Source organism: Lagenorhynchus albirostris, chromosome 1 (genome assembly GCF_949774975.1).
Source record: "Lagenorhynchus albirostris chromosome 1, mLagAlb1.1, whole genome shotgun sequence".
Lineage (NCBI taxonomy): Eukaryota > Metazoa > Chordata > Mammalia > Artiodactyla > Delphinidae > Lagenorhynchus > Lagenorhynchus albirostris.
The window spans coordinates 103,766,631-103,838,719 of record NC_083095.1 but is presented as its reverse complement, the minus strand read 5'-3'; positions in this window follow the sequence as shown (position 1 = coordinate 103,838,719).

Below are 72,089 nucleotides of genomic sequence, written 5' to 3'. Positions count from 1 at the left end.
AATATATTGAAGTAAGGCTGCCAAGAGCACTTGAAAGCGGGGCAGAATTGCAGGAAACCGATTTCAGGAGGTAGACTGGAATTGCATGAAAAGCATAGGAAAAGAGGCAGAACGTCCACAATGATGCACTTGGCCAAAAAGGGCGTATGTGTTTTTTCCTGAATATATTCAGGAAAAAACGCATACGCCCTTTTTGGCCAACCAAGCAAGATTGCAAAGGAAATCTGCACTACAATGAAGTCTCACTGCCCCCCGGGCAAAAGGGCCATCTGAAAAAAGTGTAAAATCCAGAAAGGCAGGACAGGCCATGGAGAACTGGGAGCCTTGTTATGCTGATGGGCGGGATGTAAATTGCCAACAGCCACTCTGGAGAAGTGTATGGTGTTTCCTGAAACATCTAAAAAACAAAGCAACAGAGCCTAGGGCACTTCCACTTATGCTCCTATAGCTTAGGGAAATTAAAATCAAAAAGACACAGCCACCCCAAAGTTTGGGACGGCTCTGTTTACAAGAACCTCGTTTATGGTACAAGTTCAATATCACAGAAAGCGAAAAATGAATAAAGAATTTGTGGTACTTACGTACAAGGCAATATCACTCAGCAATGAAATCTATGTCATCAGGCCCATAGCAGCATAATGAGTGGACTCAGGTACGATGATTCTAAGAGAAATAAGTCACACAGAAAAAGAAATATCATAAGGTATCACTAATACACGGAATGAAAACTTGGCTACCCAGGAACTGAATTACAAATCAGAACAGGGTCTCAAATGTAGAAAACCAACTTATGCTTGCTTAAGGGGAAAGGTGAGTTGGGGTGCTGCATAAAACAAGAGATTGAAATTAGCACAGATACCGTTCCATAAGCCAAATATGTAATAGACAAGAGCTACTCCTTCCTCAACGAAGTGGACTCAACACCCCATATTAAACGCCTAAGAATATACCTGACTAGTAAGAATCTTAAAACCTATGGATTTACATGTCTCCGAAAGAGAATCAAGCGTGTGTACAGCAGCATAAACGCAGCAGTGATAGGATTGTTGAGGTTCGGTGAGCAAATGCAGACCCTTTGAAGTCATATTGCATGGTACCCATTCCATGGGTCACAACTCTCCAGGTTTAAGGGATTCTTCCTTCAGCTAAAACATGCATGTGGAACCCAGAGTATGATCCACCGTGTGATCGGGAAACGTGTTCAAATGTGTCTCAGTTTTCGTCCCCTGGTACTCGGGTGCAACATTCCAGACGCTTTACTAACACTCTCCCCACTTGGAGAGTCAGTGCCTTTAACCTCCTGTTTGGCCCAGTTTGCAATTTCTGCGGGAAATGAACAGGAATAGGGAGAACCAATGAGAGACTAGCTGGAGGTGTCTGGACGGGCAAATTTAACTCTCATTTCCCACCAGGAAGAGGAATTAACCAAAGGCTCAGCTTGCCGTGCCGGAACCACACTAGGGCCTGAAGCAATCCTGCGGTGTTGCGGCCAGCTCACAAGAAAGAGAGTTGAAGAAAGGAGCTCAGGGGCACTGTCATTCACAAACCAGCAGAGTTATAAATGACAGCTATCGTCCAAAAATATATTGAAGTAAGGCTGCCAAGAGCACTTGAAAGCGGGGCAGAATTGCAGGAAACCGATTTCAGGAGGTAGACTGGAATTGCATGAAAAGCATAGGAAAAGAGGCAGAACGTCCACAATGATGCACTTGGCCAAAAAGGGCGTATGCGTTTTTTCCTGAATATATTCAGGAAAAAACGCATACGCCCTTTTTGGCCAACCAAGCAAGCTTGCAAAGGAAATCTGCACTACAATGAAGTCTCACTGCCCCCCGGGCAAAAGGGCCATCTGAAAAAAGTGTAAAATCCAGAAAGGCAGGACAGGCCATGGAGAACTGGGAGCCTTGTTATGCTGATGGGCGGGATGTAAATTGCCAACAGCCACTCTGGAGAAGTGTATGGTGTTTCCTGAAACATCTAAAAAACAAAGCAACAGAGCCTAGGGCACTTCCACTTATGCTCCTATAGCTTAGGGAAATTCAAATCAAAAAGACACAGCCACCCCAAAGTTTGGGACGGCTCTGTTTACAAGAACCTCGTTTATGGTACAAGTTCAATATCACAGAAAGCGAAAAATGAATAAAGAATTTGTGGTACTTACGTACAATGCAATATCACTCAGCAATGAAATCTATGTCATCAGGCCTGTAGCAGCATAATGAGTGGACTCAGGTACGATGATTCTAAGAGAAATAAGTCACACAGAAAAAGAAATATCATAAGGTATCACTAATACACGGAATGTAAACTTGGCTACACAGGAACTGAATTACAAAACAGAACAGGGTCTCAAATGTAGAAAACCAACTTATGCTTGCTTAAGGGAAAGGTGAGTTGGGGTGCTGCATGAAACCAGAGATTGAAATTAGAACAGATACCGTTCCATAAGCCAAATATGTAATAGACAAGAGCTACTCCTTCCTCAACGAAGTGGACACAACACCCCATATTAAACGCCTAAGAATATACCTGACTAGTAAGAATCTTAAAACCTATGGATTTACATGTCTCTGAAAGAGAATCAAGCATGTGTACAGCAGCATAAATGCAGCAGTGATAGGATTGGTGAGGTTCACTGAGCAATTGCAGACCCTTTGAAGTCATATAGCATGGTACCCATTCCATGGGTCTCAACTCTCCAGGTTTAAGGGATTCTTCCTTCAGCTAAAACATGCATGTGGAACCCAGAGTATGATCCACCGTGTGATCGGGAAACGTGTTCAAATGAGTCTCAGTTTTCGTCCCCTGGTACTCGGGTGCAACATTCCAGACGCTTTACTAACACTCTCCCCACTTGGAGAGTCAGTGCCTTTAACCTCCTGTTTGGCCCAGTTTGCAATTTCTGCGGGAAATGAACAGGAATAGGGAGAACCAATGAGAGACTAGCTGGAGGTGTCTGGACGGGCAAATTTAACTCTCATTTCCCACCAGGAAGAGGAATTAACCAAAGGCTCAGGTTGCCGTGCCGGAACCACACTAGGGCCTGAAGCAATCCTGCGGTGTTGCGGCCAGCTCACAATAAAGAGAGTTGAAGAAAGGAGCTCAGGGGCACTGTCATTCACAAACCAGCAGAGTTATAAATGACAGCTATCGTCCAAAAATATATTGAAGTAAGGCTGCCAAGAGCACTTGAAAGCGGGGCAGAATTGCAGGAAACCGATTTCAGGAGGTAGACTGGAATTGCATGAAAAGCATAGGAAAAGAGGCAGAACGTCCACAATGATGCACTTGGCCAAAAAGGGCGTATGCGTTTTTTCCTGAATATATTCAGGAAAAAACGCATATGCCCTTTTTGGCCAACCAAGCAAGCTTGCAAAGGAAAACTGCACTACAATGAAGTCTCACTGCCCCACGGGCAAAAGGGCCATCTGAAAAAAGTGTAAAATCCAGAAAGGCAGGACAGGCCATGGAGAACTGGGAGCCTTGTTATGCTGATGGGCGGGATGTAAATTGCCAACAGCCACTCTGGAGAAGTGTATGGTGTTTCCTGAAACATCTAAAAAACAAAGCAACAGAGCCTAGGGCACTTCCACTTATGCTCCTATAGCTTAGGGAAATTCAAATCAAAAAGACACAGCCACCCCAAAGTTTGGGACGGCTCTGTTTACAAGATCCTCGTTTATGGTACAAGTTCAATATCACAGAAAGCGAAAAATGAATAAAGAATTTGTGGTATTTATGTACAATGCAATATCACTCAGCAATGAAATCTATGTCATCAGGCCCGTAGCACCATAATGAGTGGATTCAGATACGATGATTCTAAGAGAAATAAGTCACACAGGAAAAGAAACATCATAAGATATCACTAATACACGGAATGTAAACTTGGCTACCCAGGAACTGAATTACAAAACAGAACAGGGTCTCAAATGTAGAAAACCAACTTATGCTTCCTTAAGGGGAAAGGTGAGTTGGGGTGCTGCATAAAACAAGAGATTGAAATTAGCACAGATACCGTTCCATAAGCCAAATATGTAATAGACAAGAGCTACTCCTTGCTCAACGAAGTGGACTCAACACCCCATATTAAATGCCTAAAAATATACCTGAATAGTAAGGAACTTAAAACCTATGGATTTATATATCTCCGAAAAGGAATCAAGCATGTGTACAGCAGCATAAACGCAGCAGTGATAGGATTGGTGAGTTTCGGTGAGCAAATGCAGACCCTTTGAAGTCATATTGCATGGTACACATTCCAGGGTTCACAACTCTCCAGGTGTAAGGGATTCCTCCTTCAGCTAAAACATGCATGTGGATCCCAGAGTATGATCCACCGTGTGATTGGGAAACGTGTCCAAATGTGTCTCAGTTTTCGTCCCCTGTTACTCGGGTGCAACATTCCAGATGCTTTACTAACACTCTCCCCACTTGGAGAGTCAGTGCCTTTAACCTCCTGTTTGGCCCAGTTTGCAACTTCTGCCGGAAATGAACAGGAATAGGGAGAACCAATGAGAGACTAGCTGGAGGTGTCTGGACGGGCAAATTTAAGTCTCATTTCCCACCAGGAAGAGGAATTAACCAAAGGCTCAGCTTGCCGTGCCGGAAACACCCTAGGGCATGAAACAATCATGCGGTGTTGCGGCCTGATCACAAGAAAACGAGTTGAACAAAGGAGCTCAGGGGCACTGTAATTCACAAACCTGCAGAGTTATAAATGACAGCTATCGTCCAAAAATATATGGAAGGAAGGCTGCCAAGAGGACTTGAAAGCGGGGCAGAATTGCAGGACACCGATTTCAGGAGGTAGACTGGAATTGCATGAAAAGCATAGGAAAAGAGGCAGAACGTCCACAATGATGCACTTGGCCAAAAAGGGCGTATGCGTTTTATCCTGAATATATTCAGGAAAAAACGCATACGCCCTTTTTGGCCAACCAAGCAAGCTTGCAAAGGAAATCTGCACTACAATGAAGTCTCACTGCGCCCCGGGCAAAAGGGCCATCTGAAAAAAGTGTAAAATCCAGAAAGGCAGGACAGGCCATGGAGAACTGGGAGCCTTGTTATGCTGATGGGTGGGATGTAAATTGCCAACAGCCACTCTGGAGAAGTGTATGGTGTTCCTGAAACATCTAAAAAACAAAGCAACAGAGCCTAGGGCACTTCCACTTATGCTCCTATAGCTTAGGGAAATTCAAATCAAAAAGACACAGCCACCCCAAAGTTTGGGACGGCTCTGTTTACAAGAACCTCGTTTATGGTACAAGTTCAATATCACAGAAAGCGAAAAATGAATAAAGAATTTGTGGTACTTACGTACAATGCAATATCACTCAGCAATGAAATCTATGTCATCAGGCCTGTAGCAGCATAATGAGAGGACTCAGGTACGATGATTCTAAGAGAAATAAGTCACACAGAAAAAGAAATATCATAAGGTATCACTAATACACGGAATGTAAACTTGGCTACACAGGAACTGAATTACAAAACAGAACAGGGTCTCAAATGTAGAAAACCAACTTATGCTTGCTTAAGGGAAAGGTGAGTTGGGGTGCTGCATGAAACCAGAGATTGAAATTAGAACAGATACCGTTCCATAAGCCAAATATGTAATAGACAAGAGCTACTCCTTCCTCAACGAAGTGGACACAACACCCCATATTAAACGCCTAAGAATATACCTGACTAGTAAGAATCTTAAAACCTATGGATTTACATGACTCTGAAAGAGAATCAAGCATGTGTACAGCAGCATAAATGCAGCAGTGATAGGATTGTTGAGGTTCACTGAGCAATTGCAGACCCTTTGAAGTCATATAGCATGGTACCCATTCCATGGGTCTCAACTCTCCAGGTTTAAGGGATTCTTCCTTCAGCTAAAACATGCATGTGGAACCCAGAGTATGATCCACCGTGTGATCGGGAAACGTGTTCAAATGAGTCTCAGTTTTCGTCCCCTGGTACTCGGGTGCAACATTCCAGACGCTTTACTAACACTCTCCCCACTTGGAGAGTCAGTGCCTTTAACCTCCTGTTTGGCCCAGTTTGCAATTTCTGCGGGAAATGAACAGGAATAGGGAGAACCAATGAGAGACTAGCTGGAGGTGTCTGGACGGGCAAATTTAACTCTCATTTCCCACCAGGAAGAGGAATTAACCAAAGGCTCAGGTTGCCGTGCCGGAACCACACTAGGGCCTGAAGCAATCCTGCGGTGTTGCGGCCAGCTCACAAGAAAGAGAGTTGAAGAAAGGAGCTCAGGGGCACTGTCATTCACAAACCAGCAGAGTTATAAATGACAGCTATCGTCCAAAAATATATTGAAGTAAGGCTGCCAAGAGCACTTGAAAGCGGGGCAGAATTGCAGGAAACCGATTTCAGGAGGTAGACTGGAATTGCATGAAAAGCATAGGAAAAGAGGCAGAACGTCCACAATGATGCACTTGGCCAAAAAGGGCGTATGCGTTTTTTCCTGAATATATTCAGGAAAAAACGCATACGCCCTTTTTGGCCAACCAAGCAAGCTTGCAAAGGAAAACTGCACTACAATGAAGTCTCACTGCCCCACGGGCAAAAGGGCCATCTGAAAAAAGTGTAAAATCCAGAAAGGCAGGACAGGCCATGGAGAACTGGGAGCCTTGTTATGCTGATGGGCGGGATGTAAATTGCCAACAGCCACTCTGGAGAAGTGTATGGTGTTTCCTGAAACATCTAAAAAACAAAGCAACAGAGCCTAGGGCACTTCCACTTATGCTCCTATAGCTTAGGGAAATTCAAATCAAAAAGACACAGCCACCCCAAAGTTTGGGACGGCTCTGTTTACAAGATCCTCGTTTATGGTACAAGTTCAATATCACAGAAAGCGAAAAATGAATAAAGAATTTGTGGTATTTATGTACAATGCAATATCACTCAGCAATGAAATCTATGTCATCAGGCCCGTAGCACCATAATGAGTGGATTCAGATACGATGATTCTAAGAGAAATAAGTCACACAGGAAAAGAAACATCATAAGATATCACTAATACACGGAATGTAAACTTGGCTACCCAGGAACTGAATTACAAAACAGAACAGGGTCTCAAATGTAGAAAACCAACTTATGCTTCCTTAAGGGGAAAGGTGAGTTGGGGTGCTGCATAAAACAAGAGATTGAAATTAGCACAGATACCGTTCCATAAGCCAAATATGTAATAGACAAGAGCTACTCCTTGCTCAACGAAGTGGACTCAACACCCCATATTAAATGCCTAAAAATATACCTGAATAGTAAGGAACTTAAAACCTATGGATTTATATATCTCCGAAAAGGAATCAAGCATGTGTACAGCAGCATAAACGCAGCAGTGATAGGATTGGTGAGTTTCGGTGAGCAAATGCAGACCCTTTGAAGTCATATTGCATGGTACACATTCCAGGGTTCACAACTCTCCAGGTGTAAGGGATTCCTCCTTCAGCTAAAACATGCATGTGGATCCCAGAGTATGATCCACCGTGTGATTGGGAAACGTGTCCAAATGTGTCTCAGTTTTCGTCCCCTGTTACTCGGGTGCAACATTCCAGATGCTTTACTAACACTCTCCCCACTTGGAGAGTCAGTGCCTTTAACCTCCTGTTTGGCCCAGTTTGCAACTTCTGCCGGAAATGAACAGGAATAGGGAGAACCAATGAGAGACTAGCTGGAGGTGTCTGGACGGGCAAATTTAAGTCTCATTTCCCACCAGGAAGAGGAATTAACCAAAGGCTCAGCTTGCCGTGCCGGAAACACCCTAGGGCATGAAACAATCTTGCGGTGTTGCGGCCTGATCACAAGAAAACGAGTTGAACAAAGGAGCTCAGGGGCACTGTAATTCACAAACCTGCAGAGTTATAAATGACAGCTATCGTCCAAAAATATATGGAAGGAAGGCTGCCAAGAGGACTTGAAAGCGGGGCAGAATTGCAGGACACCGATTTCAGGAGGTAGACTGGAATTGCATGAAAAGCATAGGAAAAGAGGCAGAACGTCCACAATGATGCACTTGGCCAAAAAGGGCGTATGCGTTTTATCCTGAATATATTCAGGAAAAAACGCATACGCCCTTTTTGGCCAACCAAGCAAGCTTGCAAAGGAAATCTGCACTACAATGAAGTCTCACTGCGCCCCGGGCAAAAGGGCCATCTGAAAAAAGTGTAAAATCCAGAAAGGCAGGACAGGCCATGGAGAACTGGGAGCCTTGTTATGCTGATGGGTGGGATGTAAATTGCCAACAGCCACTCTGAAGAAGTGTATGGTGTTCCTGAAACATCTAAAAAACAAAGCAACAGAGCCTAGGGCACTTCCACTTATGCTCCTATAGCTTAGGGAAATTCAAATCAAAAAGACACAGCCACCCCAAAGTTTGGGACGGCTCTGTTTACAAGAACCTCGTTTATGGTACAAGTTCAATATCACAGAAAGCGAAAAATGAATAAAGAATTTGTGGTACTTACGTACAATGCAATATCACTCAGCAATGAAATCTATGTCATCAGGCCTGTAGCAGCATAATGAGAGGACTCAGGTACGATGATTCTAAGAGAAATAAGTCACACAGAAAAAGAAATATCATAAGGTATCACTAATACACGGAATGTAAACTTGGCTACCCAGGAACTGAATTACAAAACAGAACAGGGTCTCAAATGTAGAAAACCAACTTATGCTTGCTTAAGGGAAAGGTGAGTTGGGGTGCTGCATGAAACCAGAGATTGAAATTAGAACAGATACCGTTCCATAAGCCAAATATGTAATAGACAAGAGCTACTCCTTCCTCAACGAAGTGGACACAACACCCCATATTAAACGCCTAAGAATATACCTGACTAGTAAGAATCTTAAAACCTATGGATTTACATGACTCTGAAAGAGAATCAAGCATGTGTACAGCAGCATAAATGCAGCAGTGATAGGATTGTTGAGGTTCACTGAGCAATTGCAGACCCTTTGAAGTCATATAGCATGGTACCCATTCCATGGGTCTCAACTCTCCAGGTTTAAGGGATTCTTCCTTCAGCTAAAACATGCATGTGGAACCCAGAGTATGATCCACCGTGTGATCGGGAAACGTGTTCAAATGAGTCTCAGTTTTCGTCCCCTGGTACTCGGGTGCAACATTCCAGACGCTTTACTAACACTCTCCCCACTTGGAGAGTCAGTGCCTTTAACCTCCTGTTTGGCCCAGTTTGCAATTTCTGCGGGAAATGAACAGGAATAGGGAGAACCAATGAGAGACTAGCTGGAGGTGTCTGGACGGGCAAATTTAACTCTCATTTCCCACCAGGAAGAGGAATTAACCAAAGGCTCAGCTTGCCGTGCCGGAACCACACTAGGGCCTGAAGCAATCCTGCGGTGTTGCGGCCAGCTCACAAGAAAGAGAGTTGAAGAAAGGAGCTCAGGGGCACTGTCATTCACAAACCAGCAGAGTTATAAATGACAGCTATCGTCCAAAAATATATTGAAGTAAGGCTGCCAAGAGCACTTGAAAGCGGGGCAGAATTGCAGGAAACCGATTTCAGGAGGTAGACTGGAATTGCATGAAAAGCATAGGAAAAGAGGCAGAACGTCCATAATGATGCACTTGGCCAAAAAGGGCGTATGCGTTTTTTCCTGAATATATTCAGGAAAAAACACATATGCCCTTTTTGGCCAACCAAGCAAGCTTGCAAAGGAAATCTGCACTACAATGAAGTCTCACTGCCCCCCGGGCAAAAGGGCCATCTGAAAAAAGTGTAAAATCCAGAAAGGCAGGACAGGCCATGGAGAACTGGGAGCCTTGTTATGCTGATGGGCGGGATGTAAATTGCCAACAGCCACTCTGGAGAAGTGTATGGTGTTTCCTGAAACATCTAAAAAACAAAGCAACAGAGCCTAGGGCACTTCCACTTATGCTCCTATAGCTTAGGGAAATTAAAATCAAAAAGACACAGCCACCCCAAAGTTTGGGACGGCTCTGTTTACAAGATCCTCGTTTATGGTACAAGTTCAATATCACAGAGAGCGAAAAATGAATAAAGAATTTGTGGTACTTACGTACAATGCAATATCACTCAGCAATGAAATCTATGTCATCAGGCCCGTAGCACCATAATGAGTGGATTCAGATACGATGATTCTAAGTGAAATAAGTCACACAGAAAAAGAAATATCATAAGTTATCACTAATACACGGAATGTAAACTTGGCTACCCAGGAACTGAATTACAAAACAGAACAGGGTCTCAAATGTAGAAAACCAACTTATGCTTGCTTAAGGGGAAAGGTGAGTTGGGGTGCTGCATAAAACCAGAGATTGAAATTAGCACAGATACCGTTCCATAAGCCAAATATGTAATAGACAAGAGCTACTCCTTGCTCAACGAAGTGGACTCAACACCCCATATTAAACGCCTAAGAATATACCTGACTAGTAAGAATCTTAAAACCTATGGATTTACATGTCTCTGAAAGAGAATCAAGCATCTGTACAGCAGCATAAATGCAGCAGTGATAGGATTGGTGAGGTTCGGTGAGCAAATGCAGACCCTTTGAAATCATATAGCATGGTACCCATTCCATGGTTCTCAACTCTCCAGGTTTAAGGGATTCTTCCTTCAGCTAAAACATGCATGTGGAACCCAGAGTATGATCCACCGTGTGATCGGGAAACGTGTTCAAATGCGTCTCAGTTTTCGTCCCCTGGTACTCGGGTGCAACATTCCAGACGCTTTACTAACACTCTCCCCACTTGGAGAGTCAGTGCCTTTAACGTCGTGTTTGGCGCAGTTTGCAATTTCTGCGGGAAATGAACAGGAATACGGAGAACCAATGAGAGACTAGCTGGAGGTGTCTGGACGGGCAAATTTAACTCTCATTTCCCACCAGGAAGAGGAATTAACCAAAGGCTCAGGTTGCCGTGCCGGAACCACACTAGGGCCTGAAGCAATCCTGCGGTGTTTCGGCCAGCTCACAATAAAGAGAGTTGAAGAAAGGAGCTCAGGGGCACTGTCATTCACAAACCTGAAGAGTTATAAATGACAGCTATCGTCCAAAAATATATTGAAGTAAGGCTGCCAAGAGCACTTGAAAGCGGGGCAGAATTGCAGGAAACCGATTTCAGGAGGTAGACTGGAATTGCATGAAAAGCATAGGAAAAGAGGCAGAACGTCCACAATGATGCACTTGGCCAAAAAGGGCGTATGCGTTTTTTCCTGAATATATTCAGGAAAAAACGTATACGCACTTTTTGGCAAACCAAGCAAGCTTGCAAAGGAAATCTGCACTACAATGAAGTCTCACTGCCCCCCAGTCAAAAGGGCCATCTGAAAAAAGTGTAAAATCCAGAAAGGCAGGACAGGCCATGGAGAACTGGGAGCCTTGTTATGCTGATTGGCGGGATGTAAATTGCCAACAGCCACTCTGGAGAAGTGTATGGTGTTTCCTGAAACATCTAAAAAACAAAGCAACAGAGCCTAGGGCACTTCCATGTATGGTCCTATAGCTTAGGGATATTCAAATCAAAAACACACAGCCACCCCAATGTTTGGGACAGCTCTGTTTACAAGACCCTCGTTTATGGTACAAGTTCAATATCACAGAAAGCGAAAAATGGATAAAGATTTTGTGGTACTTACGTACAATGCAATATCACTCAGCAATGAAATCTATGTCATCAGGCCCATAGCAGCATAATGAGTGGATTCAGGTACGATGATTCTAAGTGAAATAATTCACACAGAAAAAGAAACATCATAAGATAACACTAATACACGGAATGTAAACTTGGCTACACTGGAACTGAATTACAAAACAGAACAGGGTCTCAAATGTAGAAAACCAACTTATGCTTGCTTAAGGGGAAAGGTGAGTAGGGGTGCTGCATAAAACAAGAGATTGAAATTAGCACAGATACCGTTCCATAAGCCAAATATATAATAGACAAGAGCTACTCCTTGCTCAACGAAGTGGACTCAACACCCCATATTAAACGCCTAAGAATATTCCTGACTAGTAAGAATCTTAAAACCTATAGATTTACATGTCTCCGAAAGAGAATCAAGCGTGTGTACAGTGGCATAAACGCAGCAGTGATACGATTGGTGAGTTTCGGTGAGCAAATGCAGACCCTTTGAAGTCATATTGCATGGTACCCATTCCATGGGTCTCAACTCTCCAGGTTTAAGGGATTCTTCCTTCAGCTAAAACATGCATGTGGAACCCAGAGTATGATCCACCGTGTGATCGGGAAACGTGTTCAAATATGTCTCAGTTTAACTTCCCTGGTACTCGGGTGCAACATTCCAGACGCTTTACTAACACTCTCCCCACTTGGAGAGTCAGTGCCTTTAACGTTGTGTTTTGCCGAGTTTGCAATTTCTGCGGGAAATGAACAGGAATAGGGAGAACCAATGAGAGACTAGCTGGAGGTGTCTGGACGGGCAAATTTAACTCTCATTTCCCACCAGGAAGAGGAATTAACCAAAGGCTCAGCTTGCCGTGCCGGAACCACACTAGGGCCTGAAGCAATCTTGGGGTGTTGCGGCCAGCTCACAAGAAAGCGAGTTGAAGAAAGGAGCTCAGGGGCACTGTAATTCACAAACCTGCAGAGTTATAAATGACAGCTATCGTCCAAAAATATATTGAAGTAAGGCTGCCAAGAGCACTTGAAAGCGGGGCAGAATTGCAGGAAACCGATTTCAGGAGGTAGACTGGAATTGCATGAAAAGCATAGGAAAAGAGGCAGAACGTCCACAATGATGCACTTGGCCAAAAAGGGCGTATGCGTTTTTTCCTGAATATATTCAGGAAAAAACGCATACGCCCTTTTTGGCCAACCAAGCAAGCTTGCAAAGGAAATCTGCACTACAATGAAGTCTCACTGCCCCACGGGCAAAAGGGCCATCTGAAAAAAGTGTAAAATCCAGAAAGACAGGAGAGGCCATGGAGAACTGGGAGCCTTGTTATGCTGATGGGCGGGATGTAAATTGCCAACAGCCACTCTGAAGAAGTGTATGGTGTTTCCTGAAACATCTAAAAAACAAAGCAACAGAGCCTAGGGCACTTCCACTTATGCTCCTATAGCTTAGGGAAATTCAAATCAAAAAGACACAGCCACCCCAAAGTTTGGGACGGCTCTGTTTACAAGAACCTCGTTTATGGTACAAGTTCAATATCACAGAAAGCGAAAAATGAATAAAGAATTTGTGGTACTTACGTACAATGCAATACCACTCAGCAATGAAATCTATGTCATCAGGCCCATAGCAGCATAATGAGTGGATTCAGATACGATGATTCTAAGTGAAATATGTCACACAGAAAAAGAAATATCATAAGGTATCACTAATACACGGAATGTAAACTTGGCTACCCAGGAACTGAATTACAAAACAGAACAGGGTCTCAGATGTAGAAAACCAACTTATGCTTGCTTAAGGGGAAAGGTGAGTTGGGGTGCTGCATAAAACAAGAGATTGAAATTAGCACAGATACCGTTCCATAAGCCAAATATGTAATAGACAAGAGCTACTCCTTGCTCAACGAAGTGGACTCAACACCCCATATTAAACGCCTAAAAATATACCTGAATAGTAAGAATCTTAAAACCTATGGATTTATATGTCTCCGAAAAGGAATCAAGCGTGTGTACAGCAGCATAAACGCAGCAGTGATAGGATTGGTGAGTTTCGGTGAGCAAATGCAGACCCTTTGAAGTCATATTGCATGGTACCCATTCCATGGGTCACAACTCTCCAGGTTTAAGGGATTCTTCCTTCAGCTAAAACATGCATGTGGAACCCAGAGTATGATCCACCGTGTGATTGGAAACGTGTTCAAATGTGTCTCAGTTTTCGTCCCGTGCTACTCGGATACAACATTCCAGATGCTTTACTAACACTCTCCCCACTTGGAGAGTCAGTGCCTTTAACGTCCTGTTTGGCCCAGTTTGCAATTTCTGCGGGAAATGAACAGGAATAGGGAAAACCAATGAGAGACTAGCTGGAGGTGTCTGGACGGGCAAATTTAACTCTCATTTCCCACCAGGAAGAGGAATTAACCAAAGGCTCAGCTTGCCGTGCCGGAACCACACTAGGGCCTGAAGCAATCTTGCGGTGTTGCGGCCAGCTCACAAGAAAGCGAGTTGAACGAAGGAGCTCAGGGGCACTGTCATTCACAAACCTGCAGAGTTATAAATGACAGCTATCGTCCAAAAATATATTGAAGTAAGGCTGCCAAGAGCACTTGAAAGCGGGGCAGAATTGCAGGAAACCGATTTCAGGAGGTAGACTGGAATTGCATGAAAAGCATAGGAAAAGAGGCAGAACGTCCACAATGATGCACTTGGCCAAAAAGGGCGTATGCGTTTTTTCCTGAATATATTCAGGAAAAAACGCATACGCCCTTTTTGGCCAACCAAGCAAGCTTGCAAAGGAAATCTGCACTACAATGAAGTCTCACTGCCCCCCGGGCAAAAGGGCCATCTGAAAAAAGTGTAAAATCCAGAAAGGCAGGACAGGCCATGGAGAACTGGGAGCCTTGTTATGCTGATGGGCGGGATGTAAATTGCCAACAGCCACTCTGGAGAAGTGTATGGTGTTTCCTGAAACATCTAAAAAACAAAGCAACAGAGCCTAGGGCACTTCCACTTATGCTCCTATAGCTTAGGGAAATTCAAATCAAAAAGACACAGCCACCCCAAAGTTTGGGACGGCTCTGTTTACAAGAACCTCGTTTATGGTACAAGTTCAATATCACAGAAAGCGAAAAATGAATAAAGAATTTGTGGTACTTACGTACAATGCAATATCACTCAGCAATGAAATCTATGTCATCAGGCCCATAGCAGCATAATGAGTGGACTCAGGTACGATGATTCTAAGAGAAATAAGTCACACAGAAAAAGAAATATCATAAGGTATCACTAATACACGGAATGTAAACTTGGCTACCCAGGAACTGAATTACAAAACAGAACAGGGTCTCAAATGTAGAAAACCAACTTATGCTTGCTTAAGGGGAAAGGTGAGTTGGGGTGCTGCATAAAACCAGAGATTGAAATTAGCACAGATACCGTTCCATAAGCCAAATATGTAATAGACAAGAGCTACTCCTTCCTCAACGAAGTGGACTCAACACCCCATATTAAACGCCTAAGAATATACCTGACTAGTAAGAATCTTAAAACCTATGGATTTACATGTCTCTGAAAGAGAATCAAGCGTGTGTACAGCAGCATAAATGCAGCAGTGATAGGATTGGTGAGGTTCGGTGAGCAAATGCAGACCCTTTGAAGTCATATTGCATGGTACCCATTCCATGGGTCTCAACTCTCCAGGTTTAAGGGATTCTTCCTTCAGCTAAAACATGCATGTGGAACCCAGAGTATGATCCACCGTGTGATCGGGAAACGTGTTCAAATATGTCTCAGTTTAAGTCCCCTGGTACTCGGGTGCAACATTCCAGATGCTTTACTAACACTCTCCCCACTTGGAGAGTCAGTGCCTTTAACCTCCTGTTTGGCCCAGTTTGCAATTTCTGCGGGAAATGAACAGGAATAGGGAGAACCAATGAGAGAGTAGCTGGAGGTGTCTGGACGGGCAAATTTAACTCTCATTTCCCACCAGGAAGAGGAATTAACCAAAGGCTCAGCTTGCCGTGCCAGAACCACACTAGGGCCTGAAGCAGTCTTGCGGTGTTGGGGCCAGCCTACAAGAAAGCGAGTTGAACAAAGGAGCTCAGGGGAACTGTCATTCACAAACCTGCAGAGTTATAAATGACAGCTATCGTCCAAAAATATATTGAAGTAAGGCTGCCAAGAGCACTTGAAAGCGGGGCAGAATTGCAGGAAACCGATTTCAGGAGGTAGACTGGAATTGCATGAAAAGCATAGGAAAAGAGGCAGAACGTCCACAATGATGCACTTGGCCAAAAAGGGCGTATGCGTTTTTTCCTGAATATATTCAGGAAAAAACGCATACGCCCTTTTTGGCCAACCAAGCAAGCTTGCAAAGGAAATCTGCACTACAATGAAGTCTCACTGCCCCCCGGGCAAAAGGGCCATCTGAAAAAAGTGTAAAATCCAGAAAGACAGGACAGGCCATGGAGAACTGGGAGCCTTGTTATGCTGATGGGCGGGATGTAAATTGCCAACAGCCACTCTGAAGAAGTGTATGGTGTTTCCTGAAACATCTAAAAAACAAAGCAACAGAGCCTAGGGCACTTCCACTTATGCTCCTATAGCTTAGCGAAATTAAAATCAAAAAGACACAGCCACCCCAAAGTTTGGGACGGCTCTGTTTACAAGAACCTCGTTTATGGTACAAGTTCAATATCACAGAAAGCGAAAAATGAATAAAGAATTTGTGGTACTTACGTACAATGCAATATCACTCAGCAATGAAATCTATGTCATCAGGCCCGTAGCAGCATAATGAGTGGATTCAGGTACGATGATTCTAAGTGAAATATGTCACACAGAAAAAGAAATATCATAAGGTATCACTAATACACGGAATGTAAACTTGGCTACCCAGGAACTGAATTACAAAACAGAACAGGGTCTCAAATGTAGAAAACCAACTTATGCTTGCTTAAGGGGAAAGGTGAGTTGGGGTGCTGCATAAAACCAGAGATTGAAATTAGCACAGATACCGTTCCATAAGCCAAATATGTAATAGACAAGAGCTACTCCTTGCTCAACGAAGTGGACTCAACACCCCATATTAAATGCCTAAAAATATACCTGAATAGTAAGGAACTTAAAACCTATGGATTTATATATCTCCGAAAAGGAATCAAGCATGTGTACAGCAGCATAAACGCAGCAGTGATAGGATTGGTGAGTTTCGGTGAGCAAATGCAGACCCTTTGAAGTCATATTGCATGGTACACATTCCAGGGTTCACAACTCTCCAGGTGTAAGGGATTCCTCCTTCAGCTAAAACATGCATGTGGATCCCAGAGTATGATCCACCGTGTGATTGGGAAATGTGTCCAAATGTGTCTCAGTTTTCGTCCCCTTTTACTCGGGTGCAACATTCCAGATGCTTTACTAACACTCTCCCCACTTGGAGAGTCAGTGCCTTTAACCTCCTGTTTGGCCCAGTTTGCAACTTCTGCCGGAAATGAACAGGAATAGGGAGAACCAATGAGAGACTAGCTGGAGGTGTCTGGACGGGCAAATTTAAGTCTCATTTCCCACCAGGAAGAGGAATTAACCAAAGGCTCAGCTTGCCGTGCCGGAAACACCCTAGGGCATGAAACAATCTTGCGGTGTTGCGGCCTGATCACAAGAAAACGAGTTGAACAAAGGAGCTCAGGGGCACTGTAATTCACAAACCTGCAGAGTTATAAATGACAGCTATCGTCCAAAAATATATGGAAGGAAGGCTGCCAAGAGGACTTGAAAGCGGGGCAGAATTGCAGGACACCGATTTCAGGAGGTAGACTGGAATTGCATGAAAAGCATAGGAAAAGAGGCAGAACGTCCACAATGATGCACTTGGCCAAAAAGGGCGTATGCGTTTTATCCTGAATATATTCAGGAAAAAACGCATACGCCCTTTTTGGCCAACCAAGCAAGCTTGCAAAGGAAATCTGCACTACAATGAAGTCTCACTGCGCCCCGGGCAAAAGGGCCATCTGAAAAAAGTGTAAAATCCAGAAAGGCAGGACAGGCCATGGAGAACTGGGAGCCTTGTTATGCTGATGGGTGGGATGTAAATTGCCAACAGCCACTCTGGAGAAGTGTATGGTGTTCCTGAAACATCTAAAAAACAAAGCAACAGAGCCTAGGGCACTTCCACTTATGCTCCTATAGCTTAGGGAAATTCAAATCAAAAAGACACAGCCACCCCAAAGTTTGGGACGGCTCTGTTTACAAGAACCTCGTTTATGGTACAAGTTCAATATCACAGAAAGCGAAAAATGAATAAAGAATTTGTGGTACTTACGTACAATGCAATATCACTCAGCAATGAAATCTATGTCATCAGGCCTGTAGCAGCATAATGAGAGGACTCAGGTACGATGATTCTAAGAGAAATAAGTCACACAGAAAAAGAAATATCATAAGGTATCACTAATACACGGAATGTAAACTTGGCTACACAGGAACTGAATTACAAAACAGAACAGGGTCTCAAATGTAGAAAACCAACTTATGCTTGCTTAAGGGAAAGGTGAGTTGGGGTGCTGCATGAAACCAGAGATTGAAATTAGAACAGATACCGTTCCATAAGCCAAATATGTAATAGACAAGAGCTACTCCTTCCTCAACGAAGTGGACACAACACCCCATATTAAACGCCTAAGAATATACCTGACTAGTAAGAATCTTAAAACCTATGGATTTACATGACTCTGAAAGAGAATCAAGCATGTGTACAGCAGCATAAATGCAGCAGTGATAGGATTGTTGAGGTTCACTGAGCAATTGCAGACCCTTTGAAGTCATATAGCATGGTACCCATTCCATGGGTCTCAACTCTCCAGGTTTAAGGGATTCTTCCTTCAGCTAAAACATGCATGTGGAACCCAGAGTATGATCCACCGTGTGATCGGGAAACGTGTTCAAATGAGTCTCAGTTTTCGTCCCCTGGTACTCGGGTGCAACATTCCAGACGCTTTACTAACACTCTCCCCACTTGGAGAGTCAGTGCCTTTAACCTCCTGTTTGGCCCAGTTTGCAATTTCTGCGGGAAATGAACAGGAATAGGGAGAACCAATGAGAGACTAGCTGGAGGTGTCTGGACGGGCAAATTTAACTCTCATTTCCCACCAGGAAGAGGAATTAACCAAAGGCTCAGCTTGCCGTGCCGGAACCACACTAGGGCCTGAAGCAATCCTGCGGTGTTGCGGCCAGCTCACAAGAAAGAGAGTTGAAGAAAGGAGCTCAGGGGCACTGTCATTCACAAACCAGCAGAGTTATAAATGACAGCTATCGTCCAAAAATATATTGAAGTAAGGCTGCCAAGAGCACTTGAAAGCGGGGCAGAATTGCAGGAAACCGATTTCAGGAGGTAGACTGGAATTGCATGAAAAGCATAGGAAAAGAGGCAGAACGTCCATAATGATGCACTTGGCCAAAAAGGGCGTATGCGTTTTTTCCTGAATATATTCAGGAAAAAACACATATGCCCTTTTTGGCCAACCAAGCAAGCTTGCAAAGGAAATCTGCACTACAATGAAGTCTCACTGCCCCCCGGGCAAAAGGGCCATCTGAAAAAAGTGTAAAATCCAGAAAGGCAGGACAGGCCATGGAGAACTGGGAGCCTTGTTATGCTGATGGGCGGGATGTAAATTGCCAACAGCCACTCTGGAGAAGTGTATGGTGTTTCCTGAAACATCTAAAAAACAAAGCAACAGAGCCTAGGGCACTTCCACTTATGCTCCTATAGCTTAGGGAAATTAAAATCAAAAAGACACAGCCACCCCAAAGTTTGGGACGGCTCTGTTTACAAGATCCTCGTTTATGGTACAAGTTCAATATCACAGAGAGCGAAAAATGAATAAAGAATTTGTGGTACTTACGTACAATGCAATATCACTCAGCAATGAAATCTATGTCATCAGGCCCGTAGCACCATAATGAGTGGATTCAGATACGATGATTCTAAGTGAAATAAGTCACACAGAAAAAGAAATATCATAAGTTATCACTAATACACGGAATGTAAACTTGGCTACCCAGGAACTGAATTACAAAACAGAACAGGGTCTCAAATGTAGAAAACCAACTTATGCTTGCTTAAGGGGAAAGGTGAGTTGGGGTGCTGCATAAAACCAGAGATTGAAATTAGCACAGATACCGTTCCATAAGCCAAATATGTAATAGACAAGAGCTACTCCTTGCTCAACGAAGTGGACTCAACACCCCATATTAAACGCCTAAGAATATACCTGACTAGTAAGAATCTTAAAACCTATGGATTTACATGTCTCTGAAAGAGAATCAAGCATCTGTACAGCAGCATAAATGCAGCAGTGATAGGATTGGTGAGGTTCGGTGAGCAAATGCAGACCCTTTGAAATCATATAGCATGGTACCCATTCCATGGTTCTCAACTCTCCAGGTTTAAGGGATTCTTCCTTCAGCTAAAACATGCATGTGGAACCCAGAGTATGATCCACCGTGTGATCGGGAAACGTGTTCAAATGCGTCTCAGTTTTCGTCCCCTGGTACTCGGGTGCAACATTCCAGACGCTTTACTAACACTCTCCCCACTTGGAGAGTCAGTGCCTTTAACGTCGTGTTTGGCGCAGTTTGCAATTTCTGCGGGAAATGAACAGGAATACGGAGAACCAATGAGAGACTAGCTGGAGGTGTCTGGACGGGCAAATTTAACTCTCATTTCCCACCAGGAAGAGGAATTAACCAAAGGCTCAGGTTGCCGTGCCGGAACCACACTAGGGCCTGAAGCAATCCTGCGGTGTTTCGGCCAGCTCACAATAAAGAGAGTTGAAGAAAGGAGCTCAGGGGCACTGTCATTCACAAACCTGAAGAGTTATAAATGACAGCTATCGTCCAAAAATATATTGAAGTAAGGCTGCCAAGAGCACTTGAAAGCGGGGCAGAATTGCAGGAAACCGATTTCAGGAGGTAGACTGGAATTGCATGAAAAGCATAGGAAAAGAGGCAGAACGTCCACAATGATGCACTTGGCCAAAAAGGGCGTATGCGTTTTTTCCTGAATATATTCAGGAAAAAACGTATACGCACTTTTTGGCAAACCAAGCAAGCTTGCAAAGGAAATCTGCACTACAATGAAGTCTCACTGCCCCCCAGTCAAAAGGGCCATCTGAAAAAAGTGTAAAATCCAGAAAGGCAGGACAGGCCATGGAGAACTGGGAGCCTTGTTATGCTGATTGGCGGGATGTAAATTGCCAACAGCCACTCTGGAGAAGTGTATGGTGTTTCCTGAAACATCTAAAAAACAAAGCAACAGAGCCTAGGGCACTTCCATGTATGGTCCTATAGCTTAGGGATATTCAAATCAAAAACACACAGCCACCCCAATGTTTGGGACGGCTCTGTTTACAAGATCCTCGTTTATGGTACAAGTTCAATATCACAGAAAGCGAAAAATGGATAAAGATTTTGTGGTACTTACGTACAATGCAATATCACTCAGCAATGAAATCTATGTCATCAGGCCCATAGCAGCATAATGAGTGGATTCAGGTACGATGATTCTAAGTGAAATAAGTCACACAGAAAAAGAAACATCATAAGATAACACTAATACACGGAATGTAAACTTGGCTACACTGGAACTGAATTACAAAACAGAACAGGGTCTCAAATGTAGAAAACCAACTTATGCTTGCTTAAGGGGAAAGGTGAGTAGGGGTGCTGCATAAAACAAGAGATTGAAATTAGCACAGATACCGTTCCATAAGCCAAATATATAATAGACAAGAGCTACTCCTTGCTCAACGAAGTGGACTCAACACCCCATATTAAACGCCTAAGAATATTCCTGACTAGTAAGAATCTTAAAACCTATAGATTTACATGTCTCCGAAAGAGAATCAAGCGTGTGTACAGTGGCATAAACGCAGCAGTGATAGGATTGGTGAGTTTCGGTGAGCAAATGCAGACCCTTTGAAGTCATATTGCATGGTACCCATTCCATGGGTCTCAACTCTCCAGGTTTAAGGGATTCTTCCTTCAGCTAAAACATGCATGTGGAACCCAGAATATGATCCACCGTGTGATCGGGAAACGTGTTCAAATATGTCTCAGTTTAACTTCCCTGGTACTCGGGTGCAACATTCCAGACGCTTTACTAACACTCTCCCCACTTGGAGAGTCAGTGCCTTTAACGTTGTGTTTTGCCGAGTTTGCAATTTCTGCGGGAAATGAACAGGAATAGGGAGAACCAATGAGAGACTAGCTGGAGGTGTCTGGACGGGCAAATTTAACTCTCATTTCCCACCAGGAAGAGGAATTAACCAAAGGCTCAGCTTGCCGTGCCGGAACCACACTAGGGCCTGAAGCAATCTTGGGGTGTTGCGGCCAGCTCACAAGAAAGCGAGTTGAAGAAAGGAGCTCAGGGGCACTGTAATTCACAAACCTGCAGAGTTATAAATGACAGCTATCGTCCAAAAATATATTGAAGTAAGGCTGCCAAGAGCACTTGAAAGCGGGGCAGAATTGCAGGAAACCGATTTCAGGAGGTAGACTGGAATTGCATGAAAAGCATAGGAAAAGAGGCAGAACGTCCACAATGATGCACTTGGCCAAAAAGGGCGTATGCGTTTTTTCCTGAATATATTCAGGAAAAAACGCATACGCCCTTTTTGGCCAACCAAGCAAGCTTGCAAAGGAAATCTGCACTACAATGAAGTCTCACTGCCCCACGGGCAAAAGGGCCATCTGAAAAAAGTGTAAAATCCAGAAAGACAGGAGAGGCCATGGAGAACTGGGAGCCTTGTTATGCTGATGGGCGGGATGTAAATTGCCAACAGCCACTCTGAAGAAGTGTATGGTGTTTCCTGAAACATCTAAAAAACAAAGCAACAGAGCCTAGGGCACTTCCACTTATGCTCCTATAGCTTAGGGAAATTCAAATCAAAAAGACACAGCCACCCCAAAGTTTGGGACGGCTCTGTTTACAAGAACCTCGTTTATGGTACAAGTTCAATATCACAGAAAGCGAAAAATGAATAAAGAATTTGTGGTACTTACGTACAATGCAATACCACTCAGCAATGAAATCTATGTCATCAGGCCCATAGCAGCATAATGAGTGGATTCAGATACGATGATTCTAAGTGAAATATGTCACACAGAAAAAGAAATATCATAAGGTATCACTAATACACGGAATGTAAACTTGGCTACCCAGGAACTGAATTACAAAACAGAACAGGGTCTCAGATGTAGAAAACCAACTTATGCTTGCTTAAGGGGAAAGGTGAGTTGGGGTGCTGCATAAAACAAGAGATTGAAATTAGCACAGATACCGTTCCATAAGCCAAATATGTAATAGACAAGAGCTACTCCTTGCTCAACGAAGTGGACTCAACACCCCATATTAAACGCCTAAAAATATACCTGAATAGTAAGAATCTTAAAACCTATGGATTTATATGTCTCCGAAAAGGAATCAAGCGTGTGTACAGCAGCATAAACGCAGCAGTGATAGGATTGGTGAGTTTCGGTGAGCAAATGCAGACCCTTTGAAGTCATATTGCATGGTACCCATTCCATGGGTCACAACTCTCCAGGTTTAAGGGATTCTTCCTTCAGCTAAAACATGCATGTGGAACCCAGAGTATGATCCACCGTGTGATTGGAAACGTGTTCAAATGTGTCTCAGTTTTCGTCCCGTGCTACTCGGATACAACATTCCAGATGCTTTACTAACACTCTCCCCACTTGGAGAGTCAGTGCCTTTAACGTCCTGTTTGGCCCAGTTTGCAATTTCTGCGGGAAATGAACAGGAATAGGGAAAACCAATGAGAGACTAGCTGGAGGTGTCTGGACGGGCAAATTTAACTCTCATTTCCCACCAGGAAGAGGAATTAACCAAAGGCTCAGCTTGCCGTGCCGGAACCACACTAGGGCCTGAAGCAATCTTGCGGTGTTGCGGCCAGCTCACAAGAAAGCGAGTTGAACGAAGGAGCTCAGGGGCACTGTCATTCACAAACCTGCAGAGTTATAAATGACAGCTATCGTCCAAAAATATATTGAAGTAAGGCTGCCAAGAGCACTTGAAAGCGGGGCAGAATTGCAGGAAACCGATTTCAGGAGGTAGACTGGAATTGCATGAAAAGCATAGGAAAAGAGGCAGAACGTCCACAATGATGCACTTGGCCAAAAAGGGCGTATGCGTTTTTTCCTGAATATATTCAGGAAAAAACGCATACGCCCTTTTTGGCCAACCAAGCAAGCTTGCAAAGGAAATCTGCACTACAATGAAGTCTCACTGCCCCCCGGGCAAAAGGGCCATCTGAAAAAAGTGTAAAATCCAGAAAGGCAGGACAGGCCATGGAGAACTGTGAGCCTTGTTATGCTGATGGGCGGGATGTAAATTGCCAACAGCCACTCTGGAGAAGTGTATGGTGTTTCCTGAAACATCTAAAAAACAAAGCAACAGAGCCTAGGGCACTTCCACTTATGCTCCTATAGCTTAGGGAAATTCAAATCAAAAAGACACAGCCACCCCAAAGTTTGGGACGGCTCTGTTTACAAGAACCTCGTTTATGGTACAAGTTCAATATCACAGAAAGCGAAAAATGAATAAAGAATTTGTGGTACTTACGTACAATGCAATATCACTCAGCAATGAAATCTATGTCATCAGGCCCATAGCAGCATAATGAGTGGACTCAGGTACGATGATTCTAAGAGAAATAAGTCACACAGAAAAAGAAATATCATAAGGTATCACTAATACACGGAATGTAAACTTGGCTACCCAGGAACTGAATTACAAAACAGAACAGGGTCTCAAATGTAGAAAACCAACTTATGCTTGCTTAAGGGGAAAGGTGAGTTGGGGTGCTGCATAAAACCAGAGATTGAAATTAGCACAGATACCGTTCCATAAGCCAAATATGTAATAGACAAGAGCTACTCCTTCCTCAACGAAGTGGACTCAACACCCCATATTAAACGCCTAAGAATATACCTGACTAGTAAGAATCTTAAAACCTATGGATTTACATGTCTCTGAAAGAGAATCAAGCGTGTGTACAGCAGCATAAATGCAGCAGTGATAGGATTGGTGAGGTTCGGTGAGCAAATGCAGACCCTTTGAAGTCATATTGCATGGTACCCATTCCATGGGTCTCAACTCTCCAGGTTTAAGGGATTCTTCCTTCAGCTAAAACATGCATGTGGAACCCAGAGTATGATCCACCGTGTGATCGGGAAACGTGTTCAAATATGTCTCAGTTTAAGTCCCCTGGTACTCGGGTGCAACATTCCAGATGCTTTACTAACACTCTCCCCACTTGGAGAGTCAGTGCCTTTAACCTCCTGTTTGGCCCAGTTTGCAATTTCTGCGGGAAATGAACAGGAATAGGGAGAACCAATGAGAGAGTAGCTGGAGGTGTCTGGACGGGCAAATTTAACTCTCATTTCCCACCAGGAAGAGGAATTAACCAAAGGCTCAGCTTGCCGTGCCAGAACCACACTAGGGCCTGAAGCAGTCTTGCGGTGTTGGGGCCAGCCTACAAGAAAGCGAGTTGAACAAAGGAGCTCAGGGGAACTGTCATTCACAAACCTGCAGAGTTATAAATGACAGCTATCGTCCAAAAATATATTGAAGTAAGGCTGCCAAGAGCACTTGAAAGCGGGGCAGAATTGCAGGAAACCGATTTCAGGAGGTAGACTGGAATTGCATGAAAAGCATAGGAAAAGAGGCAGAACGTCCACAATGATGCACTTGGCCAAAAAGGGCGTATGCGTTTTTTCCTGAATATATTCAGGAAAAAACGCATACGCCCTTTTTGGCCAACCAAGCAAGCTTGCAAAGGAAATCTGCACTACAATGAAGTCTCACTGCCCCCCGGGCAAAAGGGCCATCTGAAAAAAGTGTAAAATCCAGAAAGACAGGACAGGCCATGGAGAACTGGGAGCCTTGTTATGCTGATGGGCGGGATGTAAATTGCCAACAGCCACTCTGAAGAAGTGTATGGTGTTTCCTGAAACATCTAAAAAACAAAGCAACAGAGCCTAGGGCACTTCCACTTATGCTCCTATAGCTTAGCAAAATTAAAATCAAAAAGACACAGCCACCCCAAAGTTTGGGACGGCTCTGTTTACAAGAACCTCGTTTATGGTACAAGTTCAATATCACAGAAAGCGAAAAATGAATAAAGAATTTGTGGTACTTACGTACAATGCAATATCACTCAGCAATGAAATCTATGTCATCAGGCCCGTAGCAGCATAATGAGTGGATTCAGGTACGATGATTCTAAGTGAAATATGTCACACAGAAAAAGAAATATCATAAGGTATCACTAATACACGGAATGTAAACTTGGCTACCCAGGAACTGAATTACAAAACAGAACAGGGTCTCAAATGTAGAAAACCAACTTATGCTTGCTTAAGGGGAAAGGTGAGTTGGGGTGCTGCATAAAACCAGAGATTGAAATTAGCACAGATACCGTTCCATAAGCCAAATATGTAATAGACAAGAGCTACTCCTTCCTCAACGAAGTGGACTCAACACCCCATATTAAACGCCTAAGAATATACCTGACTAGTAAGAATCTTAAAACCTATGGATTTATATGTTTCTGAAAGAGAATCAAGCGTGTGTACAGCAGCATAAACGCAGCAGTGATAGGATTGGTGAGGTTCGGTGAGCAAATGCAGGCCCTTTGAAATCATATTGCATGGTACCCATTCCATGGGTCTCAACTCTCCAGGTTTAAGGGATTCTTCCTTCAGCTAAAACATGCATGTGGAACCCAGAGTATGATCCACCGTGTGATCGGGAAACGTGTTCAAATATGTCTCAGTTTAAGTCCCCTGGTACTCGGGTGCAACATTCCAGACGCTTTACTAACACTCTCCCCACTTGGAGAGTCAGTGCCTTTAACGTCGTGTTTTGCCGAGTTTGCAATTTCTGCGGGAAATGAACAGGAATAGGGAGAACCAATGAGAGACTAGCTGGAGGTGTCTGGACGGGCAAATTTAACTCTCATTTCCCACCAGGAAGAGGAATTAACCAAAGGCTCAGCTTGCCGTGCCGGAACCACACTAGGGCCTGAAGCAATCTTGGGGTGTTGCGGCCAGCTCACAAGAAAGCGAGTTGAAGAAAGGAGCTCAGGGGCACTGTGATTCACAAACCTGCAGAGTTATAAATGACAGCTATCGTCCAAAAATATATTGAAGTAAGGCTGCCAAGAGCACTTGAAAGCGGGGCAGAATTGCAGGAAACCGATTTCAGGAGGTAGACTGGAATTGCATGAAAAGCATAGGAAAAGAGGCAGAACGTCCACAATGATGCACTTGGCCAAAAAGGGCGTATGCGTTTTTCCCTGAATATATTCAGGAAAAAACGCATACGCCCTTTTTGGCCAACCAAGCAAGCTTGCAAAGGAAATCTGCACTACAATGAAGTCTCACTGCCCCACGGGCAAAAGGGCCATCTGAAAAAAGTGTAAAATCCAGAAAGGCAGGACAGGCCATGGAGAACTGGGAGCCTTGTTATGCTGATGGGCGGGATGTAAATTGCCAACAGCCACTCTGGAGAAGTGTATGGTGTTTCCTGAAACATCTAAAAAACAAAGCAACAGAGCCTAGGGCACTTCCACTTATGCTCCTATAGCTTAGGGAAATTAAAATCAAAAAGACACAGCCACCCCAAAGTTTGGGACGGCTCTGTTTACAAGAACCTCGTTTATGGTACAAGTTCAATATCACAGAAAGCGAAAAATGAATAAAGAATTTGTGGTACTTACGTACAATGCAATATCACTCAGCAATGAAATCTGTGTCATCAGGCCCATAGCAGCATAATGAGTGGACTCAGGTACAATGATTCTAAGAGAAATAAGTCACACAGAAAAAGAAATATCATAAGGTATCACTAATACACGGAATGTAAACTTGGCTACCCAGGAACTGAATTACAAAACAGAACAGGGTCTCAAATGTAGAAAACCAACTTATGCTTCCTTAAGGGGAAAGGTGAGTTGGGGTGCTGCATAAAACAAGAGATTGAAATTAGCACAGATACCGTTCCATAAGCCAAATATGTAATAGACAAGAGCTACTCCTTGCTCAACGAAGTGGACTCAACACCCCATATTAAACGCCTAAGAATATACCTGACTAGTAAGAATCTTAAAACCTATGGATTTACATGTCTCCGAAAGGGAATCAAGCATGTGTACAGCAGCATAAACGCAGCAGTGATAGGATTAGTGAGGTTCGGTGAGCAAATGCAGACCCTTTGAAGTCATATTGCATGGTACCCATTCCATGGGTCACAACTCTGCAGGTTTAAGGGATTCCTCCTTCAGCTAAAACATGCATGTGGAACCCAGAGTATGATCCACCGTGTGATCGGGAAACGTGTTCAAATGTGTCTCAGTTTTCGTCCCCTGGTACTCGGGTGCAACATTCCAGACGCTTTACTAACACTCTCCCCACTTGGAGAGTCAGTGCCTTTAACCTCCTGTTTGGCCCAGTTTGCAATTTCTGCGGGAAATGAACAGGAATAGGGAGAACCAATGAGAGACTAGCTGGAGGTGTCTGGACGGGCAAATTTAACTCTCATTTCCCACCAGGAAGAGGAATTAACCAAAGGCTCAGCTTGCCATGCCAGAACCACACTAGGGCCTGAAGCAATCTTGCGGTGTTGCGGCCAGCTCACAAGAAAGCGAGTTGAAGAAAGGAGCTCAGGGGCACTTTAATTCACAAACCTGCAGAGTTATAAATGACAGCTATCGTCCAAAAATATATTGAAGTAAGGCTGCCAAGAGCACTTGAAAGCGGGGCAGAATTGCAGGAAACCGATTTCAGGAGGTAGACTGGAATTGCATGAAAAGCATAGGAAAAGAGGCAGAACGTCCACAATGATGCACTTGGCCAAAAAGGGCGTATGCGTTTTTTCCTGAATATATTCAGGAAAAAACGCATACGCCCTTTTTGGCCAACCAAGCAAGCTTGCAAAGGAAATCTGCACTACAATGAAGTCTCACTGCCCCACGGGCAAAAGGGCCATCTGAAAAAAGTGTAAAATCCAGAAAGGCAGGACAGGCCATGGAGAACTGGGAGCCTTGTTATGCTGATGGGCGGTATGTAAATTGCCAACAGCCACTCTGAAGAAGTGTATGGTGTTTCCTGAAACATCTAAAAAACAAAGCAACAGAGCCTAGGGCACTTCCACTTATGCTCCTATAGCTTAGCGAAATTAAAATCAAAAAGACACAGCCACCCCAAAGTTTGGGACGGCTCTGTTTACAAGAACCTCGTTTATGGTACAAGTTCATTATCACAGAAATCGAAAAATGAATAAAGAATTTGTGGTACTTACGTACAATGCAATATCACTCAGCAATGAAATCTATGTCATCAGGCCCGTAGCAGCATAATGAGTGGATTCAGGTACGATGATTCTAAGTGAAATATGTCACACAGAAAAAGAAATATCATAAGGTATCACTAATACACGGAATGTAAACTTGGCTACCCAGGAACTGAATTACAAAACAGAACAGGGTCTCAAATGTAGAAAACCAACTTATGCTTGCTTAAGGGGAAAGGTGAGTTGGGGTGCTGCATAAAACCAGAGATTGAAATTAGCACAGATACCGTTCCATAAGCCAAATATGTAATAGACAAGAGCTACTCCTTCCTCAACGAAGTGGACTCAACACCCCATATTAAACGCCTAAGAATATACCTGACTAGTAAGAATCTTAAAACCTATGGATTTACATGTCTCCGAAAGGGAATCAAGCATGTGTACAGCAGCACAAACGCAGCAGTGATAGTATTGGTGAGGTTCGGTGAGCAAATGCAGACCCTTTGAAGTCATATTGCATGGTACCCATTCCATGGGTCACAACTCTGCAGGTTTAAGGGATTCCTCCTTCAGCTAAAACATGCATGTGGAACCCAGAGTATGATCCACCGTGTGATCGGGAAACGTGTTCAAATGTGTCTCAGTTTTCGTCCCCTGGTACTCGGGTGCAACATTCCAGACGCTTTACTAACACTCTCCCCACTTGGAGAGTCAGTGCCTTTAACCTCCTGTTTGGCCCAGTTTGCAATTTCTGCGGAAAATGAACAGGAATAGGGAGAACCAATGAGAGACTAGCTGGAGGTGTCTGGACGGGCAAATTTAACTCTCATTTCCCACCAGGAAGAGGAATTAACCAAAGGCTCAGCTTGCCGTGCCAGAACCACACTAGGGCCTGAAGCAATCTTGCGGTGTTGCGGCCAGCTCACAAGAAAGCGAGTTGAAGAAAGGAGCTCAGGGGCACTTTAATTCACAAACCTGCAGAGTTATAAATGACAGCTATCGTCCAAAAATATATTGAAGTAAGGGTGCCAAGAGCACTTGAAAGCGGGGCAGAATTGCAGGAAACCGATTTCAGGAGGTAGACTGGAATTGCATGAAAAGCATAGGAAAAGAGGCAGAACGTCCACAATGATGCACTTGGCCAAAAAGGGCGTATGCGTTTTTTCCTGAATATATTCAGGAAAAAACGCATACGCCCTTTTTGGCCAACCAAGCAAGCTTGCAAAGGAAATCTGCACTACAATGAAGTCTCACTGCCCCCCGGGCAAAAGGGCCATCTGAAAAAAGTGTAAAATCCAGAAAGGCAGGACAGGCCATGGAGAACTGGGAGCCTTGTTATGCTGATGGGCGGGATGTAAATTGCCAACAGCCACTCTGGAGAAGTGTATGGTGTTTCCTGAAACATCTAAAAAACAAAGCAACAGAGCCTAGGGCACTTCCACTTATGCTCCTATAGCTTAGGGAAATTCAAATCAAAAAGACACAGCCACCCCAAAGTTTGGGACGGCTCTGTTTACAAGAACCTCGTTTATGGTACAAGTTCAATATCACAGAAAGCGAAAAATGAATAAAGAATTTGTGGTACTTACGTACAATGCAATATCACTCAGCAATGAAATCTATGTCATCAGGCCCATAGCAGCATAATGAGTGGACTCAGGTACGATGATTCTAAGAGAAATAAGTCACACAGAAAAAGAAATATCATAAGGTATCACTAATACATGGAATGTAAACTTGGCTACCCAGGAACAGAATTACAAAACAGAACAGGGTCTCAAATGTAGAAAACCAACTTATGCTTGCTAAAGGGGAAAGGTGAGTTGGGGTGCTGCATAAAACCAGAGATTGAAATTAGCACAGATACCATTCCATAAGCCAAATATATAATAGACAAGAGCTACTCCTTCCTCAACGAAGTGGACTCAACAACCCATATTAAACGCCTAAGAATATACCTGACTAGTAAGAATCTAAAAATCTATGGATTTTCATGTCTCCAAAAGAGAATCAAGCGTGTGTACAGCAGCATAAACGCAGCAGTGATAGGATTGGTGAGGTTCGGTGAGCAAATGCAGACACTTTGAAGTCATATTGCATGGTACCCATTCCATGGGTCTCATCTCTCCAGGTTTAAGGGATTCTTCCTTCAGCTAAAACATGCATGTGGAACCCAGAGTATGATCCACCGTGTGATCGGGAAACGTGTTCAAATATGTCTCAGTTTAAGTCCCCTGGTACTCGGGTGCAACATTCCAGACGCTTTACTAACACTCTCCCCACTTGGAGAGTCAGTGCCTTTAACCTCCTGTTTGGCCCAGTTTGCAATTTCTGCGGGAAATGAACAGGAATAGGGAGAACCAATGAGAGACTAGCTGGAGGTGTCTGGACGGGCAAATTTAACTCTCATTTCCCACCAGGAAGAGGAATTAACCAAAGGCTCAGCTTGCCGTGCCGGAACCACACTAGGGCCTGAAGCAATCCTGCGGTGTTGCGGCCAGCTCACAAGAAAGAGAGCTGAAGAAAGGAGCTCAGGCGCACTGTCATTCACAAACCTGCAGAGTTATAAATGACAGCTATCGTCCAAAAATATATTGAAGTAAGGCTGCCAAGAGCACTTGAAAGCGGGGCAGAATTGCAGGACACCGATTTCAGGAGGTAGACTGGAATTGCATGAAAAGCATAGGAAAAGAGGCAGAACGTCCACAATGATGCACTTGGCCAAAAAGGGGGTATGCGTTTTTTCCTGAATATATTCAGGAAAAAACGCATACGCCCTTTTTGGCCAACCAAGCAAGCTTGCAAAGGAAATCTGCACTACAATGAAGTCTCACTGCCCCCCGGGCAAAAGGGCCATCTGAAAAAAGTGTAAAATCCAGAAAGGCAGGACAGGCCATGGAGAACTGGGAGCCTTGTTATGCTGATGGGCGGGATGTAAATTGCCAACAGCCACTCTGGAGAAGTGTATGGTGTTTCCTGAAACATCTAAAAAACAAAGCAACAGAGCCTAGGGCACTTCCACTTATGCTCCTATAGCTTAGGGAAATTCAAATCAAAAAGACACAGCCACCCCAAAGTTTGGGACGGCTCTGTTTACAAGAACCTCGTTTATGGTACAAGTTCAATATCACAGAAAGCGAAAAATGAATAAAGAATTTGTGGTACTTACGTACAATGCAATATCACTCAGCTATGAAATCTATGTCATCAGGCCCATAGCAGCATAATGAGTGGACTCAGGTACGATGATTCTAAGAGAAATAAGTCACACAGAAAAAGAAATATCATAAGGTATCACTAATACACGGAATGTAAACTTGGCTACCCAGGAACTGAATTACAAAACAGAACAGGGTCTCAAATGTAGAAAACCAACTTATGCTTGCTTAAGGGGAAAGGTGAGTTGGGGTGCTGCATAAAACCAGAGATTGAAATTAGCACAGATACCGTTCCATAAGCCAAATATGTAATAGACAAGAGCTACTCCTTCCTCAACGAAGTGGACTCAACACCCCATATTAAACGCCTAAGAATATACCTGACTAGTAAGAATCTTAAAACCTATGGATTTACATGTCTCCGAAAGGGAATCAAGCATGTGTACAGCAGCATAAACGCAGCAGTGATAGGATTGGTGAGGTTCGGTGAGCAAATGCAGACCCTTTGAAGTCATATTGCATGGTACCCATTCCATGGGTCACAACTCTGCAGGTTTAAGGGATTCCTCCTTCAGCTAAAACATGCATGTGGAACCCAGAGTATGATCCACCGTGTGATCGGGAAACGTGTTCAAATGTGTCTCAGTTTTCGTCCCCTGGTACTCGGGTGCAACATTCCAGACGCTTTACTAACACTCTCCCCACTTGGAGAGTCAGTGCCTTTAACCTCCTGTTTGGCCCAGTTTGCAATTTCTGCGGGAAATGAACAGGAATAGGGAGAACCAATGAGAGACTAGCTGGAGGTGTCTGGACGGGCAAATTTAACTCTCATTTCCCACCAGGAAGAGGAATTAACCAAAGGCTCAGCTTGCCGTGCCAGAACCACACTAGGGCCTGAAGCAATCCTGCAGTGTTGCGGCCAGCTCACAATAAAGAGAGCTGAAGAAAGGAGCTCAGGGGCACTGTCATTCACAAACCTGCAGAGTTATAAATGACAGCTATCGTCGAAAAATATATTGAAGTAAGGCTGCCAAGAGCACTTGAAAGCGGGGCAGAATTGCAGGACACCGATTTCAGGAGGTAGACTGGAATTGCATGAAAAGCATAGGAAAAGAGGCAGAACATCCACAATGATGCACTTGGCCAAAAAGGGCGTATGCGTTTTTTCCTGAATATATTCAGGAAAAAACGCATACGCCCTTTTTGGCCAACCAAGCAAGCTTGCAAAGGAAATCTGCACTACAATGAAGTCTCACTGCCCCCCGGGCAAAAGGGCCATCTGAAAAAAGTGTAAAATCCAGAAAGGCAGGACAGGCCATGGAGAACTGGGAGCCTTGTTATGCTGATGGGCGGGATGTAAATTGCCAACAGCCACTCTGGAGAAGTGTATGGTGTTTCCTGAAACATCTAAAAAACAAAGCAACAGAGCCTAGGGCACTTCCACTTATGCTCCTATAGCTTAGGGAAATTAAAATCAAAAAGACACAGCCACCCCAAAATTTGGGACGGCTCTGTTTACAAGAACCTCGTTTATGGTACAAGTTCAATATCACAGAAAGCGAAAAATGAATAAAGAATTTGTGGTACTTACGTACAATGCAATATCACTCAGCAATGAAATCTATGTCATCAGGCCCGTAGCAGCATAATGAGTGGACTCAGGTACGATGATTCTAAGAGAAATAAGTAACACAGAAAAAGAAATATCATAAGGTATCACTAATACACGGAATGTAAACTTGGCTACCCAGGAACTGAATTACAAAACAGAACAGGGTCTCAAATGTAGAAAACCAACTTATGCTTGCTTAAGGGGAAAGGTGAGTTGGGGTGCTGCATAAAACCAGAGATTGAAATTAGCACAGATACCGTTCCATAAGCCAAATATGTAATAGACAAGAGCTACTCCTTCCTCAACGAAGTGGACTCAACACCCCATATTAAACGCCTAAGAATATACCTGACTAGTAAGAATCTTAAAACCTATGGATTTACATGTCTCTGAAAGAGAATCAAGCATGTGTACAGCAGCATAAATGCAGCAGTGATAGGATTGTTGAGGTTCGGTGAGCAAATGCAGACCCTTTGAAGTCATATTGCATGGTACCCATTCCATGGGTCTCAACTCTCCAGGTTTAAGGGATTCTTCCTTCAGCTAAAACATGCATGTGGAACCCAGAGTATGATCCACCGTGTGATTGGGAAACGTGTTCAAATATGTCTCAGTTTAAGTCCCCTGGTACTCGGGTGCAACATTCCAGACGCTTTACTAACACTCTCCCCACTTGGAGAGTCAGTGCCTTTAACGTCGTGTTTTGCCGAGTTTGCAATTTCTGCGGGAAATGAACAGGAATAGGGAGAACCAATGAGAGACTAGCTGGAGGTGTCTGGACGGGCAAATTTAACTCTCATTTCCCACCAGGAAGAGGAATTAACCAAAGGCTCATCTTGCCGTGCCGGAACCACACTAGGGCCTGAAGCAATCTTCGGGTGTTGCGGCCAGCTCACAAGAAAGCGAGTTGAAGAAAGGAGCTCAGGGGCACTGTCATTCACAAACCTGCAGAGTTATAAAGGACAGCTATCGTCCAAAAATATATTGAAGTAAGGCTGCCAAGAGCACTTGAAAGCGGGGCAGAATTGCAGGAAACCGATTTCAGGAGGTAGACTGGAATTGCATGAAAAGCATAGGAAAAGAGGCAGAACGTCCACAATGATGCACTTGGCCAAAAAGGGCGTATGCGTTTTTTCCTGAATATATTCAGGAAAAAACGCATACGCCCTTTTTGGCCAACCAAGCAAGCTTGCAAAGGAAATCTGCACTACAATGAAGTCTCACTGCCCCACGGGCAAAAGGGCCATCTGAAAAAGTTGTAAAATCCAGAAAGGCAGGACAGGCCATGGAGAACTGGGAGCCTTGTTATGCTGATGGGCGGGATGTAAATTGCCTACAGCCACTCTGGAGAAGTGTATGGTGTTTCCTGAAACATCTAAAAAACAAAGCAACAGAGCCTAGGGCACTTCCACTTATGCTCCTATAGCTTAGGGAAATTAAAATCAAAAAGACACAGCCACCCCAAAGTTTGGGACGGCTCTGTTTACAAGAACCTCGTTTATGGTACAAGTTCATTATCACAGAAAGCGAAAAATGAATAAAGAATTTGTGGTACTTACGTACAATGCAATATCACTCAGCAATGAAATCTATGTCATCAGGCCCGTAGCAGCATAATGAGTGGATTCAGGTACGATGATTCTAAGTGAAATATGTCACACAGAAAAAGAAATATCATAAGGTATCACTAATACATGGAATGTAAACTTGGCTACACAGGAACTGAATTACAAAACAGAACAGGGTCTCAAATGTAGAAAACCAACTTATGCTTGCTTAAGGGAAAGGTGAGTTGGGGTGCTGCATAAAACCAGAGATTGAAATTAGCACAGATACCGTTCCATAAGCCAAATATGTAATAGACAAGAGCTACTCCTTGCTCAACGAAGTGGACTCAACACCCCATATTAAACGCCTAAGAATATACCTGACTAGTAAGAATCTTAAAACCTATGGATTTACATGTCTCTGAAAGAGAGTCAAGCGTATGTACAGCAGCATAAATGCAGCAGTGATAGAATTGGTGAGTTTCGGTGAGCAAATGCAGACCCTTTGAAGTCATATTGCATGGTACCCATTCCATGGGTCACAACTCTCCAGGTTGAAGGGATTCTTCCTTCAGCTAAAACATGCATGTGGAACCCAGAGTATGATCCACCGTGTGATTGGGAAAAGTATTCAAATGTGTCTCAGTTTTCGTCCCCTGCTACTCGGGTACAACACTCCAGACGCTTTACTAACACTCTCCCCACTTGGAGAGTCAGTGCCTTTAACGTCCTGTTTGGCCCAGTTTGCAATTTCTGCGGGAAATGAACATGAATAGGGAAAACCAATGAGAGACTAGCTGGAGGTGTCTGGACCGGCAAATTTAACTCTCATTTCCCACCAGGAAGAGGAATTAACCAAAGGCTCAGCTTGCCGTGCCGGAACCACACTAGGGCCTGAAGCAATCTTGCGGTGTTGCGGCCAGCTCACAAGAAAGCGAGTTGAACAAAGGAGCTCAGGGGCACTGTCATTCACAAACCTGCAGAGTTATAAATGACAGCTATCGTCCAAAAATATATTGAAGTAAGGCTGCCAAGAGCACTTGAAAGCGGGGCAGAATTGCAGGAAACCGATTTCAGGAGGTAGACTGGAATTGCATGAAAAGCATAGGAAAAGAGGCAGAACGTCCACAATGATGCACTTGGCCAAAAAGGGCGTATGCGTTTTTTCCTGAATATATTCAGGAAAAAACGCATACGCCCTTTTTGGCCAACCAAGCAAGCTTGCAAAGGAAATCTGCACTACAATGAAGTCTCACTGCCCCCCGGGCAAAAGGGCCATCTGAAAAAAGTGTAAAATCCAGAAAGGCAGGACAGGCCATGGAGAACTGGGAGCCTTGTTATGCTGATGGGCGGGATGTAAATTGCCAACAGCCACTCTGGAGAAGTGTATGGTGTTTCCTGAAACATCTAAAAAACAAAGCAACAGAGCCTAGGGCACTTCCACTTATGCTCCTATAGCTTAGGGAAATTCAAATCAAAAAGACACAGCCACCCCAAAGTTTGGGACGGCTCTGTTTACAAGAACCTCGTTTATGGTACAAGTTCAATATCACAGAAAGCGAAAAATGAATAAAGAATTTGTGGTACTTACGTACAATGCAATATCACTCAGCAATGAAATCTATGTCATCAGGCCCATAGCAGCATAATGAGTGGACTCAGGTACGATGATTCTAAGAGAAATAAGTCACACAGAAAAAGAAATATCATAAGGTATCACTAATACACGGAATGTAAACTTGGCTACCCAGGAACTGAATTACAAAACAGAACAGGGTCTCAAATGTAGAAAACCAACTTATGCTTGCTTAAGGGGAAAGGTGAGTTGGGGTGCTGCATAAAACCAGAGATTGAAATTAGCACAGATACCGTTCCATAAGCCAAATATGTAATAGACAAGAGCTACTCCTTCCTCAACGAAGTGGACTCAACACCCCATATTAAACGCCTAAGAATATACCTGACTAGTAAGAATCTTAAAACCTATGGATTTACATGTCTCTGAAAGAGAATCAAGCGTGTGTACAGCAGCATAAATGCAGCAGTGATAGGATTGGTGAGGTTCGGTGGGCAAATGCAGACCCTTTGAAGTCATATTGCATGGTACCCATTCCATGGGTCTCAACTCTCCAGGTTTAAGGGATTCTTCCTTCAGCTAAAACATGCATGTGGAACCCAGAGTATGATCCACCGTGTGATCGGGAAACGTGTTCAAATATGTCTCAGTTTAAGTCCCCTGGTACTCGGGTGCAACATTCCAGATGCTTTACTAACACTCTCCCCACTTGGAGAGTCAGTGCCTTTAACCTCCTGTTTGGCCCAGTTTGCAATTTCTGCGGGAAATGAACAGGAATAGGGAGAACCAATGAGAGACTAGCTGGAGGTGTCTGGACGGGCAAATTTAACTCTCATTTCCCACCAGGAAGAGGAATTAACCAAAGGCTCAGCTTGCCGTGCCAGTACCACACTAGGGCCTGAAGCAATCTTGCGGTGTTGCGGCCAGCTCACAAGAAAGCGAGTTGAAGAAAGGAGCTCAGGGGCACTGTCATTCACAAACCTGCAGAGTTATAAATGACAGCTATCGTCCAAAAATATATTGAAGTAAGGCTGCCAAGAGCACTTGAAAGCGGGGCAGAATTGCAGGAAACCGATTTCAGGAGGTAGACTGGAATTGCATGAAAAGCATAGGAAAAGAGGCAGAACGTCCACAATGATGCACTTGGCCAAAAAGGGCGTATGCGTTTTTTCCTGAATATATTCAGGAAAAAACGCATACGCCCTTTTTGGCCAACCAAGCAAGCTTGCAAAGGAAATCTGCACTACAATGAAGTCTCACTGCCCCACGGGCAAAAGGGCCATCTGAAAAAAGTGTAAAATCCAGAAAGACAGGACAGGCCATGGAGAACTGTGAGCCTTGTTATGCTGATGGGCGGGATGTAAATTGCCAACAGCCACTCTGAAGAAGTGTATGGTGTTTCCTGAAACATCTAAAAAACAAAGCAACAGAGCCTAGGGCACTTCCACTTATGCTCCTATAGCTTAGCGAAATTAAAATCAAAAAGACACAGCCACCCCAAAGTTTGGGACGGCTCTGTTTACAAGAACCTCGTTTATGGTACAAGTTCATTATCACAGAAAGCGAAAAATGAATAAAGAATTTGTGGTACTTACGTACAATGCAATATCACTCAGCAATGAAATCTATGTCATCAGGCCCGTAGCAGCATAATGAGTGGATTCAGGTACGATGATTCTAAGTGAAATATGTCACACAGAAAAAGAAATATCATAAGGTATCACTAATACACGGAATGTAAACTTGGCTACCCAGGAACTGAATTACAAAACAGAACAGGGTCTCAAATGTAGAAAACCAACTTATGCTTGCTTAAGGGGAAAGGTGAGTTGGGGTGCTGCATAAAACCAGAGATTGAAATTAGCACAGATACCGTTCCATAAGCCAAATATGTAATAGACAAGAGCTACTCCTTCCTCAACGAAGTGGACTCAACACCCCATATTAAACGCCTAAGAATATACCTGACTAGTAAGAATCTTAAAACCTATGGATTTATATGTTTCTGAAAGAGAATCAAGCGTGTGTACAGCAGCATAAACGCAGCAGTGATAGGATTGGTGAGGTTCGGTGAGCAAATGCAGGCCCTTTGAAATCATATTGCATGGTACCCATTCCATGGGTCTCAACTCTCCAGGTTTAAGGGATTCTTCCTTCAGCTAAAACATGCATGTGGAACCCAGAGTATGATCCACCGTGTGATCGGGAAACGTGTTCAAATATGTCTCAGTTTTCGTCCCCTGGTACTCGGGTGCAACATTCCAGACGCTTTACTAACACTCTCCCCACTTGGAGAGTCAGTGCCTTTAACGTCGTGTTTTGCCGAGTTTGCAATTTCTGCGGGAAATGAACAGGAATAGGGAGAACCAATGAGAGACTAGCTGGAGGTGTCTGGACGGGCAAATTTAACTCTCATTTCCCACCAGGAAGAGGAATTAACCAAAGGCTCAGCTTGCCGTGCCGGAACCACACTAGGGCCTGAAGCAATCTTGGGGTGTTGCGGCCAGCTCACAAGAAAGCGAGTTGAAGAAAGGAGCTCAGGGGCACTGTGATTCACAAACCTGCAGAGTTATAAATGACAGCTATCGTCCAAAAATATATTGAAGTAAGGCTGCCAAGAGCACTTGAAAGCGGGGCAGAATTGCAGGAAACCGATTTCAGGAGGTAGACTGGAATTGCATGAAAAGCATAGGAAAAGAGGCAGAACGTCCACAATGATGCACTTGGCCAAAAAGGGCGTATGCGTTTTTCCCTGAATATATTCAGGAAAAAACGCATACGCCCTTTTTGGCCAACCAAGCAAGCTTGCAAAGGAAATCTGCACTACAATGAAGTCTCACTGCCCCCGGGCAAAAGGGCCATCTGAAAAAAGTGTAAAATCCAGAAAGGCAGGACAGGCCATGGAGAACTGGGAGCCTTGTTATGCTGATGGGCAGGATGTAAATTGCCAACAGCCACTCTGGAGAAGTGTATGGTGTTTCCTGAAACATCTAAAAAACAAAGCAACAGAGCCTAGGGCACTTCCACTTATGCTCCTATAGCTTAGGGAAATTAAAATCAAAAAGACACAGCCACCCCAAAGTTTGGGACGGCTCTGTTTACAAGAACCTCGTTTATGGTACAAGTTCAATATCACAGAAAGCGAAAAATGAATAAAGAATTTGTGGTACTTACGTACAATGCAATATCACTCAGCAATGAAATCTGTGTCATCAGGCCCATAGCAGCATAATGAGTGGTCTCAGGTACGATGATTCTAAGAGAAATAAGTCACACAGAAAAAGAAATATCATAAGGTATCACTAATACACGGAATGTAAACTTGGCTACCCAGGAACAGAATTACAAAACAGAACAGGGTCTCAAATGTAGAAAACCAACTTATGCTTGCTTAAGGGGAAAGGTGAGTTGGGGTGCTGCATAAAACCAGAGATTGAAATTAGCACAGATACCGTTCCATAAGCCAAATATGTAATAGACAAGAGCTACTCCTTGCTCAACGAAGTGGACTCAACACCCCATATTAAACGCCTAAGAATATACGTGACTAGTAAGAATCTTAAAACCTATGGATTTACATGTCTCCGAAAGGGAATCAAGCATGTGTACAGCAGCATAAACGCAGCAGTGATAGTATTGGTGAGGTTCGGTGAGCAAATGCAGACCCTTTGAAGTCATATTGCATGGTACCCATTCCATGGGTCACAACTCTGCAGGTTTAAGGGATTCCTCCTTCAGCTAAAACATGCATGTGGAACCCAGAGTATGATCCACCGTGTGATCGGGAAACGTGTTCAAATGTGTCTCAGTTTTCGTCCCCTGGTACTCGGGTGCAACATTCCAGACGCTTTACTAACACTCTCCCCACTTGGAGAGTCAGTGCCTTTAACCTCCTGTTTGGCCCAGTTTGCAATTTCTGCGGGAAATGAACAGGAATAGGGAGAACCAATGAGAGACTAGCTGGAGGTGTCTGGACGGGCAAATTTAACTCTCATTTCCCACCAGGAAGAGGAATTAACCAAAGGCTCAGCTTGCCGTGCCGGAACCACACTAGGGCCTGAAGCAATCTTGCGGTGTTGCGGCCAGCTCACAAGAAAGCGAGTTGAACAAAGGAGCTCAGGGGCACTTTAATTCACAAACCTGCAGAGTTATAAATGACAGCTATCGTCCAAAAATATATTGAAGTAAGGCTGCCAAGAGCACTTGAAAGCGGGGCAGAATTGCAGGAAACCGATTTCAGGAGGTAGACTGGAATTGCATGAAAAGCATAGGAAAAGAGGCAGAACGTCCACAATGATGCACTTGGCCAAAAAGGGCGTATGCGTTTTTTCCTGAATATATTCAGGAAAAACCGCATACGCCCTTTTTGGCCAACCAAGCAAGCTTGCAAAGGAAATCTGCACTACAATGAAGTCTCACTGCCCCACGGGCAAAAGGGCCATCTGAAAAAAGTGTAAAATCCAGAAAGGCAGGACAGGCCATGGAGAACTGGGAGCCTTGTTATGCTGATGGGCGGGATGTAAATTGCCAACAGCCACTCTGAAGAAGTGTATGGTGTTTCCTGAAACATCTAAAAAACAAAGCAACAGAGCCTAGGGCACTTCCACTTATGCTCCTATAGCTTAGCGAAATTAAAATCAAAAAGACACAGCCACCCCAAAGTTTGGGACGGCTCTGTTTACAAGAACCTCGTTTATGGTACAAGTTCATTATCACAGAAATCGAAAAATGAATAAAGAATTTGTGGTACTTACGTACAATGCAATATCACTCAGCAATGAAATCTATGTCATCAGGCCCGTAGCAGCATAATGAGTGGATTCAGGTACGATGATTCTAAGTGAAATATGTCACACAGAAAAAGAAATATCATAAGGTATCACTAATACACGGAATGTAAACTTGGCTACCCAGGAACTGAATTACAAAACAGAACAGGGTCTCAAATGTAGAAAACCAACTTATGCTTGCTTAAGGGGAAAGGTGAGTTGGGGTGCTGCATAAAACCAGAGATTGAAATTAGCACAGATACCGTTCCATAAGCCAAATATGTAATAGACAAGAGCTACTCCTTGCTCAACGAAGTGGACTCAACACCCCATATTAAACGCCTAAGAATATACCTGACTAGTAAGAATCTTAAAACCTATGGATTTACATGTCTCCGAAAGGGAATCAAGCATGTGTACAGCAGCATAAACGCAGCAGTGATAGTATTGGTGAGGTTCGGTGAGCAAATGCAGACCCTTTGAAGTCATATTGCATGGTACCCATTCCATGGGTCACAACTCTGCAGGTTTAAGGGATTCCTCCTTCAGCTAAAACATGCATGTGGAACCCAGAGTATGATCCACCGTGTGATCGGGAAACGTGTTCAAATGTGTCTCAGTTTTCGTCCCCTGGTACTCGGGTGCAACATTCCAGACGCTTTACTAACACTCTCCCCACTTGGAGAGTCAGTGCCTTTAACCTCCTGTTTGGCCCAGTTTGCAATTTCTGCGGGAAATGAACAGGAATAGGGAGAACCAATGAGAGACTAGCTGGAGGTGTCTGGACGGGCAAATTTAACTCTCATTTCCCACCAGGAAGAGGAATTAACCAAAGGCTCAGCTTGCCGTGCCAGAACCACACTAGGGCCTGAAGCAATCTTGCGGTGTTGCGGCCAGCTCACAAGAAAGCGAGTTGAAGAAAGGAGCTCAGGGGCACTTTAATTCACAAACCTGCAGAGTTATAAATGACAGCTATCGTCCAAAAATATATTGAAGTAAGGCTGCCAAGAGCACTTGAAAGCGGGGCAGAATTGCAGGAAACCGATTTCAGGAGGTAGACTGGAATTGCATGAAAAGCATAGGAAAAGAGGCAGAACGTCCACAATGATGCACTTGGCCAAAAAGGGCGTATGCGTTTTTTCCTGAATATATTCAGGAAAAAACGCATACGCCCTTTTTGGCCAACCAAGCAAGCTTGCAAAGGAAATCTGCACTACAATGAAGTCTCACTGCCCCACGGGCAAAAGGGCCATCTGAAAAAAGTGTAAAATCCAGAAAGGCAGGACAGGCCATGGAGAACTGGGAGCCTTGTTATGCTGATGGGCGGGATGTAAATTGCCAACAGCCACTCTGGAGAAGTGTATGGTGTTTCCTGAAACATCTAAAAAACAAAGCAACAGAGCCTAGGGCACTTCCACTTATGCTCCTATAGCTTAGGGAAATTAAAATCAAAAAGACACAGCCACCCCAAAGTTTGGGACGGCTCTGTTTACAAGAACCTCGTTTATGGTACAAGTTCAATATCACAGAAAGCGAAAAATGAATAAAGAATTTGTGGTACTTACGTACAATGCAATATCACTCAGCAATGAAATCTATGTCATCAGGCCCATAGCAGCATAATGAGTGGACTCAGGTACGATGATTCTAAGAGAAATAAGTCACACAGAAAAAGAAATATCATAAGGTATCACTAATACATGGAATGTAAACTTGGCTACCCAGGAACAGAATTACAAAACAGAACAGGGTCTCAAATGTAGAAAACCAACTTATGCTTGCTAAAGGGGAAAGGTGAGTTGGGGTGCTGCATAAAACCAGAGATTGAAATTAGCACAGATACCATTCCATAAGCCAAATATATAATAGACAAGAGCTACTCCTTCCTCAACGAAGTGGACTCAACAACCCATATTAAACGCCTAAGAATATACCTGACTAGTAAGAATCTAAAAATCTATGGATTTTCATGTCTCCAAAAGAGAATCAAGCGTGTGTACAGCAGCATAAACGCAGCAGTGATAGGATTGGTGAGGTTCGGTGAGCAAATGCAGACACTTTGAAGTCATATTGCATGGTACCCATTCCATGGGTCTCATCTCTCCAGGTTTAAGGGATTCTTCCTTCAGCTAAAACATGCATGTGGAACCCAGAGTATGATCCACCGTGTGATCGGGAAACGTGTTCAAATATGTCTCAGTTTAAGTCCCCTGGTACTCGGGTGCAACATTCCAGACGCTTTACTAACACTCTCCCCACTTGGAGAGTCAGTGCCTTTAACCTCCTGTTTGGCCCAGTTTGCAATTTCTGCGGGAAATGAACAGGAATAGGGAGAACCAATGAGAGACTAGCTGGAGGTGTCTGGACGGGCAAATTTAACTCTCATTTCCCACCAGGAAGAGGAATTAACCAAAGGCTCAGCTTGCCGTGCCGGAACCACACTAGGGCCTGAAGCAATCCTGCGGTGTTGCGGCCAGCTCACAAGAAAGAGAGCTGAAGAAAGGAGCTCAGGCGCACTGTCATTCACAAACCTGCAGAGTTATAAATGACAGCTATCGTCCAAAAATATATTGAAGTAAGGCTGCCAAGAGCACTTGAAAGCGGGGCAGAATTGCAGGACACCGATTTCAGGAGGTAGACTGGAATTGCATGAAAAGCATAGGAAAAGAGGCAGAACATCCACAATGATGCACTTGGCCAAAAAGGGCGTATGCGTTTTTTCCTGAATATATTCAGGAAAAAACGCATACGCCCTTTTTGGCCAACCAAGCAAGCTTGCAAAGGAAATCTGCACTACAATGAAGTCTCACTGCCCCCCGGGCAAAAGGGCCATCTGAAAAAAGTGTAAAATCCAGAAAGGCAGGACAGGCCATGGAGAACTGGGAGCCTTGTTATGCTGATGGGCGGGATGTAAATTGCCAACAGCCACTCTGGAGAAGTGTATGGTGTTTCCTGAAACATCTAAAAAACAAAGCAACAGAGCCTAGGGCACTTCCACTTATGCTCCTATAGCTTAGGGAAATTCAAATCAAAAAGACACAGCCACCCCAAAGTTTGGGACGGCTCTGTTTACAAGAACCTCGTTTATGGTACAAGTTCAATATCACAGAAAGCGAAAAATGAATAAAGAATTTGTGGTACTTACGTACAATGCAATATCACTCAGCAATGAAATCTATGTCATCAGGCCCATAGCAGCATAATGAGTGGACTCAGGTACGATGATTCTAAGAGAAATAAGTCACACAGAAAAAGAAATATCATAAGGTATCACTAATACATGGAATGTAAACTTGGCTACCCAGGAACAGAATTACAAAACAGAACAGGGTCTCAAATGTAGAAAACCAACTTATGCTTGCTTAAGGGGAAAGGTGAGTTGGGGTGCTGCATAAAACCAGAGATTGAAATTAGCACAGATACCATTCCATAAGCCAAATATATAATAGACAAGAGCTACTCCTTCCTCAACGAAGTGGACTCAACACCCCATATTAAACGCCTAAGAATATACCTGACTAGTAAGAATCTAAAAACCTATGGATTTTCATGTCTCCAAAAGAGAATCAAGCGTGTGTACAGCAGCATAAACGCAGCAGTGATAGGATTGGTGAGGTTCGGTGAGCAAATGCAGACACTTTGAAGTCATATTGCATGGTACCCATTCCATGGGTCTCATCTCTCCAGGTTTAAGGGATTCTTCCTTCAGCTAAAACATGCATGTGGAACCCAGAGTATGATCCACCGTGTGATCGGGAAACGTGTTCAAATATGTCTCAGTTTAAGTCCCCTGGTACTCGGGTGCAACATTCCAGACGCTTTACTAACACTCTCCCCACTTGGAGAGTCAGTGACTTTAAACTCCTGTTAGGCCCAGTTTGCAATTTCTGCGGGAAATGAACAGGAATAGGGAGAACCAATGAGAGACTAGCTGGAGGTGTCTGGACGGGCAAATTTAACTCTCATTTCCCACCAGGAAGAGGAATTAACCAAAGGCTCAGCTTGCCGTGCCGGAACCACACTAGGGCCTGAAGCAATCTTGCGGTGTTGCGGCCAGCTCACAAGAAAGCGAGTTGAACAAAGGAGCTCAGGGGAACTGTCATTCACAAACCTGCAGAGTTATAAATGACAGCTATCGTCCAAAAATATATTGAAGTAAGGCTGCCAAGAGCACTTGAAAGCGGGGCAGAATTGCAGGACACCGATTTCAGGAGGTAGACTGGAATTGCATGAAAAGCATAGGAAAAGAGGCAGAACGTCCACAATGATGCACTTGGCCAAAAAGGGCGTATGCGTTTTTTCCTGAATATATTCAGGAAAAAACGCATACGCCCTTTTTGGCCAACCAAGCAAGCTTGCAAAGGAAATCTGCACTACAATGAAGTCTCACTGCCCCCCGGGCAAAAGGGCCATCTGAAAAAAGTGTAAAATCCAGAAAGGCAGGACAGGCCATGGAGAACTGTGAGCCTTGTTATGCTGATGGGCGGGATGTAAATTGCCAACAGCCACTCTGGAGAAGTGTATGGTGTTTCCTGAAACATCTAAAAAACAAAGCAACAGAGCCTAGGGCACTTCCACTTATGCTCCTATAGCTTAGGGAAATTCAAATCAAAAAGACACAGCCACCCCAAAGTTTGGGACGGCTCTGTTTACAAGAACCTCGTTTATGGTACAAGTTCAATATCACAGAAAGCGAAAAATGAATAAAGAATTTGTGGTACTTACGTACAATGCAATATCACTCAGCAATGAAATCTATGTCATCAGGCCCATAGCAGCATAATGAGTGGACTCAGGTACGATGATTCTAAGAGAAATAAGTCACACAGAAAAAGAAATATCATAAGGTATCACTAATACACGGAATGTAAACTTGGCTACCCAGGAACTGAATTACAAAACAGAACAGGGTCTCAAATGTAGAAAACCAACTTATGCTTGCTTAAGGGGAAAGGTGAGTTGGGGTGCTGCATAAAACCAGAGTTTGAAATTAGCACAGATACCGTTCCATAAGCCAAATATGTAATAGACAAGAGCTACTCCTTCCTCAACGAAGTGGACTCAACACCCCATATTAAACGCCTAAGAATATACCTGACTAGTAAGAATCTTAAAACCTATGGATTTACATGTCTCCGAAAGGGAATCAAGCATGTGTACAGCAGCATAAACGCAGCAGTGATAGGATTGGTGAGGTTCGGTGAGCAAATGCAGACCCTTTGAAGTCATATTGCATGGTACCCATTCCATGGGTCACAACTCTGCAGGTTTAAGGGATTCCTCCTTCAGCTAAAACATGCATGTGGAACCCAGAGTATGATCCACCGTGTGATCGGGAAACGTGTTCAAATGTGTCTCAGTTTTCGTCCCCTGGTACTCGGGTGCAACATTCCAGACGCTTTACTAACACTCTCCCCACTTGGAGAGTCAGTGCCTTTAACCTCCTGTTTGGCCCAGTTTGCAATTTCTGCGGGAAATGAACAGGAATAGGGAGAACCAATGAGAGACTAGCTGGAGGTGTCTGGACGGGCAAATTTAACTCTCATTTCCCACCAGGAAGAGGAATTAACCAAAGGCTCAGCTTGCCGTGCCGGAACCACACTAGGGCCTGAAGCAATCCTGCAGTGTTGCGGCCAGCTCACAATAAAGAGAGCTGAAGAAAGGAGCTCAGGGGCACTGTCATTCACAAACCTGCAGAGTTATAAATGACAGCTATCGTCCAAAAATATATTGAAGTAAGGCTGCCAAGAGCACTTGAAAGCGGGGCAGAATTGCAGGACACCGATTTCAGGAGGTAGACTGGAATTGCATGAAAAGCATAGGAAAAGAGGCAGAACGTCCACAATGATGCACTTGGCCAAAAAGGGCGTATGCGTTTTTTCCTGAATATATTCAGGAAAAAACGCATACGCCCTTTTTGGCCAACCAAGCAAGCTTGCAAAGGAAATCTGCACTACAATGAAGTCTCACTGCCCCACGGGCAAAAGGGCCATCTGAAAAAAGTGTAAAATCCAGAAAGGCAGGACAGGCCATGGAGAACTGGGAGCCTTGTTATGCTGATGGGCGGGATGTAAATTGCCAACAGCCACTCTGGAGAAGTGTATGGTGTTTCCTGAAACATCTAAAAAACAAAGCAACAGAGCCTAGGGCACTTCCACTTATGCTCCTATAGCTTAGGGAAATTCAAATCAAAAAGACACAGCCACCCCAAAGTTTGGGACGGCTCTGTTTACAAGAACCTCGTTTATGGTACAAGTTCAATATCACAGAAAGCGAAAAATGAATAAAGAATTTGTGGTACTTACGTACAATGCAATATCACTCAGCAATGAAATCTATGTCATCAGGCCCATAGCAGCATAATGAGTGGACTCAAGTACGATGATTCTAAGAGAAATAAGTCACACAGAAAAAGAAATATCATAAGGTATCACTAATACATGGAATGTAAACTTGGCTACCCAGGAACAGAATTACAAAACAGAACAGGGTCTCAAATGTAGAAAACCAACTTATGCTTGCTTAAGGGGAAAGGTGAGTTGGGGTGCTGCATAAAACCAGAGATTGAAATTAGCACAGATACCATTCCATAAGCCAAATATATAATAGACAAGAGCTACTCCTTCCTCAACGAAGTGGACTCAACACCCCATATTAAACGCCTAAGAATATACCTGACTAGTAAGAATCTAAAAACCTATGGATTTTCATGTCTCCAAAAGAGAATCAAGCGTGTGTACAGCAGCATAAACGCAGCAGTGATAGGATTGGTGAGGTTCGGTGAGCAAATGCAGACACTTTGAAGTCATATTGCATGGTACCCATTCCATGGGTCTCATCTCTCCAGGTTTAAGGGATTCTTCCTTCAGCTAAAACATGCATGTGGAACCCAGAGTATGATCCACCGTGTGATCGGGAAACGTGTTCAAATATGTCTCAGTTTAAGTCCCCTGGTACTCGGGTGCAACATTCCAGACGCTTTACTAACACTCTCCCCACTTGGAGAGTCAGTGCCTTTAACCTCCTGTTTGGCCCAGTTTGCAATTTCTGCGGGAAATGAACAGGAATAGGGAGAACCAATGAGAGACTAGCTGGAGGTGTCTGGACGGGCAAATTTAACTCTCATTTCCCACCAGGAAGAGGAATTAACCAAAGGCTCAGCTTGCCGTGCCGGAACCACACTAGGGCCTGAAGCAATCTTGCGGTGTTGCGGCCAGCTCACAAGAAAGCGAGTTGAAGAAAGGAGCTCAGGGGCACTTTAATTCACAAACCTGCAGAGTTATAAATGACAGCTATCGTCCAAAAATATATTGAAGTAAGGCTGCCAAGAGCACTTGAAAGCGGGGCAGAATTGCAGGACACCGATTTCAGGAGGTAGACTGGAATTGCATGAAAAGCATAGGAAAAGAGGCAGAACGTCCACAATGATGCACTTGGCCAAAAAGGGCGTATGCGTTTTTTCCTGAATATATTCAGGAAAAAACGCATACGCCCTTTTTGGCCAACCAAGCAAGCTTGCAAAGGAAATCTGCACTACAATGAAGTCTCACTGCCCCCCGGGCAAAAGGGCCATCTGAAAAAAGTGTAAAATCCAGAAAGGCAGGACAGGCCATGGAGAACTGGGAGCCTTGTTATGCTGATGGGCGGGATGTAAATTGCCAACAGCCACTCTGGAGAAGTGTATGGTGTTTCCTGAAACATCTAAAAAACAAAGCAACAGAGCCTAGGGCACTTCCACTTATGCTCCTATAGCTTAGGGAAATTCAAATCAAAAAGACACAGCCACCCCAAAGTTTGGGACGGCTCTGTTTACAAGAACCTCGTTTATGGTACAAGTTCAATATCACAGAAAGCGAAAAATGAATAAAGAATTTGTGGTACTTACGTACAATGCAATATCACTCAGCAATGAAATCTATGTCATCAGGCCCATAGCAGCATAATGAGTGGACTCAGGTACGATGATTCTAAGAGAAATAAGTCACACAGAAAAAGAAATATCATAAGGTATCACTAATACACGGAATGTAAACTTGGCTACCCAGGAACTGAATTACAAAACAGAACAGGGTCTCAAATGTAGAAAACCAACTTATGCTTGCTTAAGGGGAAAGGTGAGTTGGGGTGCTGCATAAAACCAGAGTTTGAAATTAGCACAGATACCGTTCCATAAGCCAAATATGTAATAGACAAGAGCTACTCCTTCCTCAACGAAGTGGACTCAACACCCCATATTAAACGCCTAAGAATATACCTGACTAGTAAGAATCTTAAAACCTATGGATTTACATGTCTCCGAAAGGGAATCAAGCATGTGTACAGCAGCATAAACGCAGCAGTGATAGTATTGGTGAGGTTCGGTGAGCAAATGCAGACCCTTTGAAGTCATATTGCATGGTACCCATTCCATGGGTCACAACTCTGCAGGTTTAAGGGATTCCTCCTTCAGCTAAAACATGCATGTGGAACCCAGAGTATGATCCACCGTGTGATCGGGAAACGTGTTCAAATGTGTCTCAGTTTTCGTCCCCTGGTACTCGGGTGCAACATTCCAGACGCTTTACTAACACTCTCCCCACTTGGAGAGTCAGTGCCTTTAACCTCCTGTTTGGCCCAGTTTGCAATTTCTGCGGGAAATGAACAGGAATAGGGAGAACCAATGAGAGACTAGCTGGAGGTGTCTGGACGGGCAAATTTAACTCTCATTTCCCACCAGGAAGAGGAATTAACCAAAGGCTCAGCTTGCCGTGCCGGAACCACACTAGGGCCTGAAGCAATCCTGCAGTGTTGCGGCCAGCTCACAATAAAGAGAGCTGAAGAAAGGAGCTCAGGGGCACTGTCATTCACAAACCTGCAGAGTTATAAATGACAGCTATCGTCCAAAAATATATTGAAGTAAGGCTGCCAAGAGCACTTGAAAGCGGGGCAGAATTGCAGGACACCGATTTCAGGAGGTAGACTGGAATTGCATGAAAAGCATAGGAAAAGAGGCAGAACGTCCACAATGATGCACTTGGCCAAAAAGGGCGTATGCGTTTTTTCCTGAATATATTCAGGAAAAAACGCATACGCCCTTTTTGGCCAACCAAGCAAGCTTGCAAAGGAAATCTGCACTACAATGAAGTCTCACTGCCCCCCGGGCAAAAGGGCCATCTGAAAAAAGTGTAAAATCCAGAAAGGCAGGACAGGCCATGGAGAACTGGGAGCCTTGTTATGCTGATGGGCGGGATGTAAATTGCCAACAGCCACTCTGGAGAAGTGTATGGTGTTTCCTGAAACATCTAAAAAACAAAGCAACAGAGCCTAGGGCACTTCCACTTATGCTCCTATAGCTTAGGGAAATTCAAATCAAAAAGACACAGCCACCCCAAAGTTTGGGACGGCTCTGTTTACAAGAACCTCGTTTATGGTACAAGTTCAATATCACAGAAAGCGAAAAATGAATAAAGAATTTGTGGTACTTACGTACAATGCAATATCACTCAGCAATGAAATCTATGTCATCAGGCCCATAGCAGCATAATGAGTGGACTCAGGTACGATGATTCTAAGAGAAATAAGTCACACAGAAAAAGAAATATCATAAGGTATCACTAATACATGGAATGTAAACTTGGCTACCCAGGAACAGAATTACAAAACAGAACAGGGTCTCAAATGTAGAAAACCAACTTATGCTTGCTTAAGGGGAAAGGTGAGTTGGGGTGCTGCATAAAACCAGAGATTGAAATTAGCACAGATACCATTCCATAAGCCAAATATATAATAGACAAGAGCTACTCCTTCCTCAACGAAGTGGACTCAACACCCCATATTAAACGCCTAAGAATATACCTGACTAGTAAGAATCTAAAAACCTATGGATTTTCATGTCTCCAAAAGAGAATCAAGCGTGTGTACAGCAGCATAAACGCAGCAGTGATAGGATTGGTGAGGTTCGGTGAGCAAATGCAGACACTTTGAAGTCATATTGCATGGTACCCATTCCATGGGTCTCATCTCTCCAGGTTTAAGGGATTCTTCCTTCAGCTAAAACATGCATGTGGAACCCAGAGTATGATCCACCGTGTGATCGGGAAACGTGTTCAAATATGTCTCAGTTTAAGTCCCCTGGTACTCGGGTGCAACATTCCAGACGCTTTACTAACACTCTCCCCACTTGGAGAGTCAGTGCCTTTAACCTCCTGTTTGGCCCAGTTTGCAATTTCTGCGGGAAATGAACAGGAATAGGGAGAACCAATGAGAGACTAGCTGGAGGTGTCTGGACGGGCAAATTTAACTCTCATTTCCCACCAGGAAGAGGAATTAACCAAAGGCTCAGCTTGCCGTGCCGGAACCACACTAGGGCCTGAAGCAATCTTGCGGTGTTGCGGCCAGCTCACAAGAAAGCGAGTTGAAGAAAGGAGCTCAGGGGCACTTTAATTCACAAACCTGCAGAGTTATAAATGACAGCTATCGTCCAAAAATATATTGAAGTAAGGCTGCCAAGAGCACTTGAAAGCGGGGCAGAATTGCAGGACACCGATTTCAGGAGGTAGACTGGAATTGCATGAAAAGCATAGGAAAAGAGGCAGAACGTCCACAATGATGCACTTGGCCAAAAAGGGCGTATGCGTTTTTTCCTGAATATATTCAGGAAAAAACGCATACGCCCTTTTTGGCCAACCAAGCAAGCTTGCAAAGGAAATCTGCACTACAATGAAGTCTCACTGCCCCCCGGGCAAAAGGGCCATCTGAAAAAAGTGTAAAATCCAGAAAGGCAGGACAGGCCATGGAGAACTGTGAGCCTTGTTATGCTGATGGGCGGGATGTTAATTGCCAACAGCCACTCTGGAGAAGTGTATGGTGTTTCCTGAAACATCTAAAAAACAAAGCAACAGAGCCTAGGGCACTTCCACTTATGCTCCTATAGCTTAGGGAAATTCAAATCAAAAAGACACAGCCACCCCAAAGTTTGGGACGGCTCTGTTTACAAGAACCTCGTTTATGGTACAAGTTCAATATCACAGAAAGCGAAAAATGAATAAAGAATTTGTGGTACTTACGTACAATGCAATATCACTCAGCAATGAAATCTATGTCATCAGGCCCATAGCAGCATAATGAGTGGACTCAGGTACGATGATTCTAAGAGAAATAAGTCACACAGAAAAAGAAATATCATAAGGTATCACTAATACACGGAATGTAAACTTGGCTACCCAGGAACTGAATTACAAAACAGAACAGGGTCTCAAATGTAGAAAACCAACTTATGCTTGCTTAAGGGGAAAGGTGAGTTGGGGTGCTGCATAAAACCAGAGTTTGAAATTAGCACAGATACCGTTCCATAAGCCAAATATGTAATAGACAAGAGCTACTCCTTCCTCAACGAAGTGGACTCAACACCCCATATTAAACGCCTAAGAATATACCTGACTAGTAAGAATCTTAAAACCTATGGATTTACATGTCTCCGAAAGGGAATCAAGCATGTGTACAGCAGCATAAACGCAGCAGTGATAGTATTGGTGAGGTTCGGTGAGCAAATGCAGACCCTTTGAAGTCATATTGCATGGTACCCATTCCATGGGTCACAACTCTGCAGGTTTAAGGGATTCCTCCTTCAGCTAAAACATGCATGTGGAACCCAGAGTATGATCCACCGTGTGATCGGGAAACGTGTTCAAATGTGTCTCAGTTTTCGTCCCCTGGTACTCGGGTGCAACATTCCAGACGCTTTACTAACACTCTCCCCACTTGGAGAGTCAGTGCCTTTAACCTCCTGTTTGGCCCAGTTTGCAATTTCTGCGGGAAATGAACAGGAATAGGGAGAACCAATGAGAGACTAGCTGGAGGTGTCTGGACGGGCAAATTTAACTCTCATTTCCCACCAGGAAGAGGAATTAACCAAAGGCTCAGCTTGCCGTGCCGGAACCACACTAGGGCCTGAAGCAATCCTGCAGTGTTGCGGCCAGCTCACAATAAAGAGAGCTGAAGAAAGGAGCTCAGGGGCACTGTCATTCACAAACCTGCAGAGTTATAAATGACAGCTATCGTCCAAAAATATATTGAAGTAAGGCTGCCAAGAGCACTTGAAAGCGGGGCAGAATTGCAGGACACCGATTTCAGGAGGTAGACTGGAATTGCATGAAAAGCATAGGAAAAGAGGCAGAACGTCCACAATGATGCACTTGGCCAAAAAGGGCGTATGCGTTTTTTCCTGAATATATTCAGGAAAAAACGCATACGCCCTTTTTGGCCAACCAAGCAAGCTTGCAAAGGAAATCTGCACTACAATGAAGTCTCACTGCCCCCCGGGCAAAAGGGCCATCTGAAAAAAGTGTAAAATCCAGAAAGGCAGGACAGGCCATGCTGGCAGCCTTGTTATGCTGATGGGAGGGATGTAAACTGCCAACAGCCACTCTGGAGAAGTGTATGGTGTTTCCTGAAACATCTAAAAAAAAAAAAGCAACAGAGCCTAGGGCACTTCCACTTATGCTCCTATAGCTTAGGGAAAGTCAAATCAAAAAGACAGAGCCACCCCAAAGTTTGGGACGGCTCTGTTTACAAGATCCTCGTTTATGGTACAAGTTCAATATCACAGAAAGCGAAAAATGAATAAAGAATTTGTGGTATTTACGTACAATGCAATATCACTCAGCAATGAAATCTATGTCATCAGGCCCGTAGCACCATAATGAGTGGATTCAGATACGATGATTGTAAGTGAAATAAGTCACACAGAAAAAGAAACATCATAAGATATCACTAATACACGGAATGTAAACTTGGCTACCCAGGAACTGAATTACAAAACAGAACAGGGTCTCAAATGTAGAAAACCAACTTATGCTTGCTTAAGGGGAAAGGTGAGTTGGGGTGCTGCATAAAACAAGAGATTGAAATTAGCACAGATACCGTTCCATAAGCCAAATATGTAATAAACAAGAGCTACTCCTGCCTCAACGAAGTGGACTCAACACCCCATATTAAACGCCTAAGAATATAGCTGACTAGTAAGAATCTTAAAACCTATGGAGTTACATGTCTCCAAAAGAGAATCAAGCGTGTGTACAGCAGCATAAACGCAGCAGTGATAGGATTGGTGAGGTTCGGTGAGCAAATGCAGACCCTTTGAAGTCATATTGCATGGTACCCATTCCATGGGTCACAACTCTCCAGGTTTAAGGGATTCCTCCTTCAGCTAAAACATGCATGTGGAACCCAGAGTATGATCCACCGTGTGATCGGGAAACGTGTTCAAATGTATCTCAGTTTTTGTCCCCTGGTACTCGGGTGCCACATTCCAGACGCTTTACTAACACTCTCCCCACTTGGAGAGTCAGTGCCTTTAACCTCCTGTTTGGCCCAGTTTGCAATTTCTGCGGGAAATGAACAGGAATAGGGAGAACCAATGAGAGACTAGCTGGAGGTGTCTGGACGGGCAAATTTAACTCTCATTTCCCACCAGGAAGAGGAATTAACCAAAGGCTCAGCTTGCCATGCCGGAACCACTCTAGGGCCTGAAGCAATCCTGCGGTGTTGCGGCCAGCTCACAATAAAGAGAGTTGAAGAAAGGACCTCAGGGGCACTGTCATTCACAAACCTGCAGAGTTATAAATGACAGCTATCGTCCAAAAATATATTGAAGTAAGGCTGCCAAGAGCACTTGAAAGCGGGGCAGAATTGCAGGAAACCGATTTCAGGAGGTAGACTGGAATTGCATGAAAAGCATAGGAAAAGAGGCAGAACGTCCACAATGATGCACTTGGCCAAAAAGGGCGTATGCGTTTTTTCCTGAATATATTCAGGAAAAAACGCATACGCACTTTTTGGCCAACCAAGCAAGCTTGCAAAGGATATCTGCACTACAATGAAGTCTCACTGCCCCCCGGGCAAAAGGGCCATCTGAAAAAAGTGTAAAATCCAGAAAGGCAGGACAGGCCATGGAGAACTGGGAGCCTTGTTATGCTGATGGGCGGGATGTAAATTGCCAACAGCCACTCTGGAGAAGTGTATGGTGTTTCCTGAAACATCTAAAAAACAAAGCAACAGAGCCTAGGGCACTTCCACTTATGCTCCTATAGCTTAGGGAAATTCAAATCAAAAAGACACAGCCACCCCAAAGTTTGGGACGGCTCTGTTTACAAGAACCTCGTTTATGGTACAAGTTCAATATCACAGAAAGCGAAAAATGAATAAAGAATTTGTGGTACTTACGTACAATGCAATATCACTCAGCAATGAAATCTATGTCATCAGGCCTGTAGCAGCATAATGAGTGGACTCAGGTACGATGATTCTAAGAGAAATAAGTCACACAGAAAAAGAAATATCATAAGGTATCACTAATACACGGAATGTAAACTTGGCTACCCAGGAACTGAATTACAAAACAGAACAGGGTCTCAAATGTAGAAAACCAACTTATGCTTGCTTAAGGGGAAAGGTGAGTTGGGGTGCTGCATAAAACCAGAGATTGAAATTAGCACAGATACCGTTCCATAAGCCAAATATGTAATAGACAAGAGCTACTCCTTGCTCAACGAAGTGGACTCAACACCCCATATTAAACGCCTAAGAATATACCTGACTAGTAAGAATCTTAAAACCTATGGATTTACATGTCTCCAAAAGAGAATCAAGCGTGTGTACAGCAGCATAAACGCAGCAGTGATAGGATTGGTGAGGTTCGGTGAGCAAATGCAGACCCTTTGAAGTCATATTGCATGGTACCCATTCCATGGGTCTCAACTCTCCAGGTTTAAGGGATTCTTCCTTCAGCTAAAACATGCATGTGGAACCCAGAGTATGATCCACCGTGTGATCGGGAAACGTGTTCAAATGTGTCTCAGTTTTCGTCCCCTGGTACTCGGGTGCAACATTCCAGACGCTTTACTAACACTCTCCCCACTTGGAGAGTCAGTGCCTTTAACCTCCTGTTTGGCCCAGTTTGCAATTTCTGCGGGAAATGAACAGGAATAGGGAGAACCAATGAGAGACTAGCTGGAGGTGTCTGGACGGGCAAATTTAACTCTCATTTCCCACCAGGAAGAGGAATTAACCAAAGGCTCAGCTTGCCATGCCAAAACCACACTAGGGCCTGAAGCAATCCTGCGCTGTTGCGGCCAGCTCACAATAAAGAGAGTTGAAGAAAGGAGCTCAGGGGCACTGTCATTCACAAACATGCAGAGTTATAAATGACAGCTATCGTCTAAAAATATATTGAAGTAAGGCTGCCAAGAGGACTTGAAAGCGGGGCAGAATTGCAGGAAACCGATTTCAGGAGGTAGACTGGAATTGCATGAAAAGCATAGGAAAAGAGGCAGAACGTCCACAATGATGCACTTGGCCAAAAAGGGCGTATGCGTTTTTTCCTGAATATATTCAGGAAAAAACGCATACGCCCTTTTTGGCCAACCAAGCAAGCTTGCAAAGGAAATCTGCACTACACTGAAGTCTCACTGCCCCACGGGCAAAAGGGCCATCTGAAAAAAGTGTAAAATCCAGAAAGGCAGGACAGGCCATGGAGAACTGGCAGCCTTGTTATGCTGATGGGAGGGATGTAAACTGCCAACAGCCACTCTGGAGAAGTGTATGGTGTTTCCTGAAACATCTAAAAAAAAAAAAGCAACAGAGCCTAGGGCACTTCCACTTATGCTCCTATAGCTTAGGGAAAGTCAAATCAAAAAGACAGAGCCACCCCAAAGTTTGGGACGGCTCTGTTTACAAGATCCTCGTTTATGGTACAAGTTCAATATCACAGAAAGCGAAAAATGAATAAAGAATTTGTGGTATTTACGTACAATGCAATATCACTCAGCAATGAAATCTATGTCATCAGGCCCGTAGCACCATAATGAGTGGATTCAGATACGATGATTGTAAGTGAAATAAGTCACACAGAAAAAGAAACATCATAAGATATCACTAATACACGGAATGTAAACTTGGCTACCCAGGAACTGAATTACAAAACAGAACAGGGTCTCAAATGTAGAAAACCAACTTATGCTTGCTTAAGGGGAAAGGTGAGTTGGGGTGCTGCATAAAACAAGAGATTGAAATTAGCACAGATACCGTTCCATAAGCCAAATATGTAATAAACAAGAGCTACTCCTGCCTCAACGAAGTGGACTCAACACCCCATATTAAACGCCTAAGAATATAGCTGACTAGTAAGAATCTTAAAACCTATGGAGTTACATGTCTCCAAAAGAGAATCAAGCGTGTGTACAGCAGCATAAACGCAGCAGTGATAGGATTGGTGAGGTTCGGTGAGCAAATGCAGACCCTTTGAAGTCATATTGCATGGTACCCATTCCATGGGTCACAACTCTCCAGGTTTAAGGGATTCCTCCTTCAGCTAAAACATGCATGTGGAACCCAGAGTATGATCCACCGTGTGATCGGGAAACGTGTTCAAATGTATCTCAGTTTTTGTCCCCTGGTACTCGGGTGCCACATTCCAGACGCTTTACTAACACTCTCCCCACTTGGAGAGTCAGTGCCTTTAACCTCCTGTTTGGCCCAGTTTGCAATTTCTGCGGGAAATGAACAGGAATAGGGAGAACCAATGAGAGACTAGCTGGAGGTGTCTGGACGGGCAAATTTAACTCTCATTTCCCACCAGGAAGAGGAATTAACCAAAGGCTCAGCTTGCCATGCCGGAACCACTCTAGGGCCTGAAGCAATCCTGCGGTGTTGCGGCCAGCTCACAATAAAGAGAGTTGAAGAAAGGACCTCAGGGGCACTGTCATTCACAAACCTGCAGAGTTATAAATGACAGCTATCGTCCAAAAATATATTGAAGTAAGGCTGCCAAGAGCACTTGAAAGCGGGGCAGAATTGCAGGAAACCGATTTCAGGAGGTAGACTGGAATTGCATGAAAAGCATAGGAAAAGAGGCAGAACGTCCACAATGATGCACTTGGCCAAAAAGGGCGTATGCGTTTTTTCCTGAATATATTCAGGAAAAAACGCATACGCACTTTTTGGCCAACCAAGCAAGCTTGCAAAGGATATCTGCACTACAATGAAGTCTCACTGCCCCCCGGGCAAAAGGGCCATCTGAAAAAAGTGTAAAATCCAGAAAGGCAGGACAGGCCATGGAGAACTGGGAGCCTTGTTATGCTGATGGGCGGGATGTAAATTGCCAACAGCCACTCTGGAGAAGTGTATGGTGTTTCCTGAAACATCTAAAAAACAAAGCAACAGAGCCTAGGGCACTTCCACTTATGCTCCTATAGCTTAGGGAAATTAAAATCAAAAAGACACAGCCACCCCAAAGTTTGGGACGGCTCTGTTTACAAGAACCTCGTTTATGGTACAAGTTCAATATCACAGAAAGCGAAAAATGAATAAAGAATTTGTGGAACTTACGTACAATGCAATATCACTCAGCAATGAAATCTATGTCATCAGGCCCGTAGCAGCATAATGAGTGGACTCAGGTACGATGATTCTAAGAGAAATAAGTCACACAGAAAAAGAAATATCATAAGGTATCACTAATACACGGAATGTAAACTTGGCTACCCAGGAACTGAATTACAAAACAGAACAGGGTCTCAAATGTAGAAAACCAACTTATGCTTGCTTAAGGGGAAAGGTGAGTTGGGTTGCTGCATAAAACCAGAGATTGAAATTAGCACAGATACCGTTCCATAAGCCAAGTATGTAATAGACAAGAGCTACTCCTTGCTCAACGAAGTGGACTCAACACCCCATATTAAATGCCTAAGAATATACCTGACTAGTAAGAATCTTAAAACCTATGGATTTACATGTCTCCAAAAGAGAATCAAGTGTGTGTAGAGAAGCATAAACGCAGCAGTGATAGGATTGGTGAGGTTCGGTGAGCAAATGCAGACCCTTTGAAGTCATATTGCATGGTACCCATTCCATGGGTCTCAACTCTCCAGGTTTAAGGGATTCTTCCTTCAGCTAAAACATGCATGTGGAACCCAGAGTATGATCCACCGTGTGATCGGGAAACGTGTTCAAATGTGTCTCAGTTTTCGTCCCCTGGTACTAGGGTGCAACATTCCAGACGCTTTACTAACACTCTCCCCACTTGGAGAGTCAGTGCCTTTAACCTCCTGTTTGGCCCAGTTTGCAATTTCTGCGGGAAATGAACAGGAATAGGGAGAACCAATGAGAGACTAGCTGGAGGTGTCTGGACGGGCAAATTTAACTCTCATTTCCCACCAGGAAGAGGAATTAACCAAAGGCTCAGCTTGCCATGCCGGAACCACACTAGGGCCTGAAGCAATCTTGCGGTGTTGCGGCCAGCTCACAAGAAAGCGAGTTGAAGAAAGGAGCTCAGGGGCACTGTCATTCACAAACCTGCAGAGTTATTAATGACAGCTATCGTCCAAAAATATATTGAAGTAAGGCTGCTAAGAGCACTTGAAAGCGGGGCAGAATTGCAGGAAACCGATTTCAGGAGGTAGACTGGAATAGCATGAAAAGCATAGGAAATGAGGCAGAACGTCCACAATGATGCACTTGGCCAAAAAGGGCGTATGCATTTTTTCCTGAATATATTCAGGAAAAAACGCATACGCCCTTTTTGGCCAACCAAGCAAGCTTGCAAAGGAAATCTGCACTACAATGAAGTCTCACTGCCCCACGGGCAAAAGGGCCATTTGAAAAAAGTGTAAAATCCAGAAAGGCAGGACAGGCCATGGAGAACTGGGAGCCTTGTTATGCTGATGGGCGGTATGTAAATTGCCAACAGCCACTCTGGAGAAGTGTATGGTGTTTCCTGAAACATCTAAAAAACAAAGCAACAGAGCCTAGGGCACTTCCACTTATGCTCCTATAGCTTAGGGAAATTAAAATCAAAAAGACACAGCCACCCCAAAGTTTGGGACGGCTCTGTTTACAAGAACCTCGTTTATGGTACAAGTTCATTATCACAGAAAGCGAAAAATGAATAAAGAATTTGTGGTACTTACGTACAATGCAATATCACTCAGCAATGAAATCTATGTCATCAGGCCCGTAGCAGCATAATGAGTGGACTCAGGTACGATGATTCTAAGAGAAATAACTCACACAGAAAAAGAAATATCATAAGGTATCACTAATACACGGAATGTAAACTTGGCTACCCAGGAACTGAATTACAAAACAGAACAGGGTCTCAAATGTAGAAAACCAACTTATGCTTGCTTAAGGGGAAAGGTGAGTTGGGGTGCTGCATAAAACCAGAGATTGAAATTAGCACAGATACCGTTCCATAAGCCAAATATGTAATAGACAAGAGCTACTCCTTCCTCAACGAAGTGGACACAACACCCCATATTAAATGCCTAAGAATATACCTGACTAGTAAGAATCTTAAAACCTATGGATTTACATGTCTCCAAAAGAGAATCAAGCGTGTGTACAGCAGCATAAACGCAGCAGTGATAGGAGTAGTGAGGTTGGGTAGCAAATGCAGACCCTTTGAAGTCATATTGCATGGTACCCATTCCATGGGTCTCAACTCTCCAGGTTTAAGGGATTCTTCCTTCAGCTAAAACATGCATGTGGAACCCAGAGTATGATCCACCGTGTGATCGGGAAACGTGTTCAAATATGTCTCAGTTTTTGTCCCCTGGTACTCGGGTGGAACATTTCAGACGCTTTACTAACACTCTCCCCACTTGGAGAGTCAGTGCCTTTAACGTCGTGTTTTGCCCAGTTTGCAATTTCTGCGGGAAATGAACAGGAATAGGGAGAACCAATGAGAGACTAGCTGGAGGTGTCTGGACGGGCAAATTTAACTCTCATTTCCCACCAGGAAGAGGAATTAACCAAAGGCTCAGCTTGCCGTGCCAGAACCACACTAGGGCCTGAAGCAATCTTGCGGTGTTGCGGCCAGCTCACAAGAAAGCGAGTTGAACAAAGGAGCTCAGGGGCACTGTCATTCACAAACCTGCAGAGTTATAAATGACAGCTATCGTCCAAAAATATATTGAAGTAAGTCTGCCAAGAGGACTTGAAAGCGGGGCAGAATTGCAGGAAACCGATTTCAGGAGGTAGACTGGAATTGCATGAAAAGCATAGGAAAAGAGGCAGAACGTCCACATTGATGCACTTGGCCAAAAAGGGCGTATGGGTTTTTTCCTGAATACATTCAGGAAAAAACGCATACGCCCTTTTTGGCCAACCAAGCAAGCTTGCAAAGGAAATCTGCACTACAATGAAGTCTCACTGCCCCACGGGCAAAAGGGCCATCTGAAAAAAGTGTAAAATCCAGAAAGGCAGGACAGGCCATGGAGAACTGGGAGCCTTGTTATGCTGATGGGCGGTATGTAAATTGCCAACAGCCACTCTGGAGAAGTGTATGCTGTTTCCTGAAACATCTAAAAAACAAAGCAACAGAGCCTAGGGCACTTCCACTTATGCTCCTATAGCTTAGGGAAATTAAAATCAAAAAGACACAGCCACCCCAAAGTTTGGGACGGCTCTGTTTACAAGAACCTCGTTTATGGTACAAGTTCAATATCACAGAAAGCGGAAAATGAATAAAGAATTTGTGGTACTTACGTACAATGCAATATCACTCAGCAATGAAATCTATGTCATCAGACCCGTAGCAGCATAATGAGTGGACTCAGGTACGATGATTCTAAGAGAAATAAGTCACACAGAAAAAGAAATATCATAAGGTATCACTAATACACGGAATGTAAACTTGGCTACCCAGGAACTGAATTACAAAACAGAACAGGGTCTCAAATGTAGAAAACCAACTTATGCTTGCTTAAGGGGAAAGGTGAGTTGGGGTGCTGCATAAAACCAGAGATTGAAATTAGCACAGATACCGTTCCATAAGCCAAGTATGTAATAGACAAGAGCTACTCCTTGCTCAACGAAGTGGACTCAACACCCCATATTAAACGCCTAAGAATATACCTGACTAGTAAGAATCTTAAAACCTATGGATTTACATGTCTCCAAAAGAGAATCAAGTGTGTGTACAGAAGCATAAACGCAGCAGTGATAGGATTGGTGAGTTTCGGTGAGCAAATGCAGACCCTTTGAAGTCATATTGCATGGTACCCATTCCATGGGTCTCAACTCTCCAGGTTTAAGGGATTCTTCCTTCAGCTAAAACATGCATGTGGAACCCAGAGTATGATCCACCGTGTGATCGGGAAACGTGTTCAAATGTGTCTCAGTTTTCGTCCCCTGGTACTCGGGTGCAACATTCCAGACGCTTTACTAACACTCTCCCCACTTGGAGAGTCAGTGCCTTTAACCTCCTGTTTGGCCCAGTTTGCAATTTCTGCGGGAAATGAACAGGAATAGGGAGAACCAATGAGAGACTAGCTGGAGGTGTCTGGACGGGCAAATTTAACTCTCATTTCCCACCAGGAAGAGGAATTAACCAAAGGCTCAGCTTGCCATGCTGGAACCACACTAGGACCTGAAGCAATCCTGCGGTGTTGCGGCCAGCTCACAATAAAGAGAGTTGAAGAAAGGACCTCAGGGGCACTGTCATTCACAAACCTGCAGAGTTATAAATGACAGCTATCGTCCAAAAATATATTGAAGTAAGGCTGCCAAGAGCACTTGAAAGCGGGGCAGAATTGCAGGAAACCGATTTCAGGAGGTAGACTGGAATTGCATGAAAAGCATAGGAAAAGAGGCAGAACGTCCACAATGATGCACTTGGCCAAAAAGGGCGTATGCGTTTTTTCCTGAATATATTCAGGAAAAAACGCATACGCCCTTTTTGGCCAACCAAGCAAGCTTGCAAAGGAAATCTGCACTACAATGAAGTCTCACTGCCCCACGGGCAAAAGGGCCATCTGAAAAAGGTGTAAAATCCAGAAAGGCAGGACAGGCCATGGAGAACTGGGAGCCTTGTTATGCTGATGGGCGGGATGTAAATTGCCAACAGCCACTCTGGAGAAGTGTATGGTGTTTCCTGAAACATCTAAAAAACAAAGCAACAGAGCCTAGGGCACTTCCACTTATGCTCCTATAGCTTAGGGAAATTCAAATCAAAAAGACACAGCCACCCCAAAGTTTGGGACGGCTCTGTTTACAAGAACCTTGTTTATGGTACAAGTTCAATATCACAGAAAGCGAAAAATGAATAAAGAATTTGTGGTACTTACGTACAATGCAATATCACTCAGCAATGAAATCTATGTCATCAGGCCTGTAGCAGCATAATGAGGGGACTCAGGTACGATGATTCTAAGAGAAATAAGTCACACAGAAAAAGAAATATCATAAGGTATCACTAATACACGGAATGTAAACTTGGCTACCCAGGAACTGAATTACAAAACAGAACAGGGTCTCAAATGTAGAAAACCAACTTATGCTTGCTTAAGGGGAAAGGTGAGTTGGGGTGCTGCATAAAACCAGAGATTGAAATTAGCACAGATACCGTTCCATAAGCCAAATATGTAATAGACAAGAGCTACTCCTTGCTCAACGAAGTGCACTCAACACCCCATATTAAACGCCTAACAATATAGCTGACTAGTAAGAATCTTAAAACCTATGGATTTACATGTCTCCGAAAGAGAATCAAGCGTGTGTACAGCAGCATAAACGCAGCAGTGATAGGATTGTTGAGGTTCGGTGAGCAAATGCAGACCCTTTGAAGTCATATTGCATGGTACCCATTCCATGGGTCTCAACTCTCCAGGTTTAAGGGATTCTTCCTTCAGCTAAAACATGCATGTGGAACCCAGAGTATGATCCACCGTGTGATCGGGAAACGTGTTCAAATGTGTCTCAGTTTTCGTCCCCTGGTACTCGGGTGCAACATTCCAGACGCTTTACTAACACTCTCCCCACTTGGAGAGTCAGTGCCTTTAACGTCGTGTTTTGCCCAGTTTGCAATTTCTGCGGGAAATGAACAGGAATAGGGAGAACCAATGAGAGACTAGCTGGAGGTGTCTGGACGGGCAAATTTAACTCTCATTTCCCACCAGGAAGAGGAATTAACCAAAGGCTCAGCTTGCCATGCGGAACCACACTAGGACCTGAAGCAATCCTGCGGTGTTGCGGCCAGCTCACAATAAAGAGAGTTGAAGAAAGGACCTCAGGGGCACTGTCATTCACAAACCTGCAGAGTTATAAATGACAGCTATCGTCCAAAAATATATTGAAGTAAGGCTGCCAAGAGCACTTGAAAGCGGGGCAGAATTGCAGGACACCGATTTCAGGAGGTAGACTGGAATTGCATGAAAAGCATAGGAAAAGAGGCAGAACGTCCACAATGATGCACTTGGCCAAAAAGGGCGTATGCGTTTTTTCCTGAATATATTCAGGAAAAAACGCATACGCACTTTTTGGCCAACCAAGCAAGCTTGCAAAGGATATCTGCACTACAATGAAGTCTCACTGCCCCCCGGGCAAAAGGGCCATCTGAAAAAAGTGTAAAATCCAGAAAGGCAGGACAGGCCATGGAGAACTGGGAGCCTTGTTATGCTGATGGGCGGGATGTAAATTGCCAACAGCCACTCTGGAGAAGTGTATGGTGTTTCCTGAAACATCTAAAAAACAAAGCAACAGAGCCTAGGGCACTTCCACTTATGCTCCTATAGCTTAGGGAAATTCAAATCAAAAAGACACAGCCACCCCAAAGTTTGGGACGGCTCTGTTTACAAGAACCTCGTTTATGGTACAAGTTCAATATCACAGAAAGCGAAAAATGAATAAAGAATTTGTGATACTTACGTACAATGCAATATCACTCAGCAATGAAATCTATGTCATCAGGCCCGTAGCAGCATAATGAGTGGATTCAGATACGATGATTCTAAGTGAAATATGTCACACAGAAAAAGAAATATCATAAGGTATCACTAATACACGGAATGTAAACTTGGCTACACAGGAACTGAATTACAAAACAGAACAGGGTCTCAAATGTTGAAAACCAACTTATGCTTGCTTAAGGGAAAGGTGAGTTGGGGTGCTGCATAAAACCAGAGATTGAAATTAGCACAGATACCGTTCCATAAGCCAAATATGTAATACACAAGAGCTACTCCTTGCTCAACGAAGTGGACGCAGCACCCCATATTAAACGCCTAAGAATATACCTGACTAGTAAGAATCTTAAAACCTATGGATTTACATGTCTCTGAAAGAGAAAAAAGCGTGTGTACAGCAGCATAAACGCAGCAGTGATAGGATTGGTGAGGTTCGGTGAGCAAATGCAGACCATTTGAAGTCATATTGCATGGTACCCATTCCATGGGTCTCAACTCTCCAGGCTTAAGGGATTCTTCCTTCAGCTAAAACATGCATATGGAACCCAGAGTATGATCCACCCTGTGATCGGGAAACGTGTTCAAATGTGTCTCAGTTTTCGTCCCCTGGTACTCGGGTGCAACATTCCAGACGCTTTACTAACACTCTCCCCACTTGGAGAGTCAGTGCCTTTAACGTCGTGTTTGGCCCAGTTTGCAATTTCTGCGGGAAATGAACAGGAATAGGGAGAACCAATGAGAGACTAGCTGGAGGTGTCTGGACGGGCAAATTTAACTCTCATTTCCCACCAGGAAGAGGAATTAACCAAAGGCTCAGCTTGCCGTGCCGGAACCACACTAGGGCCTGAAGCAATCCTGCGGTGTTGCGGCCAGCTCACAAGAAAGCGAGTTGAACAAAGGAGCTCAGGGGCACTGTCATTCACAAACCTGCAGAGTTATAAATGACAGCTATCGTCCAAAAATATATTGAAGTAAGGCTGCCAAGAGCACTTGAAAGCGGGGCAGAATTGCAGGAAACCGATTTCAGGAGGTAGACTGGAATTGCATGAAAAGCATAGGAAAAGAGGCAGAACGTCCACAATGATGCACTTGGCCAAAAAGGGCGTATGCGTTTTTTCCTGAATATATTCAGGAAAAAACGCATACGCCCTTTTTGGCCAACCAAGCAAGCTTGCAAAGGAAATCTGCACTACAATGAAGTCTCACTGCCCCACAGGCAAAAGGGCCATCTGAAAAAAGTGTAAAATCCAGAAAGGCAGGACAGGCCATGGAGAACTGGGAGCCTTGTTATGCTGATGGGCGGGATGTAAATTGCCAACAGCCACTCTGGAGAAGTGTATGGTGTTTCCTGAAACATCTAAAAAACAAAGCAACAGAGCCTAGGGCACTTCCACTTATGCTCCTATAGCTTAGGGAAATTAAAATAAAAAAGACACAGCCACCCGAAAGTTTGGGACGGCTCTGTTTACAAGAACCTCGTTTATGGTACAAGTTCAATATCACAGAAAGCGAAAAATGAATAAAGAATTTGTGGTACTTATGTACAATGCAATATCAGTCAGCAATGAAATCTATATCATCAGGTCCGTAGCAGCATAATTAGTGGACTCAGGTACGATGATTCTAAGAGAAATAAGTCACACAGAAAAAGAAATATCATAAGGTATCACTAATACACGGAATGTAAACTTGGCTACCCAGGAACTGAATTACAAAACAGAACAGGGTCTCAAATGTAGAAAACCAACTTATGCTTGCTTAAGGGGAAAAGTGAGTTGGGTTGCTGCATGAAACCAGAGATTGAAATTAGCACAGATACCGTTCCATAAGCCAAATATGTAATAGACAAGAGCTACTCCTTGCTCAACGAAGTGGACGCAGCACCCCATATTAAACGCCTAAGAATATACCTGACTAGTAAGAATCTTAAAATCTATGGATTTACATGTTTCCGAAAGAGAATCAAGCGTGTGTACAGCAGCATAAACGCAGCAGTGATAGGATTAGTGAGGTTCGGTGAGCAAATGCAGACCCTTTGAAGTCATATTGCATGGTACCCATTCCATGGGTCTCAACTCTCCAGGTTTAAGGGATTCTTCCTTCAGCTAAAACATGCATGTGGAACCCAGAGTATGATCCACCGTGTGATCGGGAAACGTTTTCAAATGTGTCTCAGTTTTCGTCCCCTGGTACTTGGGTGCAACATTCCAGACGCTTTACTAACACTCTCCCCACTTGGAGAGTCAGTGCCTTTAACCTCCTGTTTGGCCCAGTTTGCAATTTCTGCGGGAAATGAACAGGAATAGGGAGAACCAATGAGAGACTAGCTGGAGGTGTCTGGACGGGCAAATTTAACTCTCATTTCCCACCAGGAAGAGGAATTAACCAAAGGCTCAGCTTGCCATGCCAAAACCACACTAGGGCCTGAAGCAATCCTGCGGTGTTGCGGCCAGCTCACAATAAAGAGAGTTGAAGAAAGGAGCTCAGGGGCACTGTCATTCACAAACATGCAGAGTTATAAATGACAGCTATCGTCCAAAAATATATTGAAGTAAGGCTGCCAAGAGCACTTGAAAGCGGGGCAGAATTGCAGGACACCGATTTCAGGAGGTAGACTGGAATTGCATGAAAAGCATAGGAAAAGAGGCAGAACGTCCACAATGATGCACTTGGCCAAAAAGGGCGTATGCGTTTTTTTCCTGAATATATTCAGGAAAAAACGCATACGCCCTTTTTGGCCAACCAAGCAAGCTTGCAAAGGAAATCTGCACTACAATGAAGTCTCACTGCCCCCCGGGCAAAAGGGCCATCTGAAAAAAGTGTAAAATCCAGAAAGGCAGGACAGGCCATGGAGAACTGGGAGCCTTGTTATGCTGATGGGCGGGATGTAAATTGCCAACAGCCACTCTGGAGAAGTGTATGGTGTTTCCTGAAACATCTAAAAAACAAAGCAACAGAGCCTAGGGCACTTCCACTTATGCTCCTATAGCTTAGGGAAATTCAAATCAAAAAGACACAGCCACCCCAAAGTTTGGGACGGCTCTGTTTACAAGAACCTCGTTTATCGTACAAGTTCAATATCACAGAAAGCGAAAAATGAATAAAGAATTTGTGGTACTTACGTACAATGCAATATCACTCAGCAATGAAATCTATGTCATCAGGCCTGTAGCAGCATAATGAGTGGACTCAGGTACGATGATTCTAAGAGAAATAAGTCACACAGAAAAAGAAATATCATAAGGTATCACTAATACACGGAATGTAAACTTGGCTACCCAGGAACTGAATTACAAAACAGAACAGGGTCTCAAATGTAGAAAACCAACTTATGCTTGCTTAAGGGGAAAGGTGAGTTGGGGTGCTGCATAAAACCAGAGATTGAAATTAGCACAGATACCGTTCCATAAGCCAAATATGTAATACACAAGAGCTACTCCTTGCTCAACGAAGTGGACTCAACACCCCATATTAAACGCCTAAGAATATAGCTGACTAGTAAGAATCTTAAAACCTATGGATTTACATGTCTCCAAAAGAGAATCAAGCGTGTGTACAGCAGCATAAACGCAGCAGTGATAGGATTGTTGAGGTTCGGTGAGCAAATGCAGACCCTTTGAAGTCATATTGCATGGTACCCATTCCATGGGTCTCAACTCTCCAGGTTTAAGGGATTCTTCCTTCAGCTAAAACATGCATGTGGAACCCAGAGTATGATCCACCGTGTGATCGGGAAACGTTTTCAAATGTGTCTCAGTTTTCGTCCCCTGGTACTCGGGTGCAACATTCCAGACGCTTTACTAACACTCTCCCCACTTGGAGAGTCAGTGCCTTTAACCTCCTGTTTGGCCCAGTTTGCAATTTCTGCGGGAAATGAACAGGAATAGGGAGAACCAATGAGAGACTAGCTGGAGGTGTCTGGACGGGCAAATTTAACTCTCATTTCCCACCAGGAAGAGGAATTAACCAAAGGCTCAGCTTGCCATGCCAAAACCACACTAGGGCGTGAAGCAATCCTGCGCTGTTGCGGCCAGCTCACAATAAAGAGAGTTGAAGAAAGGAGCTCAGGGGCACTGTCATTCACAAACATGCAGAGTTATAAATGACAGCTATCGTCTAAAAATATATTGAAGTAAGGCTGCCAAGAGGACTTGAAAGCGGGGCAGAATTGCAGGAAACCGATTTCAGGAGGTAGACTGGAATTGCATGAAAAGCATAGGAAAAGAGGCAGAACGTCCACAATGATGCACTTGGCCAAAAAGGGCGTATGCGTTTTTTTCCTGAATATATTCAGGAAAAAACGCATACGCCCTTTTTGGCCAACCAAGCAAGCTTGCAAAGGAAATCTGCACTACAATGAAGTCTCACTGCCCCCCGGGCAAAAGGGCCATCTGAAAAAAGTGTAAAATCCAGAAAGGCAGGACAGGCCATGGAGAACAGGGAGCCTTGTTATGCTGATGGGCGGGATGTAAATTGCCAACAGCCACTCTGGAGAAGTGTATGGTGTTTCCTGAAACATCTAAAAAACAAAGCAACAGAGCCTAGGGCACTTCCACTTATGCTCCTATAGCTTAGGGAAATTCAAATCAAAAAGACACAGCCACCCCAAAGTTTGGGACGGCTCTGTTTACAAGAACCTCGTTTATGGTACAAGTTCAATATCACAGAAAGCGAAAAATGAATAAAGAATTTGTGGTACTTACGTACAATGCAATATCACTCAGCAATGAAATCTATGTCATCAGGCCTGTAGCAGCATAATGAGTGGACTCAGGTACGATGATTCTAAGAGAAATAAGTCACACAGAAAAAGAAATATCATAAGGTATCACTAATACACGGAATGTAAACTTGGCTACCCAGGAACTGAATTACAAAACAGAACAGGGTCTCAAATGTAGAAAACCAACTTATGCTTGCTTAAGGGGAAAGGTGAGTTGGGGTGCTGCATAAAACCAGAGATTGAAATTAGCACAGATACCGTTCCATAAGCCAAATATGTAATAGACAAGAGCTACTCCTTGCTCAACGAAGTGGACTCAACACCCCATATTAAACGCCTAAGAATATACCTGACTAGTAAGAATCTTAAAACCTATGGATTTACATGTCTCCAAAAGAGAATCAAGCGTGTGTACAGCAGCATAAACGCAGCAGTGATAGGATTGGTGAGGTTCGGTGAGCAAATGCAGACCCTTTGAAGTCATATTGCATGGTACCCATTCCATGGGTCTCAACTCTCCAGGTTTAAGGGATTCTTCCTTCAGCTAAAACATGCATGTGGAACCCAGAGTATGATCCACCGTGTGATCGGGAAACGTGTTCAAATGTGTCTCAGTTTTCGTCCCCTGGTACTCGGGTGCAACATTCCAGACGCTTTACTAACACTCTCCCCACTTGGAGAGTCAGTGCCTTTAACCTCCTGTTTGGCCCAGTTTGCAATTTCTGCGGGAAATGAACAGGAATAGGGAGAACCAATGAGAGACTAGCTGGAGGTGTCTGGACGGGCAAATTTAACTCTCATTTCCCACCAGGAAGAGGAATTAACCAAAGGCTCAGCTTGCCATGCCAAAACCACACTAGGGCCTGAAGCAATCCTGCGCTGTTGCGGCCAGCTCACAATAAAGAGAGTTGAAGAAAGGAGCTCAGGGGCACTGTCATTCACAAACATGCAGAGTTATAAATGACAGCTATCGTCTAAAAATATATTGAAGTAAGGCTGCCAAGAGGACTTGAAAGCGGGGCAGAATTGCAGGAAACCGATTTCAGGAGGTAGACTGGAATTGCATGAAAAGCATAGGAAAAGAGGCAGAACGTCCACAATGATGCACTTGGCCAAAAAGGGCGTATGCGTTTTTTCCTGAATATATTCAGGAAAAAACGCATACGCCCTTTTTGGCCAACCAAGCAAGCTTGCAAAGGAAATCTGCACTACACTGAAGTCTCACTGCCCCACGGGCAAAAGGGCCATCTGAAAAAAGTGTAAAATCCAGAAAGGCAGGACAGGCCATGGAGAACTGGCAGCCTTGTTATGCTGATGGGAGGGATGTAAACTGCCAACAGCCACTCTGGAGAAGTGTATGGTGTTTCCTGAAACATCTAAAAAAAAAAAAGCAACAGAGCCTAGGGCACTTCCACTTATGCTCCTATAGCTTAGGGAAAGTCAAATCAAAAAGACAGAGCCACCCCAAAGTTTGGGACGGCTCTGTTTACAAGATCCTCGTTTATGGTACAAGTTCAATATCACAGAAAGCGAAAAATGAATAAAGAATTTGTGGTATTTACGTACAATGCAATATCACTCAGCAATGAAATCTATGTCATCAGGCCCGTAGCACCATAATGAGTGGATTCAGATACGATGATTGTAAGTGAAATAAGTCACACAGAAAAAGAAACATCATAAGATATCACTAATACACGGAATGTAAACTTGGCTACCCAGGAACTGAATTACAAAACAGAACAGGGTCTCAAATGTAGAAAACCAACTTATGCTTGCTTAAGGGGAAAGGTGAGTTGGGGTGCTGCATAAAACAAGAGATTGAAATTAGCACAGATACCGTTCCATAAGCCAAATATGTAATAAACAAGAGCTACTCCTGCCTCAACGAAGTGGACTCAACACCCCATATTAAACGCCTAAGAATATAGCTGACTAGTAAGAATCTTAAAACCTATGGAGTTACATGTCTCCAAAAGAG